This window comes from Mytilus trossulus, chromosome 1 (genome assembly GCF_036588685.1).
Source record: "Mytilus trossulus isolate FHL-02 chromosome 1, PNRI_Mtr1.1.1.hap1, whole genome shotgun sequence".
In the NCBI taxonomy this organism is placed as follows: domain Eukaryota; kingdom Metazoa; phylum Mollusca; class Bivalvia; order Mytilida; family Mytilidae; genus Mytilus; species Mytilus trossulus.
Window position 1 is genome coordinate 23,998,777 of NC_086373.1, and position 72,089 is coordinate 24,070,865.

General features: G+C 32.2%; 1 protein-coding gene across 14 annotated transcripts; it reads right to left on the reverse strand.

Annotated features, from left to right (window-relative positions):
- Nucleotides 1–13,941: 13,941 nt before the first annotated feature.
- Nucleotides 13,942–43,481, reverse strand: LOC134719498 (ubiquitin-like modifier-activating enzyme 1). Of its 14 annotated transcripts, none has more exons than XM_063582499.1 (28): nucleotides 43,228–43,469; nucleotides 42,741–42,842; nucleotides 41,850–41,879; nucleotides 39,949–39,969; nucleotides 38,266–38,330; nucleotides 37,489–37,657; nucleotides 37,103–37,237; nucleotides 35,641–35,747; nucleotides 34,735–34,825; nucleotides 33,819–33,951; nucleotides 33,305–33,402; nucleotides 32,669–32,815; nucleotides 29,330–29,611; nucleotides 27,953–28,033; nucleotides 27,325–27,477; nucleotides 26,906–27,071; nucleotides 26,097–26,179; nucleotides 23,824–23,937; nucleotides 22,514–22,627; nucleotides 21,196–21,342; nucleotides 20,809–20,883; nucleotides 20,282–20,477; nucleotides 18,979–19,160; nucleotides 18,542–18,628; nucleotides 17,654–17,758; nucleotides 17,066–17,149; nucleotides 15,753–15,853; nucleotides 13,942–15,356 (listed from the first exon to the last, which is right to left on the reverse strand). In XM_063582499.1, exons 2-28 carry the CDS (start codon nucleotides 42,840–42,842, stop codon nucleotides 15,215–15,217), a joined length of 3,210 nt encoding a protein of 1,069 aa, XP_063438569.1. In that variant the 5' UTR covers nucleotides 43,228–43,469; the 3' UTR covers nucleotides 13,942–15,214. The 14 variants fall into 14 exon arrangements, with proteins under 14 accessions (XP_063438569.1, XP_063438575.1, XP_063438560.1 ...); XM_063582505.1 differs by having other exon boundaries at nucleotides 43,232–43,446; XM_063582490.1 differs by lacking the exon at nucleotides 43,228–43,469 and adding an exon at nucleotides 42,937–43,073.
- Nucleotides 43,482–72,089: the final 28,608 nt, after the last annotated feature.

Sequence of the window (72,089 nt, forward strand, 5' to 3'; positions counted from 1 at the left end):
AAGATAGAATGAAAAGCGCACGACTATCAATAATGTATAAGATCAACAATCAGGAGGTCAACGTTGCAGCAAGCCACACACTCATTCCACCGGACAGGATCTTATGAAATATGTGCACAAACTCTTTTCAGCTCCCACAATGTAACACGATAACAAGGAAAGAGTCATTTTACCCGAGGGCTATCAGACAGGGATTGGAATGTCTTACCCTCCTCAGTTACATCTGTCAGCAGCCTTGAATCGTTCAAGAGGCTCCTGACAAACAAATGAATCAAAAGCCCTTGTTTTTAAACCTTACTGTAAAAAAATTGTATAGCACCGTTTTGTTTTGTTTGTTATTTTAATCAAAATTCTATTTGCACACACCCAAAAGTGACAGAATAGTTAACATGATGATGGTGATCACTAACCGGTAGAAGAAGTAGAAGCTAGTTACGCCTGACGATCCTTTTCCTTACTGATTCTCGAATCAAAAAGATGAAGAGCATTAAAGACTCAAAATTCCGAAAGGTGTTGTCAAATTGACCTACAGTCCTTTGTTCCTAGTATAGAAAATCCTTAATAAAAGCAAGGATTTGTCTAGTAAGTCACTATACCGTTGAAATCCTTGGTAAAAGTTTTAACATTATTGACATTTACGGAAATCATGATTTACGTGACGTATGACATATTATCAAATATATGTAAGTTATTTTGATCTTAAGCAAACCCATGTTTGATTTACTTCGGGTTATTAAACTTAAAAGGGGAAACGTTCCTTTTAAGTAATTATTCAAATAATTATTATACGCACTCATTTTGGTAAGACACTTTTAATTTCTTTCATCTTTATGAATTATTATGAAATTTAAAAATGTGTAGTGTCTGAACTCGAAATGACAAAAATCATCAAACTGGATAAACATTTTAAAAAAGTCATCAGACTACTAGCAGGAACACCAAAACTATTTTGGACTTAGATTTATGACAAAAGTTACACAGTTGATATATAGTTGACCTTTAAGGCCTTATACAAACTGTAAAGTAAATGTTAAAATATCGGACCACAAGAAAAGTAAAAAAACAACAACACACAAAATGAACTTAGTGAATAGTCATGTATCTGTGAAAGACCGCTTTAGAATAGAAAAAAAAAGACGGCGAGATAACGTCTCAATAAAAAACCGAAGAAAAATGCATAACTGAAAACCAGGCTATGAAACAAACAAATGAAGAAAAAAACATTGCTCGTTGTATCATTGGCACTTTAGAAAACGTGATACTCTAGACCTTCCAATTCAAGAACTTTGTAGCACCACCAAAAGGCTCACACCTAAGCTTATCCTCGTATATCAAAAGCATAGCAACTGATCATCTGGAGTATCTGCCTTTAAAAGACCTTATTAAATGACTCGATTAGATGGCATGCTTATATTGTGTCTGAACACTTAAGCCATAACCAAGGTAAACATTCTAAAGTCATAATTTTAAAAGTCATTCACCAAAGAATCTTCCCCAAACCAAAAATAGTAAAGACTCTATCATCTCATGAACAAATGAGCAAAAAGGACATACATAAGTACTACATATCATGTAGCTAGTCAAATAGTAGAGAGACATTAATGATGACGTTAAACAAACCGAACACAATACTTAACAGATATTTTTCGACGACATCATCATCTACGGGGCGCCGAATGGGACTCTTGTGGTTTTGTACAAAATTCAATTCTGTCATAACAAAATCATTTTTGTCCTACAAAACTATGTGCTGCAGACTTGTTTTGTGAGAACTTCAATTTTGTGATGACAAAATTTATTTGCGTAGACAAAATTCATTTTTGTCATGGCAAAATTCATTTTTGTAGACAAAATTCATATTTGTCATGACAAAAGTCAATTTTGTCTAAAAGGTATGCAAATATAAACATATTTGCATACACAATTGACTTTTGTTACCTGATATGGAAATTAAATCACAAAAGTCAATTGTGTGAGGTAAGATTCTATTTTGTCAGACAAAATTGACTTTTGTGAGACAAAATTAACTTTTGTGAGACAAAATTAACTTTTGTGAGACAAAATTGACTTTTGTGAGACAAAATTGACTTTTGTGAGACAAAATTGACTTTTGTGAGACAAAATTGACTTTTGTGAGACAAAATTCAATTTTGTCAATTTTGGTGAGACAAAAGTCAATTTTGTCAATTTTGTTGAGACAAAAGTCAATTTTGTTGAGACAAAAATCAATTTTGTCAATTTTGTTGAGACAAAGTCAATTTTGTTGAGACAAAAGTCAACTTAGTCAATTTTGTTGAGACAAAAATCAATTTTGTCAATTTTGTTGGGACAAAAGTCAATTTTGTTAATTTTGTTGAGACAAAAGTCAATTTTGTTGAGACAAAAGTCAATTTTGTGACCACAAAATTCATTTTTGTGACGACAAAATTCAATTTTGTAACAACAAAATTGACTTTTATGAGACAAAATTGACTTTGGTGAGACAAAATTTACTTTCGTGAGACAAAAATCAATTTTGTTGAGACAAAAATCAATTTTGTTGAGACAAAATTCAATTTTGTCAATTTTGTTGAGACAAAAGTCAATTTTGTTAATTTTGTTGAGACAAAAGTCAATTTTGTTGCGACAAAAATCAATTTTGTCAATTTTGTTGAGACAAAAGTCAACTTAGTCAATTTTGTTGAGACAAAAATCAATTTTGTCAATTTTGTTGAGACAAAAGTCAATTTTGTTAATTTTGTTGAGACAAAAGTCAATTTTGTCAATTTTGTTGAGACAAAGTCAATTTTGTCAATTTTGTTGAGACAAAAGTCAATTTTGTGACCACAAAATTAATTTTTGTGACGACAAAATTCAATTTTGTAACAACAAAATTGACTTTTATGAGACAAAATTGACTTTGGTGAGACAAAATTGACTTTCGTGAGACAAAAATCAATTTTGTTGAGACAAAATTCAATTTTGTCAATTTTGTTGAGACAAAAGTCAATTTTGTCAATTTTGTTGAGACAAAAGTCAATTTTGTCAATTATGTTGAGACAAAATTCAATTTTGTCAATTTTGTCTCACAAAAGTCAATTTTGTCAACTTTGTCTCACAAAAGTCAATTTTGTCAATTTTGTTGAGACATAAGTCAATTTTGTCAATTTTGTTGAGACAAAAGTCAATTTTGTCAATTTTGTGTAACAAAAGTCGATTTTGTATGCAAATGAGTTCACAGAAACCAAACTAAACTAATTTCAATACAAAATTGACTTTTGTCGCCCAATTTTCAAATTAGGTAACAAAAGTCAAGTCTGTGTAACAAAAATGAATTTTGTCATGACAAAAGTGACTTTTGTCCGCTGATAGATAATTTTGTATGACAAAATTTTAAATTTGTAGTATGATACAAATTTTGTTAAACTGAACTCATTTTTGTTGAACAAAAGTCACTTTTGTCCGTACAAAATTGAATTTTGAGTACAAAACCACAAGAGTCCCATTCGGCGCCCCGTATCATCTACAGACACAACAAAAATAAAAATAATGCATCCAAACTACAACTGGACTAAACCCATTGGCGGATCACGGGAAAGGGGATGAGTGATTGAAACTATATCTTTTGTTTTTACGAACAGTACTTTTGAATGGAGACATATTGTTGGAACACGCCTCCTATTCATTCTTGTTTGGAAATACTAGTAATTACTTCAATCGAAAAGATGACAGATGGATTGTGTCAAATGTCAAGTGGGAAATACTACACGAATAACATGTTTTAAAGGTGCTATGGATAAGAGTACGGCTTTGTACTAGACAAACAAGCTGGGTTGGATTTTAACGTGCTAGTTGGCAGGGTGACATAACAGATGGACTTGCCAACATGCCAAGGCACATTATTGTGACTCCGAGTCGACCTACATGTGCTCTTACTTCTAATTGCCCTCTACAATGTGCCGAGCTATGTGGATATTTTTCTCATTTTGGAGGAGATTTTTTGGTGCACCCTTGCCTAAATCACCTCTCCGCGTCATAAAAGAAAATAATTCACATAACGATAGACGACAAGGATGCCCCTTTCTAAAAAGTATCAACAACTTTTGGTACAGAGGTAGACATTTCCCCAAATAAATGAAAGTAAATAACAATACTCTTAGTAGATACGGCGGATCAGAAGGTTTAGTGACATTCCATATAACTATTTTGGTGACACCACAGTTTATTAGAGTTTTTTCTTAAAAATAAACAATATAATATACTTCACTACAAGGCATACACTCCATTGTGCATGTCAAAAAGTAAAGCGATTTTTCTAACCACAAACCTCCCAAGTTCCCATGGAACCACCACTGTTGAATAGCTGTTGTTTGAAAATGAAAAAGAAGCTAGATTTCGCATATCAGTATCTCAATCAAAATATAACTTCTAATATAAGTGAATAAAAATGCAAAAAAAAAATAACGAAATATATATGATTAAGAAAATTTTAATGCTTTGTAAAAAGTATTTAATTCCTAGACACAATCTAGTACCATTTTGAAATAGATATATTCAGAAAAGCTTTGATAAAATCAGCAAATCCTAAAACATTGAACAAGTGTTCCCTAATATCATATTTTTTTATGAGTAGCAAATAAACAGAAAACGATCATTATTGAAATAAAGATTTAAAACATAAATGATTCCAAAAGAGATACAGTTTTGAAGTCTTATTCAAGAAAGACATTTCTGCAGAATAATCAGATACTGAAAGAGGGCCGAAAGATACCAGAGTGACGGTCAAACGCATTGATCGCAACATATACTGACAACGCCATGGCTAAAAAAGAAAAAGGAACATATCCAATTTCATCTGTGAAACGGTTATTCCTTACTCGGGATGGCGTCCGTAAAATTTACGAAAAGATGATTTCAACTTCACCTTTTGGAACTCTTTGTTTAATAGCTTCAACGTGAGCAGCAACCCTCTATCATTGAAATCATGATAGGAATTACAAGGCCTGGAATATACAGTATCATTTAGGAGATATATACTCCGTATGAAGGTGCTGCTGGAATGTTGCTACATAGAAATAGAAAGTTCACCATTGGGAAGCTGAAATCATCTCTTCTGTCGTAAAGTTTTGTTTTTAACGGACCCTCATTGTCAACTTCTAGATGTAAGTCAAGATATGAGGCAGATATAGCTGTATCTGTTGTATCCTTTATCTCTTGTTCGATGGGATAGATGCGTTCAACATAGTCACCAAATTTTCGATTATTTAGTGAGAAAACATCATCTATATAGCGGAAAGTAAAGTTAAAGGATTTTGCAAATTATTCTCTTTCTTCTTCCTAAGAATTTCCTGTATTTAGTCAACCTCATAATAATAAAGGAACAAGTCGACAAGAAGAGGGGCACAATTGGTTCCCATTGGAATGCCGACAGTCTGTTGAAAACAGGTCCTTCAAACGTAACAAATATGATGCCAATCAAAAAGTCAAGCATCTTGATAATGTCAGTTTCGGATTTTTTTGTTGTTGAAACAGAGTGGTTCTTTACAAAGTAGGATTTATCCCTCCCTAAAAAATGATACTTATTTCTACGTTGGTCATTCTTTTTATGAAACAAAGCCATTCCAACTCTTTCAATTTTTCTTTATGTCTGGAATGGGTAATACTTCTGTAAAGTGTAGAAAAGTCAAATGTTCTAATACTATTGCAAGATGAAATAGTCTTAGATTGTATGTACTCTAAAGGATCTTTGGATTTATTTTAGTATACACATCTGATTCACACCTCCTGTAGACAGTTTCACAATATTTTTGATAACTGATAAAACAGATGTTGATAATTTAGATCGAGGTTTCGTGGAGCACTTGGAAAACTCAGCAATATACCGTTGTTTGTAAGGACATCTTATGTACTTTAGGTATCCAATTCAGTGATGGAATATCCATTTCTTCATCTTTGGTTGAAATTCCAAAGAAACATAGCACAGTCCTATGATTATCCAGGATTTCCTCTATGGTAAGTGTCGCGAGAGTATATGCTGAGTTTCCAGGTGAATTGTCAATACCTAATTTATTTATCAATCAGTTTAAGTAATGAGATTTGCACACCATACCGATGTTGTTAGAGGTTTTATCTGCGGAGACAACACCATATTTGTCATGGAGGTAGGACAAGTGTTTTGCAACATTTTGGTCTTGAAAGATTGATTAATTCTGATTTCTATCAATGACCTCACAGCCTTAATCCATTCAGAAAGAGAATCTTCGTCTACTTTCTCGAGTTTAGCCCATTGAATCCATCAGTATTTTCAAGTTGTATTTCTGAAATTCAAATTGATGGATTTGATCACGATATTTCGTACCTTTGAATAAATCATGGGAAATGTTATTGACAATGTTGAGGTCACCGGTTATAACATGTCCAGTCGAGCTATATGTGAATTGGGAAATTTGGAACAAGCACAGGTACATTCAGGAGGTTCAGACTTGAAGTCGTTAATATTGAGATCCTGCAAAACGTATTTGCTTTGTTGAAAATTTTAGTTGCAATTGGTTTGGTATGATTAAAAGAAATGATCGGTACAGACTGATCTTTAAAATACGTAGGTATTAGTGTATCTATCGAATAAGAAATAACCGGTGTATGCTTGATGACGAGTAGAAGTTTTGCTCCAAACATATGTACCAATATTTCAACTCATACTCATGTTAAAATCCATTGATAAAATAGTATCACACAATGGTCTTACATTACCAAATGTGAACCAGCGGTACAAAAACTTTCTATAGTAAGTCAATATTTACTGAACAATAAGAACACCGTTTTGTAGACAAAGGACATCAAGACCAATATCGATAGAAACAGCACTGAGAGATTAAAATCAAAAATACCACAAACAAAACACAGAAAATGACGCAACAGGAATCTGTTTTTAAAAATTAGGTTAGGACTCTGGAGCCCAAAAGAGGTAATTGGTTCCGTATCTAGTGCCAATCGGGCATGTTACTCATTGCATGTATGTACTAAGTTTAATTTAGTGATATCAAAGACATGAACAGAGAACATTGTCGTGTCTACAATTGAAACATATGTTTGTCATCAATGACAGATATAAGTTGTATAACGGTTGTATGGGTTTCGAATCGGATTTGCTGAGAGCTGATGACGTCAAAATAATTATATTACAATTATGCAAATGAGTTATAAACCTGTCGAGAATGCTTTTAAAAAGTAAGTACTGCCATAAACACCCTTAAAACCAGATCAATCAAAGTCACGTCACATTACGAAATGTGATTGGATGATAATTGATGACGTCATACAAAAATAGTTCTTTCACTGGCATAATTATGCAAATGTGTATAAAACCTGGCAACACTGATTTAAAGATCAAAGACACAAAACTTTTCGAAGATCTTTTTGATAGATACTTCGAAAAGTTCTATTCAGGAACCTTCTCTGAAAAAGAATAAAGCATACACAATGGTCATCAGTATTCGGTATACATAAAGGGAAGTTGATAGTTATATTCCGGTGAGAAACGTTCTACTAGTATTTCGTATGAACAAAAAATGAATAAAGATATCACAGTTAATGTTGAAAACCCTAAATATAAAGTTTCATAACGAGAGACTGTTTTGGTTATTACATATCAAAATATTTATAAAGCCAAGCAAGTACAAAGCTGAAGAGCATTAAGGATCCAAAATTCCTAAAAGATGTGCCAAATACGGCTAAGGTAATCGATGCCTGGGATAAGAAAATTCTTAGTTTTTTTTCGAAAAATTCAAAGTTTTGTAAACAGGAAATTTATAAAAATGACCACATTATTGATATTCATGTCAACACCGAAGTGTTGACTACTGGGCTGGTGATACCCTCGGGGACGAAACGTCCACCAGCAGTGGCATCGACCCAGTAGTGTAAATAGTTATCAAAGGTACCAGGATTATAATTTAGTACGCCAGACGTATGAAGTTGAGAAAATCTACGAAAGTAAGGTTGAGTTTCTTGGCTATATAAATATACATGACTTTCGTTCAGTTGTATATGATCTTATCCGGACGTACAGCATGCCGGTCAATCAGTCCTTCTATTGTTGGATAAATATCGAAAGCCTAAGCCTTATGAACAACTAGTATAGCGTCTTTGAATTGTTCTTGCCTCATGTGATAACAGAACCATCAGGCCGCTCGTCGCCGCCGAAGATGTGTTTACGCCGCCCAAAGTTTTTTTATTTCTTTTTTATAACAAACGAAACACCATATATTTATATCTATAGATAAGCCGACTGCCAAATTTTTGCATCGGGATTCAAGTGTGAGATCTATGTTTTCTCATTTCGGACACGATTGAATAGTGCCAAAGTTCACAAAGTGATGCATGGTATTAGCCGCACCATGTTTGGTTGCAGTGTTAACATTCCCTACATTTGGAACAAGGTTTCGACTTTTCTTAACACGAGTCACATCTCTTGCTTGTAATTTGTGTTAACACCAGTGGGGTCCGACTTGATATTGTCGACTTTCTCAAATTTCAAGCCCTCACTTGGTGTTGTTCGAGTTTCATTAGTCATATCAGAGACATATATACACATATATGTATATATGTCTCTGGTCATATACAATTTTATGTTTTGTGAGTTCTTAATCAATACCAAGTTTCGCATTGTAACGGTAGCTTTTGCCTCTTCGACATCTAGTGACTTCTGTGCCGCTCGTCGCATGCTATTGACCTAAATTTCACTGAGAAAAGCGTTACATGATAATGCACTCATCGTCGTGCAATCTTTACTGGCACAAACGTTGTAGGTTGTTTCATATGAATGGGTACCTCTGTGCGCATAAGGCTCTAAATACGTTTCTCAGAAATAACTTGCCTCGGAAAAATCATTTTACACCTAGGTTCTATTTTTTGCCATGGTGGCCATCTTGGTTGGTCGGACACATTTTTTAAACTAAATACTCCAATGTTGATTGTGGCAAAGTTTGGTTAAATTTGGCCCAGTAGTTTCAGAAAAGATTTTTGTAAAAGTTAACGACGAAGGACGCCAAGTGATGAGAAAAGCTCACTTTAAAATTGATCAGCAATACAAGATCAACAAACATAGATTTTTGTCACAATTTCTACTCTATCCTTTGTTGAAGACCATTATAAACCTAGGTGAGATAGGCAAGCTCTTGATCATTAGAGCATCTAGTTCAGTTATAAAATTGGTTAACATTCTCCTTTATTGGCAATAACCCCTACAAGAAACCTGGTAGGTTAAGGTGGGGGAAAACGTAGTCTGAAGGTACTGGTATATATCTTGCCATTCTGACTGAACATCAAATTTTGGTTATACGTTGTAGTTTTGAAAGACTATGAATTAACCCCATTGGAATTGGTCAAGAAATAAGCTTCCTTTTTTTTTCCTTTTTTTGTGGGGTAGGCATTTGCTGTCCCCTTATCAAAAAATTGTATAACATTCTAATAAGGCCTGGGCTTATCTCACCCATTATTTAAATAATTTCAAATACAAATTATTCTGTTCAGCTAGCATTTCAATGTCTTTCACTCGCTGTTCTGAAAAGAGAAAGTTCCTCTCATCTCTGATATCTGACCAATGGTCATGGCTTCTCTTGACATCCTTATAGAAGGCCTCATTGACTTGTTTCTCTATCAGTCTTTGTTGTTTTAATGAGTCACAATTTGCTTTAAGTATTGTTGTTTCTCCTCCCACTTCTAGTAGGCAAGTCTTTAGTGGAAGGTCTAGTGTTATTTTTTGTATTCAATAAACTTTTTTCATTTGTGTTTGTTTTTCTGCATCAGATACGAGGAGGATTGTAACGGTAGCTTTTGCCTCTTCGACATCTAGTGACTTCTGTGCCGCTCGTCGCATGCTATTGACCTAAATTTCACTGAGAAAAGCGTTACATGATAATGCACTCATCGTCGTGCAATCTTTACTGGCACAAACGTTGTAGGTTGTTTCATATGAATGGGTACCTCTGTGCGCATAAGGCTCTAAATACGTTTCTTTGTTGTTTTAATGAGTCACAATTTGCTTTAAGTATTGTTGTTTCTCCTCCCACTTCTAGTAGGTAAGTCTTTAGTGGAAGGTCTAGTGTTATTTTTTGTATTCAATAAACTTTTTTCATTTGTGTTTGTTTTTCTGCATCAGATACGAGGAGGATTGTTAGAGCTTTTAAGATCACAATCCTAGAGCATCGTCCCTTGGTGTCTGTTGCAGCTAAACAATCATTTATTTTATATTTTATATTTATACATTTTCAGCAAAATATTATAAAATCAAGTGAAAAAAAAAAAAAAAAAAAAAAAAAAAAGAAAAAAAAAAGAAAAAAGTGGGGTTTGCCACATCTATGGAGTAGCAACTCTCAAATACTTTTTTATTTAACAAATAATACCTGTATGACTATTTCAATAGTTTATTTTACAATGTTATGTAAAATACTGTATGTTGTATCAATCATATATGTTATGTGTATATGCCCCCCTGGGGACCTAATTTGGAAAATAAAATTTATCTTATCTTATCTTATCTTATCTTATCTATCTTATCTCCCCCTTTTTATGTTTGCGGAGTTCCTTTCTTTCTCTACCAGTTGTCGGTGTACCCTTGGCACCAATAGTGGAAGCGGGACCTTTTGGCGATGATGTGGATGTTGGGAGTGGAGGGGCTTTATCTTTCTGAGATTAGCCCAGCCGGTGAATCCGTTGCCGAATCTGTCTCTATTGGTTGAGCGGTATTGTCTAGCTCATCAGATTTTGAGGAGTCATTGTCTAACATTTGAGCTGGAATTCAAATGCAGTTGACTCAGACTTTTTGACCAAAAATGCCCTCAGCCTGCGGTTATTCCTTTCAGACCGGGACTTTGATGACTTCTTTTTAGGTGATAATGTCGACTTCTCTCTTTCCGCTATCTTCCCGGGTGTCCAATTTACTGTAAGTTTGTAACATCCATTCCGAGCTGATAATACCAGCCGGCGGTTTGGTGTTCTAACAAATGCAAAATGGTAAAGATATCACCAGATAATACGGGCTGTTGCTGGTGTGTTTCACTGCCATCATCAGACATTGTGAGAGTTTCCAGGACATATCGTAAACACGTCCGTCAAGAAATAAGCAATTTCAACTAAAAGCAAAGTTCTGTTTTTGGCCTCATGGCTCCCAAAACTCAACTCCAAGTTTCCATTTATATAACTATTTCATAGAAATCATTACACCTATACTCAACTCATTGTACAGAAACCAGGAGAAAAAATGTTATTTTTACAATTAATTCCTAAAAGGTTTTGGCCACAACCCCCCAAATCAATCCCAACCTATCTTATTAGTATTGGAATCTTGTGGTATTATTTCACACCAATTCCAAAGGATATGACAATATCCTCCCAAATCAATCTCAACCTTCTGTTTATGGTATGGTCAGCTGCTTGACCACAAAAACTTTTTTATGAAAAAAAATTAACCCTGCCCACCCTTTTAGAAGTCAAATGGTCGTTCCCTTAAGCTTTGCATTTCTCATTAACAGCAACTTCACTGTCAGAATAGCATTCCTATCTTCGCCATCTGTAACAAACTTCAAAACATTTAATCCAGACGAAGCCACTGGACCGGATACATCAGACTAATGGTACTAAAATAACTTGCCAGCCAAATCGCTCCCATACTTACCATCATATTTAATATTTCAATAGAGACCAGCAAAGTACCAGATGACTGGCAGACAGCAACAGTCACAACAGCATATTAAAGAGTCAAAAGTGCATCCCAGCAACTTACAGACTAATATTTTTTACATGTATTTGCTGCAAGATCATCAAACATATAGTAACAAGCCACATTATGAAACACACAAAAGCAAACAACATCCTATATCCACTAGAACATTGATTTCAAGGTAAACAAACCTCGAGACGCAACTCTTAGAATGCATTAATGACCTGACAAAGAACCTTGAATATAGAATTTAAGTATTATACAAGGTATCCCATAGCCTACTCCTACATAAACTCCACCACAATGGAATCAGGGAAAAGACTAACAGCTGGATAGAAGCGTTCCTGACAAAAAGAACACAAGTAGCAGTAGTTGAACGTAAGCAAGTCAGACAGAGCAAAGGTAGAATCTGGAGTTCCACAAGTGTCAGTCTTAGGCCCTTTTAGTTAATTTTTTTCTCAACTAAATGACCTAGCGATAGACCTAAAATCAAGTTCTGTGCCAACTGTCTCCAGAAAGGAAAAGGCGATCAAATGGGAATAAAGTATATATCATGTAGTGTGTTATTTTCGCGATTTTCATTGAATCAGGTTAGCCAAATATTTTTGGGCGGACTCAAAACTTTTATCCATACCTTTGCATATACACTTTTAAATTGGCAATTTTGTTCTTTTCGCAAAATAACTCGCTATACGGTACATCAATTAAGTACCTTGATCTGGCACCATCACAATCAACCTAGATTGGGAAGGACATATCAATTAAGTACCTGGGCTGCACCATCACAATCAACCTAGATTGGGGAGGATATATCAATAACATTACCAACAAATCCAGCAGAAGCTTGGGTTTTCTCCACCGAAACAAACAGCTTTAAAAGCATCAGAGAAAGCATACACAATTCTAGTAAGGTCCCAATATTATAGGATTCCTTTCATCAAAAACATATTGATCAAATTGAAATGTTAAAAGGAGGGCTATGTGATACATCAACAAGCACCATAGAAACAGATCAAGTGTCATGACATGATCAATAAATTGGGTTGGTAAAGTCTACAAGAACGATGATAAGGCTAAGTTCTCATTAATATAAGATCATCAACGTCAAAGTAGCAATCAACAAAAGCATGTACTTCCATGGGCAAACTTAAGACTATTCAGACACACAAAACAGCTTGGATACATGGTACAAACAGCAACAAGACTGCAGGAAATGTTCCCTTTGTGAACACACTCAAAAACTAGAACAAGCTTCCCCCTGGAGATTGCCAGAGCACTGTCACTTGAGGCTTTCAAATCTGAAATGACCACCCTTAAAAACTAAAGACGAACATTTGCCTTTACCTGTTTTTAACCATGCAGAACCAATTTTGCCAGTATATTCAGAAAGTTGAGTGTGGGCAGGATATGGAAGAATTAGAACTGAGCAGTAGCTTACTTGCGAGGTTTGGCATGCCTTGAAACCAGGTTCAACCCACCACTTTTATTCCCCTTTAAAAGTGTCCTGTACCAAGTCGGGAAGATGGCCATTGTTATAATATTGTTCGTTTCTGTGTGTGTGTTGCATTTTAACGTTGAGTCGTTTCTGTTTTCTCTTATTTTTGAGAGATACCGTATAGCGGGTTATTTTCGCGGGTATAAAATTTCGCGATTTTCATTGAACAAGGTATACGAAATATTTTGGCGGATGAAAACTTTTACTAATACCTTTGCATGTACACCTTTAATTTCGCGGAATTTATTTTGGCGATTTTCTTCTATCCGCGAAAATAAGCGAAAATTTACACCCCGCGAAAATAACCCGCTATACGGTAAGACGTGGCACGGTACTTGTCTATCCCATATTCATGTATTTGGTTTTGATGTTATATTTGTTATTCTCGTGGTGTATTGTCTGTTCCTTGGTCCGTTTATGTGTGCTGTTGCGTTTCGGTGTTGTGTCGTTGTTCTCCTCTTATATTTAATGCGTTTTTGGTTTGTTGCCCCGATTTTGTTTTTTGTCCATGGATTTATGAGTTTTGAACAGCGGTATACTACTGTTGCCTTTATTTACTTAAAATGAAAGACAATATGATAACCAATTTCACTGTAAAGCATATTCAAATGAAGCCATCTAACAAATATCTAAAAGCTCTTATTGTGTTGTTTTTGAGAAAAATGTGCATGAAATTGGATGGAATTGACAGAGTAAAACAGTATACTCCTCCTTCACAGTAGGTAAAATAATAAAGCAAAGACACATATCTACTAGTGCATTTTAATTTGTAATTTCTGTATATTCATATCTGTATAACCAGACAACAGAAAACGAAAACCAGCAATAAATAAAGCTGTTCAGAAAGAAATACATATATAAATATATGTTAATATATATTCCAAATACAAACTTATGATATGCATACCAATAAAGATTTTCATCTCATCATAAAATGCATTTATTGAATAATCTTAGTAATTTTTTTTCTATTAAGCCCTTTTTTGTTTTACAATAGCACTATTTACCTTAAGAGAAAGGCCATCAAAATAAAGGACCAAGTTAAGAAACAAAATGTTCAACTTTTCTTCCATCAATTTTTTTCTCAATGCACTAGAAAGAAATCCAATCTATATCATATACACATTGTTCACATAGAAAAATAATAATTTTATTTGCACAAACAAATATTCAAGTATGAAAATGGGCTCTGCCTACAAAACATCATATATACAGATCAATGTACGAGAAATCTTTTTTTTTAACTTTAAACTTGGATGCATTATGTTCACCATTTCATGCAAACATGTTAATTTTCAAAAGATAACATTAGACATATAATTTATTTTTTAATTCACTAGAAAAAAGTGTTCACAGGAGGTTTTCCATAATATATATTTCACAACTGTTTTGTCATGAAATGGTTTAATAATTTTATAGCAACTTTGTGTCTTCCCACTAGAAAATGTATATGAATCAAATCCTATAAAGAGATAAAGAAAAGCGATATCCAGACCAAAATACTGGATATAAGACTGAATATTCATATTGTCCACAAAGGAGATGATGTATGAACTACTTTTCCAACACCTAAGCTTATTTAATGTGATTATCACATAGTGAAATAAATAATTATATGACAAGAAATGAAACAAATAATGAGAGGTGCACAATGCAAAAAATGATGGATCAAATATTTATCACAAATGAGACTAACAACCAGCAACTTTCAATGAAGCCAATAGCACTTAATTTACAATATTGTATAAACAATGTTTTATATCAATAAATAAACAATTTTTTGTAGTAAACACAATTCTGACAAAGGTATTTGTCCAAAACATAAATTATATATGTAGCACTTTTATTCATAGATTTAAATCTATATTATGCAATTCTAAGATACTATATCAGTCAGGATTAAGTCTGTTGCTTTTGTTCTTTCTAGAAAAAGTAGATATGCGTTTTGCTTCTTACTGGAAAATGAACACGGTTGATGAATGTAATAGAATGCTAACTGTACAACTAATTGTCTTATACTATCACTGTTTTGGTAGATTGAATTTAACGTATGGAACTTCAACGTCTTCTCCATCCTTATCGTAACAACAAATTTCTAAGACTAGAGCTCGTACATAACTTGGAATTTTCTTCTTTGATACCCTCTTCACTACTTCTGTTAACCTACAGATATAAAAAGAAATTCAAATAATTAAGAAAATAATTTTTAAAAACAATTGTTCTGTTCAATATCAGAAACAGAAATTATACCTCTATGGACATTTAAAGGCAAATTCTGAATATTCATTGTCGAATAATGAATATAAAATGGCTAGACATATCTCAATTAAACAAACCTCAAGAGCTTGACTGACCTTTACAACCAATTTGGACTTCCACAATATGTGGAATGTAAAAGCTTGAATTTGATATGTTAGGGACTATATTTGAAATCAAATATCACTTTTATATCTCTGTATTATTTGGAAGAAAAATCGTAAGCTTGGTTTTTTTACAACAGATTAACAAATTTGTTTAACTCGAGTCTCTTTCTTGCTGAAGTGTAAAAAGATAACTTACGGTAAAGCTTTCCTTTCTTTAGCTTTTGCTGGTGCCATGAAGAAAGAAAACAGCATGGAAACTCCCTGTGATAACATTGTGATCTCTAAGTTGTAATTTTTCTGAAAAATACAATTTCAAGATTTGTTATAAATGTAAAAATGAATTTAGGGCTCTTTACAGCTTGCTGACAGGTGTGAGCCAAAGCTCCTTGTTGTAGACTTGTAGACTGTACTTTTACCTATAATGGTTTACTTTTACAAATTGTGGCTTTGATGGAGAGTTGTCTTTGTCTCATTGGCACCCAAACCACATATCTTTAATATATCTATTTTCATCAAAGATTCCACAGTACGAGTATTTTACAGAACTTAAACAAGTCAATTATTGAATTGTAGTTTTCAAGTACTAACAATCATGAAGATTATGAAACTTTATTGACCTCTTGATATTGTTTTTTCATTTTTTTGTTATTGATTGCTGTTCAATTGAAGTTTGGCCTGAATTTTATTTGTCAATTCTTAAGAAATATCATACAAAATATAGTTATCTCAGGAATCTTATAAGTTACATAGAAATGGACCTAATGTAAAATATTGTTTCAGTCATACTTTCATTTAGTAAAGGTTATTTTGCAGATCTTCAACAGTTATAAAATATTCACCAAAACAATATGTTCCTGCAGTAATATGTAGAAGAATAAATTTAAGTCATAACATAAACCATGTAAAAAATGTATCAAATACAAAATGACATATTTCAAAGGGTACCATATAGCGGTTTATTTTCGCGGGTATAAAATTTCGCGATTTTTATTGAACAAGGTATACGAAATATTTTGGCGGATTAAAAACTTTTATTAATACCTTTGTATGTACACTTTTAATTTGGCGGAATTTAATTTGGCGATTAAGTTCTGTCCGCGAAAATAAGCGAAAATTTGCACCCCACGAAAATAACCCGCTATACGGTATTTTGTTATCAATCCAAAATTTGTTCCATGCGCAATATTCTACAATGATTGAAGATGCTTTGACCTGGACCTTAGCAGAAAAATATGACACTTTCATGCATTAAAATACCAAGATGAAGGAACTTCCAAAATGTAAGTCATTTATGATTTGTGGTTCCTTAGCTTTATCATTTATGGACAAATGAAGGAAAAACATATATCACATTGAGACAAAAGTTAAGTGAGACAGAGTTTCAACAACTGTAGTGGCAGAATTGGTAACATTAGATTTTAAAAATATGTTAGAACTTAAACTTTATACTTTAGAATGTTAACCTTAATATATATAAACTCTTCTTCTTTAAGTTACAATGCTCCTTACCTGGAAGTAATCTAATAATTCCTGTAATGTCATGTCACCCTGTACTTCAAATCTATCCCATAGTGTGAATTCTTCATCATTATACTGGAAAATAAAAGAAGTAAAATTTTTTTTTTAATGCTAATACATCCAGTTTGAAATGATAAGATTATTAAATCAAAATAAAATGCTAATCATTAATCTATTTTTTAGTCTGGAATATTTAAAATAAGTCTTTCTTCTACTTTTATCCTATAAAATAGATATAAAATAATGAACAATATCAGTGAATTACTGCATCATTTCATTTACTGTTACTAATATATTTGATAAGAATTTTTGTTAAATTATGATCCCCAGTACACAAATGCCCCATCCGCATTATCATTTTCTATGTTCAGTGGACCGTGAAAATGGATAAAAATCTCAAATTTGGCAATAAAATTAAAAAGATCATATCATGGGGAACATTTGTACAAGTTACCAAAAACTTTAACCTGAAGTGGGATGAGCAAACGGCAAATGAACTGACGGACGAACAGACACACAGACCAGAAAACATAATGCCCATAAATGAGGCATTAAAATCTATATTCAGGTTAAACATACCTTGCTCTTTTTGGCAGCAATTGGTTCTGAAAAGGCAAAGAATGGCAATGCTAAATTCAGAAAACCATTTTTGTAAGACTCCATTTTCTTATGTCCTTGTACTATCTGAAAAATAATATAAAAGTAATAGTAAAAAGTCAGTTTTGACTTAAAAAGCAAATCTATTAGCAGTATTTAAATTTTTGAAGGAATACTCGTTTTATTTGAAACATTTCTCTCAGGAACTTCAATAAACTATCTTATATTTGTATATGTACTTAACTTTTATTTAAACTAATCCAAGTGATTGGTATCCCTGTTATTCAAACTAAGCTAATGTAAATACTTTTATTATATATCAACTTTAGAGTAGTTTGTTGTACTTTAAACACAGATAAAATATCAAGAATCAATACATTCTGTTGAAAAGGAGGGGTTAAGTTATAATTTTGTATAAATTCTTATGAATATTTCTGCCTTTTTTGCAGAGTTATCTCCCATATCAATGCAAATCTCCACGGAATTTAAAAACCATGATTTTTTTTAGTTTTTCTCTAGTAAGATTTTATGGGACTTTTTTTCTGTGTAAATTAGGGATATAATGCTAAATATAATAACTTAAAAATCTTCTGTTGCAATAATTTCTAGGTGAGTGTCAAAATTATTCTAAATTGACCTGACTAAGTGCAGGTTCAATTTGTAACAGCCTTATTAATGTAAGGTATTGGCCAAAAATATTTAGGGCTCTATTCAATACGTTATCTGGGTGTTTGATTTGTGAGCTTTGGAAGGTAACCATTTGCAACGGTCATGTAAAAGCTCACTAAGACCATTTACCTTAGTCTCTACAATGAAATATAATATCTGCAGTCTACAGCATCCTTAATGAGTTTAGTATAGTCAACTTACTTTGATCAATTCTATACACACAAGACCAACTACTAAAGCTGTTGTGGTTGCTATAGCTGGAATGATTTTTCCTGCAATCAATTTACTCTGAAATATATGTCAACAACACAAATAATTATTTTGAATTATCAAGTTCTACTAAAATAAAATCTATAATACATTCAGGCTTTCTTCACAACATAGATACACTTAAAAGGTAACATCTCATTTGTTCTTTACATGATCTATGCACAAAAATAACTTTAAAAATATTTTAGAAAAGATGGGGAAATGAGTATTTTCAGTAAGTATTCAGCCAGTCTAGTTTCAAGGCATATTTGTCAGCATAAAAAAGATAAAACGTATTAAAATATATCTTCATATCCATGTGCTTGTAAAAACAGATATATTCATTCCATTGTTATCTAAGTGTTATTGTATTGTACAAATATACCAACCTTGTGTCTATCTGCCGGTGGGATATCATAGTTTTCAGCACGTAAATTTGAGCAAGCAACAATGAAGTCCATATGATAATTTGTGTCATCATCTTTCTCAAAGTCAATAGGTGTTAATTTTAATTCCTTTAAACTGTCTGGAGGTGGTATAGACTTTTGTAATTCTTCTAATTGATTTTCATCTGAAATAGGTAGATGGATGTGAACAATATATTACATACGGTTTGGTGAATGAAATTTCTAAGTGAATTGCTACAGCATAACACATACTGTGTTTATTCATAAGCGCATATCAGATGAATTGGAGAAGGAATTCATTACTGACAGCATAATTATTCTTGCTAGATAGGATGATTGTTTCTGATTTTTTTCTTGATACAGTATGTATGCAGCAATATGATAAGGCTGAAACCAATGCAATAACAAAGGATTTCTGATCTTGGACAGTGTTTATCACCAGGACCTTTAAGCATCATGTTAATGTGATGTTATATTTCTGAATATCATGCTATCTCAATAGACCACTTTCGAGTTCATCTGTCACCGGAAAAAACTCGTCAATTATACGCGCCTTTATCATCGTCATTTGTGCGTTTAGGGGCGTCGTCACTTCCTTCCAATGTTGAGCGAGTGGTTGGAAAACTATAATTCTATATTGTACGAATTGTTCGGCAAATTGAATTCTCAAAATTAACAATCAACACTGCTGTCATTAGGGAAATGTCAGTAAGTACCTACAGAGCAACCATTATTTCTAGTTTATCCTGCACAAAGACGATCACTAAGACGCTTGATGAACGTAAATAGTGCAGGGATACAGGCGAGCCCCTCTATCTGGTAAATGACGTCATAAAGGCGTGTATAATTGACGAGTTTTTGCCGGTGACGGATGAACTCGAAAGTGGTCTATTGGTTATCTTATAGATTGTGTTATGGATGTGATGCTATAATATTTTGAAACAAGATAGTATTTCAAATTTAATATTTAATCAAGATGCTATAAGAAATATCTTGAGAAAACACTGTAGGTAGAAGGTAAACATATCTCAAGGTAATGGACATGACCATTTTTCATAAAAATATATGTAAGATATTATTGCAATGTCTAAATGAGAAATTATAAATCATTATTTAGTTATTATTATTAGGATTTTTCCTTTGATTAGAATTAAGACTAACCTTATCTGCACAACACCTAAATAAAATTGAGAATAAAAATGGGTTTAAAAGTTACTATTCGGGTATGGCATGCAAACAGAAAGCATCAGCTTATAATATTCCACCTTGGGTATTGTGTACTAACCAAAAGATCCTGAACCTCTGTTATTTTCCATGTCAGCATCATTCACATCTATTCTCACTCCTGACCTTGGTGTGAACTCTGGAACTTTGACCTTTCCAATCATACTTTTGATTGCGTTTCTATCACGAACTTGTGGTATTCCATACATTTCAGCACGTAGATTAGCACATGATTCAACAAAATCTACATGGACATCCTGTAAAAAAGTTATGTAGATCCTAGTTAAATATAAGATCACAAAATACATGATTTATTGAAAATCTATTCAAGTTTTAGAGGTGATTCTATTACAAAATCAAAGATTAACATATACCTGTAAGAATGTTGCATCTTACCAAAGGGTTGAAAACATATTTTCAATTTTTAAAAAATTCATAAAACTGTCAAAATATCATTTCTATAAATCCCATCTTTTGTCTATTGTTTTTAAAAAGTTCTTACAAGCATTAAAACAAAACAAAAATCAATGACTGTAAACAATAGGAACTAGTTTGAAATGCTTATTCTACCTGCTTTATAAAACTTACATTATTGATACTGAATTCTACATGATGTGGACATCGTTTAGGTCCTGACCAGAAAGGTGCCCCTGATGATGTAACCTGCAAAATGAAACAATTCACATTCTTTCCTTATAAATGTCTATTTGTAAACATTATATGTAACATGCCTACACAGTCAAATAATTAGTTTAATTAAGAATCATATTCATATTATAAGTTTGTTATAAACTTCACTTGGGTAAGTCACACACTGGTGCAAATATCATCAATTCATTTTTCAACATGACAAAACATGTTAATGACTACTTAAGCTGTAAGACAAAAATGAGACAAGTTGCAAAGAAAAGGTTTTATCTATGAGTTTTGACAATGTACACCTAAAACATAAGTAATCACCAGTAATCAATTTACCTGATCTGATGGAAAGTTAAACAGAAGTTGTCTTATCGAATTATTGTAATTCTCTTGGAAAAGATTACGAGCAAAAGCTACACACTCTTGAAAGTCCTTTGGTCTCTCTGTGGTCAAAGCTTTCTTTACTGTTTCCAAAGTTTCAGTCTGCAATAGTTAATATATAACAAATCTAAACATTGAACAAGAAAATCTTTCCACATTTAATGTTTTTAAAAAGTTATCTCAATGCAGATAAAAATATATTGTTTTCTTATGAATCACTCGAACATAGATATTATTCTTTCAAATGATTCATTAAAAACTCTCAATCAACCCAAAAAAATTATGATTTATCTTTGCTATCTGTCTATCAAAATTATCAATAGTAAATATTTTGGAAAGCATCATTGCCTTTAATTTTTGTTGGAACAGTTTTAAATGTCCTTTAAAACCAAATCATATTTTAAGCAGTGGCAATTTTAAAGCTATTGATTTTTTTTTTAATAGGTGACTTTCACAAAACAGGATACACAGGACATTTTTAATTGGATATAAATAAACAAAGATAACTGCATCATCGGTGGTTGATAAAAGAAAGGACATATTGGATAAATTCAATGTCCATACATGATTTCTCTCTATATATTTACAATAAAGAACTATGTTTTATATACAATCATATACAATGTACACTCATTTATTCGGTGTCAAGAGGACAGCACCTAAAAATGACTTCATTAATATACTTATGTGCAGTTCGCGTGTGATTTTTGAAGTATGTAATTTATTCTATTGTATTTTCACAATAAGTGTAAACCAGTTTTAGCGGTCAGTATATAATGAAAGTTTGCATGAGATTGATCTATCGAGGTTTGGGCAGTGACCATTATCTAACGTTTCTTTTGTATTGAAGTTTAATTTTCATTACAAATTCTTTTCTCTTTTTTCAATGTATTGAAGTTGTATGTCAAGAATTAACATGTTTTGCATATATTTTCTAGATGTTTGATTGCTATCTTTTACCAGTATTGTTGATCAAATTGAGATTGTGTGAAGTTTATAAAAGATTTGTTTTCGTAGATGCATGGTTTGCGTATTCAAAACATGTATTGTGATCTCTGGATCTACATGTAGTTATCATAATTGAGATAGTCATTGCGCCTAACAGTTCTTTAATATGTAATTATAGTTTTCTTTTATGCCTTCATCGAATAAAGGTACATATCTAAATGTGCACAGATATGTATGCTTAACAAAAATCTAGAGAGATTTAGCACATAAATACTTTATATTCGTTTGAACACAGTGAATTTGAAATATAATTAAGCATACTAACTGGTTGAGTTCCTTGCAATTTCAATGTTCTCTCCATAAATTTAGGGTCAATGAGGTACTGTAGAGCTGACTCTACTGGCTGATTAAACAATCCTTCAAACTGATCACGAGCCCACTGAAAAATTCAAAGTGATGTTATCATTTCAAATATTAAATACTCTAAATTCATAATTTGATAATAAAGTTGATGGGTAGTATGTGCAGCCAAAAACTTTTGAACCTTTTTACCAGTTTGGTAAACATTTCCTTACCAAAAAAAAGATGGGAGTTAGAAATTGATCAACTTTGCTTTGTAAAAATCCTTACATTCAAATGGAAATACATCTATAAAGCAAATCAAAATATATTTTAAATTTTAAAACTTAAATAAAACATGAATTATGATAATGCATATGTCTTAATAGAACTTTTCAAACATTTAGTAAAAACAAGTTGTAAATATACAATAAAGAACACTTGAGTGATCATCAGATAAATATAATCTGTCATTTTAGAACTTAATTTTGTGTAAAAATTTTGTAAATATTTACTTAAGTGCAATTAAGGCAAGTTACACATGCTTCAAATTGTGAAAAATAACTTAAAAGTGTCAGAATTAAAGGCACCCTAAGTTCACACATGTAATGGGGAATAGTATAATTCTTTCCTGTTATGATTTTAAATTGTAATATTGTCAAACAAAAATTTAGTTAAGTAACTATTATCTTGACCTTAGACCAAGTGATAAAGTATCGTAAGGAATCTTCCTCTAATTATATGTATCCTATTTGAGTAAAATTGCAATCTGAATCAAATATTTGGTTATAACAACTTTCCTGCCTTTTTTAACTATGGACTTGGCCTTAGAGGCAGTGACCTCAAAAGTAAGGGTGACCATACTTCATATTAATGTGGCAATATGTTTTAAAAAAGTTGATTAAGCATTAAAAAAAAACTCTGCCCTGGACAAATATTGGTATATTTTGAGCAATTATCACATCCTTGACAAATTTCTGTTTATTCTAAATAACAATGACCTTGACCCATAAACCTCAATATCAATAGTGTCTTCCTCTCATTATATGTGATCATATATCCCATAAGGTTTGCAAACCAATGTACATTATTTGATTAAGAATCTGGAAACCAAAATGATTGATGAACTAGTGGTCAGATGGAAAGATTGGTCAAAACTATATACCCATGCTAATTTGTAATCTAAAAACATGCAAACATATTCAACCTTCCACATCCTGGGAAAATAGAGGCTAACAATTACATTTGTACATCATAAAACAAACATAACACCTGGAGGGATCATGCTGTTCTTACCTGTAATGTATGCTCAATAGCATTTGGGAAATTTTTTAACGTACAAATGGGAATGGATTTTTCTGGAGGGTCTTGTGACGATGAATACGACTCTGTCATGTGTGGGAGAACAACCTGTAGATGAAAACAAAAGTCTGAGTATAAATATAGTTCTTTACATTACCTTCAAAGTATGGTCAATAACGTACGGAAAAAATTTGAGTGTGCACGACATGAAGGTTTCATCTGCTGTATCCTGCGATGAGGAGTATGATTCAGTCATGTGTGGGAAAATGACCTACCAATTAAAATGATCACAGTAAAGTACCATCAAACAATTTATATTTATTAACTGTTTCTACCTGTAAAACATGATTAATCGTTTGTGGATATGTCAGACATTTAAAAGGAACCATTTCTTCTTTTCGAACAGTAGTGTAGGACTCTGTCACATATGGCAAAACTACCTGTCAATTATAATTAATAGAAGTAACTAATTGCTAGATGAAGCTAGAATATTTTAACAATATATTTTTGACCTAGAGATATGTCTAAACAGTATGAATTTTTATAGTATTATGTACGATGTTGAGGTTAAAATGGTAAAACTTTTAAAATGTAAATAATGAAATAATTCAGAGTGCAGGAAAAGGAGATGTGAACAAGAATGTGTCCACAGTACACGAATGCCCCACTGGCACTATCATTTTCTATGTTTAGTGGACCGTGAAATTGGAATAAATTTTCTAATTTGGCATTAAAATTATAATGATCTTATCAAAGGGAACATGTATACTAAGTTTCAAGTTGATTGGACTTCTACTTTATCAAAAACTACCTTGACCAAAAACTTTAACCTGAAATTTGAACTATCATTTTCTATGTTCAGTGAACCGTAAAATTGGGGTCAAAACTGTAATTTGGCATTTAAATTAGAAAGATCATATCATAGGGAACATGTATACTAAGTTTCAAGTTGATTGGACTTCAACTTCATCAAAAACTACATTGACCAAAAACTTTAACCTGAAGCGGGACAGACAGACGAACGAACAGACCGACGGACGAACGAAAGGACACACAGACCTGAAAACATAATGCGCCTCTACTATCGTAGGTGGGGCATAAAAAGCTAACTGCACACCAAATATCCTTTACTAACCAATAGCGGCTACCCTCGAACTTGCCTTATCACAAGCTTAACACTTAAAATAAAAGTTTCAAATTCAATAGGCCATAACTGCAGGGGCTGAGCCACATAATCTCCATTGAAATGAGCTGTAATAAAGCTTAAAAAACTGTCTTCCAGATATCATTGACCTACATTTAGTAGTATCATTCCTCAACACATCACACCATGCCTAAATCTGTCCTTTACAACTTGTCAAGACATAGCTGCATATTTTTTCACAACAAAAAAACATACATTGAAATGGTTTAAGAGATTATAACCAGGTTCTCCGCAGGGTGCAGCTTTATACAACCACAGAGGTTGACCCCTGAACAGTTGGGGCAAGTATGGACACAACATTCATGCTTGATACCGTTTTAGATTTGGATTGTGATCAAATTTTTGACATGATATGGGTTTCTTAAACAAAACAAATGTCAAGATCTACAAATCTATTGCACAATATTGTGCAATTAAAGATTTCTTCTTCAATTTTAAAAAAAAATTGAAATTTGAGAAATTTGGAGAAAAAAAATTGAAAATTACTTCTGGAAACTTGTGGTATAATTTCTGAGAGGTTCATACACTTCAACACAAGTTATAACTTATAGTTTGAATACTACAAAAATGCTTATTTTGGGTCCCTAATTCCAAAACTATTGGGACCATAACCCCCAAAATCAATATTAACTATCCCTTTATGGTATTGAAACTTGTGGTATAATTTCAGAGAGATTCATACACTTAAACACAAGTTATTGTATAAAAACTACAAAAATGCTTGTTGTGGGTCCCTAGTTCCAAAACTATTGGGACCATAACCCCTAAAATCAATCCCAAATTTCCTTTAGTGGTATTTAACCTTCTGATAAAAAATTATAAAGATCCATTCATTAAAACTAAAGTTATTGTCCAGAAACTAATTGTGTCTTCGGACGACGCAGACAACACGATAGCAATATACAACACAAACTGAACATGTGTACATATATAATCAAAAGATTTTTTTTAATATAAAACAAATTTCTCCTCCTTTTAAGTTTAAAAGACCTTAATTTTCCTTAACACAAACCAATTTTTAAAGGGTAATATAAAACTGTTAATGTCTATATTGAATACTTACTTGTATATTTCCTTTTGTTCCTAGTGTCCCTGATTCCAGCAGGGGTTTACAGTAATAAACACAACGTCTATCCATATACATTCCTAAAAGTTCATTTTCATACAAAATAGTTAAGTCATTTAAATAATTTCCATAGTTAATCTGACATACTGTATCTAAGATCTTTTTTTATTTAAGTTTATTAAAGATATTGGTTAGGTCGCAACTTGCAATTAATTAATTCATGTATGTACCAAAGGAATTTTTACAAAATATAAAATAAACATGTAGAAATGATTTTTTTTACAACATAAAGTTAAGATTTAATTTGCCAATCAAACAAATCTAAATCAAATATTAATATTAATTTTGCACAAATCTTATGTCCTAGGTTAGGGGGAGGGGGATCCGCTAACATTTTTAACCCCGCCACATTCTGTATGAATGTGTCTGTCCCAAGTCAGGAGCCTTTAATTCAGTTGTTTGTCGTTTGTTTAAGTGTTGCAGTTTTGTTTTTCGTTATTTTTTGTACATAAATACGGCAGTTAGTTTTCTCATTTGAAATGTTTTACATTGTCATTTCGGAGCCTTTAATAGCCTACTATGCAATATGGGCTTTGCTCTTTGTTGAAGGCTGTACAGTGACCTATAGTTGTTAATTTCTGTGTCAATATGTCTCATTGGCAAGCATACCACATCTTCTTTTTTATATTAAGAGTTAATTTAGTAAGTTATCTAAAGATGTATTGCAAACATAATACTCCAACATTTAACACTTGAGTCCCATTATTTAACTTGCTCACAGATCTCAAGCAAAATAAACTACTCACTTGCATCAACATTATCTAAAGCATTTGTGACACCATCTAGTTCTTCAAAGAATTCATCGGTATAAATATTTTCTGTCTCTCCACCAACTCTATTCTCCTGTGATATGATGTTAAAAGAAGGATTCATTTCCTTAGCAGCTTTAGCTGCAGTACCAGATTTTGGTTTCTAAAAAAGACAATATAAAAATATACTTCTATTCAGATTTGCAAATATTGTACATGTTCATTCTAATTTTTAATAAGATGTTGAAGATATTAAAGATAGCAAAATTTATTTTTTTTATATTAGAAATATTGGCAAATGAACTTTTGATGTTACATGTAAAGGTTTTCACTGTTTTTTTCTTTTATCATAAAACTAGACAAAAATTCTACAAAAGTTTTACTTTCATTCTGTTATGACTTTTACGAGAACCAACCTGTACATCCCATGGTCTGAAGAGAAACTGTCTGTTGAGGTTTGATTTCTCTATGATGTCCATATCTGTAACGATTACTTTTCCTCCATCACAACCCAGTCCCATCATAGACCAGTTCTTCAACATCTCACATCCAATTGCACCGGCCCCTACCTGTTATCAAAACATAAATTCTTTATAACATCAAACTTCATTGACATTGAATATCCAAGTACTGCTGATGCTGTGAATCAGTTAATCTGACAGTGAGTGACTTGCTCCCAAAACAAAACCAAATATAACAAATACATGTTAATTGTTATATTTTTTATTATTTCTTAAAACGTTGTATGCAAAGTTTTAGTTTGAAGCCCTTAAAAGATATCAAGAAGTAAAATGCTACTGGTTTAAAAGTGTTTAACCTTATTTTATCAGATTCTTTTTATCTAAATGAAACATTATCAACAGTGTGCTTTTAAAATATGAATTGCCTTTCAGACATTTATTATATTGGATGTTTTTCTTACATTCATCTGGAAGTTGCCATTCCCTCTGACATCTAATTTACTATTTTTTAACTTATAAATGTGATATATTTTATATAGGATTTATGAAAATGGAAATTCTCTTTGAGAATATATATACTCACCAGAAAGTATTTTTGTGCACCCATTTTCTTAATAAAATCTTTGCCAAATACTGCAATCTGACCATCATATCTACAGTTTAGCTACAAATGAAAATCCTATATTATTAAGAATAGTTGAATATATATAATAAATATCTCACTTAAGGTGGTATGGGTGTCTTTCGCCATCTTGGATTGTAAAAAACAGAGAATCTAAGGTCCATATTTTCTATCAAATTAGCAAAATTTGATGCAAGAATGCAGATATTTCATGTGTTTTTACATTTAAAAGATCCAATTTATAAGAATATAACTTATAAATATAAATATATGTACAAGTGTAGATTATTTTTGGTTGTTTTTAAATATTTTGAAATTGTCATTTTAAGGGGAGGTAACTCTAAAACAGTGCATTTTCTGTTGGATTGTTCATGGAATTTTCCTTCTTTGTATTTTAGCCGGAAAAAACGTACGGTGACCCTATCTTTTCTTTTGATATTATCAAAGCATTGTTTGAAAGCTATATTTTCCTAATTTATTTTACAATTCTATCATTTCGTTTAGTTTCTATTCACAAAATGGTGTTTTTTCCTGTATAATCCATACAAAATGTGTCATTTTGTCACGACCCGTAGCTTGAAAAAATGCACGGTGACCTATCATTTTTATAATATTTTTTAACATGTATCAATAGATACTACATTTTGGCAAAGTATGAACAAATTCTATCATTTTTATTTTAGACTCCCATACCACCTTAATCATTTTTAAATTCATTTGTTGACTTTTTAAACATGTTAATAAATGTCTTTCGAAATCTAAAGTTAATTCAATATATCTTTCCTTTGCCGAAAACTCAGCAACATATCAAATTTAAAGCTCCTTTCCCTCCTTCCTCAATAGACCACTTTCGAGTTCATCTGTCACCGGAAAAAACTCGTCAATTATACGCGCCTTTATCACTGTCATTTGTGCGTTTAGGGGCGTCATCACTTCCGTTCCAATGTTGAGCGAGTGGTTGGAAAACTATAATTCTATATTGTACGAATTATTCGGCAAATTGAATTCTCAAAATTGACAATCAGCCTTGCTGTCATTAGGGAATGGTCATTAAGTACCTACAGAACAACCATTATTTCTAGTTTATCCTGCACAATGACGATCACTAAGACGCTTGATGAACGTAAATAGTGCAGGGATACAGGCGACCCCCTCTATCTGGTAAATGACGTCATAAAGACGCGTATAATTGACGAGTTTTTTCTGGTGAAGGATTAACTTGAAAGTGGTCTATTATAATACGCAAGATGAGTTATCTCATAGCCAACTCAATTCCTTGGTTTTATTAAAGATTTAAATTGCAGTTATGAATACTGTCAAACTTGATGATAAACTTACAGGTTTGCAGGTTTCTTCTGTAAGTATACTGTCTGCATTCTCTTCAGGTAGACATTCTAAAGCATCAAAATATAAATATTGATTAACTGGACCAAATTTTCCTGAACAAGCTTTCATTACTTCCTGTGCTGCAATTCCACCAATAACAGCTGCCAAGGGACATAACTCTCCTCTAGCAGAATAAGAGAACTCCTTCATCAGAGATTCATCAAGCTCATCAACCTTAGCTCCAGATTTACTATTAACTTCTTTGGCAACAGCAACAAAAGCTTCTGCATCAGCCTAAAATCATAAAAAAAATATAGATATGCAGTTTCACTCGATTAAAAAATGATATAATTTTATTTGCCAATGTTTTTCAACAAAAGTGTTATTTAATTGCAATTTTGCTAGAAAACATTCTCTTTTAATATTCATAAACCAAGGCTCTTATGGAGTACTCTCTTTTAAGAGAATTTCTATATTTGTATATAACAAATCTCAATCTACCAACCAGATGCTACGCAGGGCTCAGCTTTATACGACCGCAGAGGTCGAACCCTGAACAGTTGGGACAAGTATGGACACAACATTCAAGCTTGATACAGCTCTCAATTTGGATTGCGATCAAATTTTTTTACATAACATATATTTCTGACACAAAACAATGTCAAGATCTTACAAATCTATTGCGCAATACTGTGTAATTAGAATGGATACACAATGCTTAAATTACCCCATAATTCAGATTAAGTAAAAATTTTGGTAGTGTTACATTTACAGTTCTTGAGTTGTAACCCTTTATAACGTTAATGCTAGCGAGGGCATCATTTGTGTCCCATGGACATGTTCCCTATTTTTGATAAAAGCCTGTAATATAAATTCACTTTCTTTACAGTTGTATTGATTTAAGTGACTGTAACTGTCTTATTAATAAACCAGATGCTCCGCAGGGCGTAGCTTTATACGACCGCAGAGGTTGAACCCTGAACGGTTGGGGCAAGTATGGACACAACATTCAAGCTGGATTCCGCTCTAAATTTGGATTGTGATTAAATAGTTGACACAGCATAGGTTTCTGACACAGAATGAATGTATTCAAATGAACTTAATTTTTTTGTTTTCTCTTAGAGCAATTCACTATGCTGTTGAATATTAATCCTCTCCAAAAAATGTTTGACGAAATTTTCTTTTTATTTATGAAATTTCAAATGAGAAAAATTGAACCCAATTTTTTATTCACATCCCCCTTTCCCTTATTCCAAAACTAATTTCAATTAAAATATTCTAATGGAGTTTGAAACAATTACTACTCATTTAAATACATCATAAAATATTAAGATGTAAAAAAAACTGCTTGTTATCACTGAACGGTAATAATTATTTAAATTTTTCAGTTGGTAGTAAAAAGTGAATATACATTGTATATTGTTTATAACAAAGATTTAAGTTGATTCTGGACAAAGAAAGATAACTCCAATTAAAAAAAATTCTTGCAGATATTTCTTGCTTACTATACTGGACAAAGAAAGATAACTCTTAATTAAAAAAAAAATTGCTATTTCACAATATTGTGAAATTAGATATTTCTTGCCATTGCACAATACTGTGCAATTGAAAAGACTTGCTATTGCACAATACTTAATATAATAATTTTAGATCCTGATTTGGACCAACTTGAAAATTGGGCCCATAATCAAAAATCTAAGTACATGTTTAGATTCAGCATATCAAAGAGGCCCAAGAATTTAATTTTTGTTAAAATCAAATTTAGTTTATTTTGGACCCTTTGCACTTTAATTTAGACCAATTTTTAAACTGGACCAAAAATTAAGAATCTACATACACAGTTAGATTTGGCATATCAAAGAACCCCAATTATTCAATTTTTGATGAAATCAAACAATGTTTAATTTTGGACCTCGATTTGGGCCAACTTGAAAACTGGGCCAATAATCAAAAATCTAAGTACATTTTTAGATTCAGCATATCAAAGAACCCAAAGGTTTCAATTTTTGTTAAAATCAAACTAAGTTTAATTTTGGACCCTTTGGACCTTAATGTAGACCAATTTGAAAACGGGACCAAAAATTAAGAATCTACATACACAGTTAGATTTGGCAAATTAAAGAACCCAAATTATTCAATTTTGATGAAATCAAACAAAGTTTAATTTTGGACCCTTTGGGCCCCTTTTTCCTTAACTGTTGGGACCAAAAACTCCCAAAATCAATACCAACCTTCCTTTTATAGTCATAAACCTTGTGTTTAAATTTCATAGATTTCTATTTACTTATATTAACGCTATGGTGCGAAAACCAAGAAAAATGCTTATTTGGGTCCCTTTTTGGCCCCTAATTCCTAAACTGTTGGGACCGAAACTCCCAAAATCAATACCAACCTTCCTTTTGTGGTCATAAACATTGTGTTTAAATTTCATTGATTTCCGTTTACTTTAACTAAAGTTATTGTGCGAAAACCAAGAATAATGCTTATTTGGGCCCTTTTTTGGCCCCTAATTCCTAAACTGTTGAAACCAAAACTCCCAAAATCAATACCAGCCTTCCTTTTATGGTCATAAACCTTGTGTCAAAATTTCATAGATTTCTATTAACTTAAACTAAAGTTATAGTGCGAAAACCAAGAAAATGCTTATTTGGGCCCTTTTTGGCCCCTAATTCCTTAAATGTTGGGACCAAAACTCCCAAAATCAATACCAGCCTTCCTTTTATGGTCATAAACCTTGTGTTAAAATTTCATAGATTTCTATTCACTTTTACTAAAGTTAGAGTGCGAAAACTAAAAGTATTCGGACGACGACGACGACGACGCCAACGTGATAGCAATATACGACGAAATTTTTTTTCAAAATTTGCGGTCGTATAAAAAGCTAAAAAGTGTTGGAAGTGTATATTTTCTTATCTAAATACAAATGTAACATTGTTTTCAATTCTTTTTAGTTTTGGCTTTGCCCATGATAAAACAATGCAAAAATATAATTTATCTTGGTTATAGAAAATTGTTTCCAGTCATATGATTAACTTTGTTGGACTGGAATAGTAACAAAAATCAATGTGGCTTCAATATATTCAATACTGTGTGATGTGTTTAAGTCAAAAACTTAAACAAAGATAAGGTTAGATAACAGATTAAACTTATCAACTTTAATAGAATGTTTGGTGATGTTACCATTTTACTAATTAATTATAGAATTTGATTATCTTTCAATCAGTTCTTTAATATCATACATTGGTCTGACACACCGATTTTTCTTCAAAATGTATCTTTCGGGTCTGAAAAATTTATAAGCCTAGCAAACATTTAAATATACTTAGACTCTCCTTTCAGACTGAAACTTACTTTAGATCTGCTCTTAGGCAACTGTCCTTTTGACTTCACATATTCAGACAGGGCTTGAAAAGCAATATGTAACTGTCCTGGTCGATCAAATTTGGCAAAGTCCGTCAAAACAAACTCTGGTGCATTCATTGCATTTTTGATTGATTTCTACAAAAAATTTCAACATATTTTAAGTTATAACATCTAAATAAATCAAATTTATATATATATGAAAATGCATCTGTTCATCTCATTGAATTTTATCAATTATTTGAAATGTCTAAAACTGATAAACAATTAATAGTCCTCAATCTTTCTATGTCCTCCTCAACTTGTTCTCAGGGGACAATTATTAAGAAGATACTACAAGGACCATTATTCCAGATTATTCATGCTACTTGTCAAGATTGAACTTCACTTTTATTTAATCATTTATGTTCAAAATGAAATTAGTTTCTACTACCAGTACACAAGCAAACTTGCACCTGATCTTAAAAGAGTATATGATAGACACCCAGAAACATATTTATGATAGATGAACATATTGACAAATAGATATCCCCTCGTAAAAAATGTCAGCATGTGATCAAGAGAGGGACGAAAGATACCAGAGGGAGAGTCAATTGTGCAATACAAAATTCATCTCTCAATACTTACAAATTTCATTTCTTTTGGTTTTTTGACTTGTGTAACAATTCCTCCTCTTTCATAAGTGGATAAACCAGTTGTGTCTCCAATACTAAATGTATAAGGGCCTGTTAGGGAGAAAATATATATATTTAGATATTATTTAAAGTCATCAACGATCAACAATTATTTTTTTTGGATGCACCTCTCTTATTAGCTATTAACATGGATGTAAATTGTTAATTTTTTTTTAAGTATCAATATTGGGTAAAATGTTTTTAGCTACCAGAATTTAATTTAAACAGATATTCTAATCATACAAGCTGACCAACTGAATAATTGACTGATGACTGCTTGATGGCCAGTGGCAAGTATTACATACATAATCAATACAATAACAGGTAAATGAATTGAATAATAATTGAATATCCCATGCTTTGAACTAGACTGACTTGTTCAGCCCTTGAATATTTTCTCTGCAATATCTATGTATGGCATCACAGTAATTCTGGAATGAGTGTAAGAAAATAATGTTGATAGTTACCTAAAACTTTAATTTTGCGAGCTTCACATCCATTCAACTCTGTCATTCCTTTAATTTCTGAGAATGTAACATAATCACCATCCTCATAACCATGACGAGATTCATCCAAACAGGTTACTACTCCTTCTTTGTCCTATAAATATGTATTATAATTATAGAGAACATCTCAGTATTCATAAATAATAAAATAATGATAAGTTACATTAGTTTAGGTTCAGTTGCCTATTTGTTCTGCCTAACAAAAGATCCCTGTTGAACGTTGTAATAAACATCGTCATAATATCTGTTCTTGTTGGAACAAATATTCTATACACTTTGTTTAAAACAATGTTAAACAAATTTATTACAAAAATTAGAGAGTCTATCTTCAATTTTTGCTGCCTCTGCAGCATTTAAAATGTATTTACTGTGTTCTGTAAAATATTAGTTTAAATCTACAATTTTATCATCGCTATCTGGTACAACAATCAAAACCACACCATAGTTATTATGATGGATGGCTGTTTAACCTTTAGAACAGAATAATGTTATATGAATATTATTCCTGCTTTGTACTAGATTGACATGCTGAGCTAGTTTTTAATGCCCTAAATCACAAGGAAACAATCCACTGGAGTACATGTCATTTTATGTGGATTTATGTAATTTTTCCATCTCCTTAACGTTGTGTGCTTAGTTAAGAAGAAAACAAAATCTATTTATTAGTCTTTTGTCTGACACAGGCATGAAGTTCTAAGATAAACCGTACCACACAAGAAACAACATGATACCTAGAGACCGTCAAGGATTTCAATTAACACATGTTGTGTTCAGTAAGTCTAGAAGAAAGGTGACACTTCAAATTCTTTTATATTTGAATTAGCAGAACTATATTTTTTGTCTTTTTCTTATCCTAAAATGACACTGAATTGTGTACCTTTGTAACTGCAGCCACCATGTTGCTGATTGGTTGTTCTCCATCAGAATCATTTACCATGAAACCCTCTCCAAAATCACAGAACACTTCTCTATATAAAATATAAACATTGGTATTAAAGTGTACATTTTTTTCCAAAAGCTACTTATTATGTTGGCCAACTCAATGGAGTAGAAGTTTTTTGGGAAGCTTCTACAATAGCCAAGGAGACGCATACTATATTTATTCACTGGTTTATCTGCAAAATATTATTACTATAATCCAAAATTTGTATGTGCCTGTCCTAAGTTGGTAACCTGTACTTCAGTGCTTGTTGTTGGTTCATGTCTGTCATATTTGATTTTTTTCATAAATTGTTTTGCTATATATCATGCATATAATAGGCTGCTCATTTTCTCGATTAATTGTTTCTCATTTTTTCATATCAAGGCCTTTTATAAACAACAACTACATTTATATGTTTTTTTTTCTCATTGTTGAAGGCAGTTGTGCCCTTTAAATTGCTTATATCAACTTATTTGAACTCAATTGGATATTTGTTTAATTAGCAATTATACACCATCTTCTTCTGTTATGATCAACCCAGACCCGACGGGCCATAAATTTATAATATTGACTTAAGTGGTACTAGTCCATATTAATTGGTAATAGCTATACAGCTTTTGTAACAAATAAATAGATGAAGTATCCAACACGGCTGACCCCCCCCCCCCCCCCCCTGTTTCCATATAAAATTCAAAAAGGAACATATCTATAGAACTGTATAAATGATGCCACCCAAATCTTGATCTGTGAATTATGGTAATAAGCATTGTGTATATGTTTCATTATATTTGGTAGAGGTAACCTAAAGTTGTGATGTACAGACAGACAAGGATGACATAAACATATATGCTATTCACCTACCCAAATAAACCTTTCGTATCAGCTACTATCAGTTTGATTCCATTTGCATGACAATATTCACCAAGTTTTATCTGCTCATCAAGTGGAGAGTTTGTCAATACTACAACCTGTAATATAACACAATTTCTGGTTATAAGAACTTTATGGGATGATTTACATCATGACATATTTGAAAGTGTCCCATTGTGGCAGTTGCTTTACCATCTAAAACAAGGATTTGATAAGCAGCTTACACCTTTCAAATAACCTGTTAAATAAATACTGAATCAAAAGGAGAAACAGTTCAATAAGAAAATGAAAAATTCGTAAGGGTTCCGCGGAACCCAGTGTCTCGCCTACTTTTGCTGTTAATCACAGGCTCAACAAAAATGAGGAAAAAAATCAATAAAATTATTCCTGTTGATACTATCTTTTGATCGTAAAAAGCTTCTGTCCAGGTTTGGTAAAAATCCAAGATAGTTTATGAATCTAATAAATGTTTTAAAACTTTAACTGCAGACTGTATGTAATGTTAACTGGAAGAAAAACTAAGTCCATTTATAAGTAAAATACAGATACACAGGTACAAAATTTTAACAAAATTTCCTTCTCGATACTAGCTTTTGATCATAAAAAAGCTACTGTCCAAGTTTGGTACAAATCCAAAATGGTATAGGAAAGAAGAAAGTTATTAAAAAAATTCAAACTTTAACTACAAAGTGCATGTGTTGTTTCCTGGTAGAAAATCTAAGTCCATTTAAAAGTAAAATACTGGAAAAATTTGAAATTTATTTTTAAAAAATTTACTTCTGGATACTATCTTATGATCATAAACAAGCTTCTGTCCAAGTTTGGTAGAAATCAAGTATAGTTTAAGAAAGGTATTAAAATTTCAAAAACTTTAACCACAGAGTGAATGTAATGTTTCCCGGCAGAAAAACTAAGTCCATTTATAAGTAAAATACGGAAAAAATGGAAATTTATTTTTTTTAAATTTACATCTGGATACTATCTTATGATCATAAACAAGCTTCTGTCCAAGTTTGGTACAAACCCAGGATAGTTTACGAAAGTTATTCAAATTTTAAAAACTTTAACCACAGAGTGAATGTAATGTTTCCCAGCAGAAAAACTAAGTCCATTTATAAGTAAAATACTGAAAAAATGGAATTTTATTTTTACAAAATTCATTTCTGGATACTATCTTATGATCATAAACAAGCTTCTGTCCAAGTTTGGTAGAAATCCAGTATAGTTTAAGAAAGTTATTCAAATTTTAAAAACTTTAACCACAGAGTAAATATTTGTGGACGCCGCCGCCGACGGAAAGTAGGATCGCTATGTCTCGCTTTTTCGACTAAAGTCGAAGGCTCGACAAAAACAATGAAAAATTGCTTAAATGGTTAGACCCCATTAATTTACTTTACTACCATTTGTCAAGAAAATTTGATATACAATTCAAATTTAATAACAATCTGTTTACCTGGAAGCTTTTGAGAAAGCTTTCTGACAAGGGATCAGTGCTGGAACTAATTGGTACATAACTATTTAATTCTGAAAGTCTATCTAGAGAAGCAGCAGCTCTGTTCTTCCCCATGTCCTTCTCTCTCAAGAAAAACTAGAAAATTGAAAAGATTGTTATTTATATATTATACATTGTTTTGCAGCTAATCATTATGCTTCGTCTGACATTAACATTTCAAAGTTGCATTATAGCATTTAATCATCTGACATTAACATTTCAGAGTTTCATTATCGCATTTAAATATGGGGAAAAAAAGAACTCAAAACTCTTAATAAATAAAATCACATTTAGAGAGTTATTTTGATATATATTCTAGAAATGTATATACATGTATCAACACTAACCTGTGAACTGAAATCATACCAGGTTGTTTGTTCTGTGTCCTGTATAGTAACAGATTTAACACCAGCAAGAACAACATTTTTAGCAATCTCTATTCCTAATCCTTTCATTCCACAAATGAGGACATTGGAGCTGGCCATCTTTTTCATGGCTTCATGGCCAAGTACATATCTAAAACAAATGTAGAAAAAAGTGCAATAATATTTACGGCAATACCTTTACATGCAATATATACAATCAAAAATGTCTTATAAATATATTTGTTGAAGCACCTGTCTTTATACAGACTATTTTCAAAGCCAGTATACAAATATTTTGATATTCTTTCAAACCTGTCAGGATGTTTACTACATGTGGCTTGCCTGGTTTCTGTGTTTGATTGAAAATAACAACATTAATTTTAACAATTTTTTCTTTTTTTTTTTTTTTAATCAAAAGGATATATTTTTTTAGGTTTGTAATTTGACATTAGCAAAAGGGAGGAAAAGACCTTATTCCATCATAATAATTTCTAAGATGGTAGTGAAAAAACCTGCAAATCGTTTCATTGAAAATGTTGAATAGGAATTGGGTTAAAAAAAGAAAATAACATCTTTCCATATTACAAGGAAGTAAAAACACTTATAAATAGTAAAACCCACAATGTTATAAAAATATCATGTTTAAACTTGGTTAAAATTTTTATGTAGACAATACAAATCTAGCTATAAGGAAGAAATTCTACCCTCGCAAAATATAACTGTGGGTGGCAGTTTAATATTCTCAACATTTTTACTTACAGCTGTCTGGAATACAGACTTTCATCAATGTCAGTTTCACTCGTCCCATTCTGTGACATGTTGACCTAAAACAAAAATCAAATTTCCTTAAATGAAGTCAATTTTCTATATAATTATGTATAAATTAATAATTCAAATTAAAGAAGATCCCAGTGAATCACAGATTGTGTAATGAATTATACTCACTTTTTAACAAATCGTTTCACACAGAATGTTAATGTTCTATTTAGTTTCTACCAGTTGCTATAATTTAACAGCCTTAAACAGTGTTGAATGTGAAACTATAAAGGTGCCTGCTATCAAAACTAATGAACACTACAGAAGCAACATATGTGTAGCTTGTATTTGGGATTAAAACACAGGATATAAGTCCTCAATTCCAAAAACAAAACATTATTTCCTCATTATAATTTTTTAACAAACTGCTGATGAAAAATCTTCCAATTGAAACTGAAACAATATCAAAATTTAAATTTCATAATGTGTCTTAATATCTATTTAACAACTTCCAGGTTCAGATATTTTATTATGACACAAGTATCTGGTGTACATGGTGTATTAAAATGTTACTTTACAGTTCTCAAGAAAGATTTAAAACATGTTTATAATTAACATTAAAAAGTAATGGCAGCAACGTACAAATCAAAACAATTACTGTAAATTCAGAAATTATTGCATGCATTTATTATTGCGATTTTGTCATTTTAGACTGAAATGCGATTTCAATTTTGATGATTTTCAGGGGAAAATCTGTTTATTTCATATAAAATATTTCAAAATGACAGTTTAAATTATTGTGATTACAACTCTGTCACATTTTTCGCAATAATAAAAACCTCGCATTAATTTCTGAATTTGCCATGTTTACAGTAGAACTTTAGTCCATCAGAAATTTAGGATAAAGTTTTGTGTCACTGCCAAGAATTGAAAGATTGGAAGGCAACTAGAATCAAGTAGGTTTTTCTTTTCTTAGCATAAAAAAGCAAATAGATATATTTTGAGGAGTCCAGCATTTTTTTAAATCTTTACAATCTTTATCATTGTTTACAGTACTAAATACTTATGCATGTGAATTGCCTGAAATATGCAAAAAGAATTCAAAAGCAGTTAAAGCCCTTGTGTAACAAATAAGCAAATGCTTGTTTTTCAAGAAACCATTTGTGTTTAAATATGTTTTTTCATCCTATCAAAAATTTTATGCATTTATCACCATTCACCAGCAGCTATTCTTGGGGACTTTTGGCTGAGACAAGCATTTTAATACTTCAATTAAGGTGCATTTTTAATTATAATGCTTGCCAGCAAATTTTGCAACCAACATTTTTTCAAACATGCCATTGTAAAGAAGCTATAAATTGCCCAAATTTCAGACACTGTTAAACAGACCTCTAGAATAACAAGCAACATATCACCATACAAGCAGTGGTTATCCTTAAAAAGGTCTGCTTAATAAAAATAAGTCAATAAAGGATAATAGTTTTGTTTTCTTAATGAAGGATCAAATGAACATTAAAATAGCTCTTTCACACAGAAAACTTTGCAATGGTATTTATCACAGTGAGTTTAGAAAGAGACAAAAAGTGAGGGAATCAAGAGTACTTAGTTATATTGTGTGAAGTTTTTAGTGTAAATAGCTGTGACTGGCCTTTTATCCAACTACAGGCAAGCAGATTAGTATCTTACCTTTTTGGGGCTATTTGAATTCTAAAATTTGAAAATATTCATAAATTAAAATACTTTTTATGTACAAGTAACTTCCCAAGGTCATGTACATTTTCAATTTTAGACAACCAAGAAAGTTGCTTGCCCTACAACAAAGTTATTCCTGGTTTGTAAATCAAACACATGTACATCAAGAATGTGTCCATAGTACACGGATGCCCCACTCCCATTATCATTTTCTATGTTCAGTGAACCGTGAAATTGGGATAAAAAATATAATTTGGCATTTAAATTAGAAAGATCATAACCTAAGGAACATGTGTACAAAGTTTCAAGTTGATTGGACTTCAACTAAACCAAAAACTACCTTGACCAAAAACTTTAACCTGAAACTTGCACTATCATTTTCTATGTTCAGTGGACCGTGAAATTGGGTTCAAAAGTCTAATTTGGCAATTAAATTAGAAAGATCATATCGAATATGAATATATTTTATTGCAGAAGCAAACATAATGCTATAGCAAAATAACATAATATACAATTACAATAATGACAGTAAACATAGTGAACATTTGTACTAAGTTTGAAGTTGATTGGACTTCAACTTCATCATAAACTAACTTGACCAAAAACTTAAACTTGAACGAACGAACGGACGGACAGACGGAAGGATAAACGGACGGAAGGATGCACAGACCAGAAAACATAATGCCCCTCTACTTTCGTAGGTGGGGCATAAAAATATGTTTAGTAAACATGGTAAAGTATATGATTATATGCTAAATCATTTATCATTATTTTTTTTCACTATAAATCAAGAATATAAACAAAACTGTATGTAATTACAAATATTCAGCACCAACATCTCATTGGCTTATATTTTATAATTTTATACCCCATACAATTGTGTCAGTCTAAGCAAATATTTTTAGCAAGCAGTGAGTCTTTTACCAATTTCACTTTTTTTTTTCATAACACATGAAAACTACGCGTACCTAACCACCATAATTTTGAACGGATTTTTTTTTTACTTTAACAATATACTACATAGTATCATAATCTCAGCACATACAATATGATGCAATTCCAGCAACAACAAAACAACATTCAGTGCAATCAAACAACAAATAAGAACATGGACAATTTGTGCAAGATTTCAAGCTCAAAACTAAATGTCACAAACTTATTAAAACTAAAAGATTATTTGATATATCTGAAGTGGTTACTGCTGTCTGTGTGAATGAAACCAATTGTCTACACTGAATTACCGATAATGTACATTTCATTTATTGTTACAAGTTGACTCAACTCTTGAGAAACCCCGAGTAATTCATACAGTCACTGCATACAGCTGTATAGTCAGATGAAGCTGTACATTTCAATCATCAAAGACTGTATGGTCATGTAACTTTTTTCTTATTACTCATTAAAAGTTAGAAATTCAACAAAATTCTATAGTTTTATTATAAGCATTTGTTGAACCCAGAAAATGAGGTCACTGAAAACTGCAATAAGACAGATGGAAAATTTGTAACATAAGGCATCTGTAGTAACATAATGTATAAATCATCCTGTTCATCTATTTTCTGAATGATAAATGTTTACACAAATAGTTTACACCCCTGTTGTATTAGTATCCCTACATTTTTTTTACATGTGAAAATGTTAGAATTTCTGATTCAGACTAGGACCTGGAAATGTTAAGTTACTTTGTTGTTTTTAAAATACAGTTCTCATGAGGACAAACACCAAAGAAGCACACTAAATACAGAAGCTGGATGGGTACAAAATGTAAATGCCGAATGTTCAAAAAAAGATTTTGAAGAAAACATGTACAGAAAACAAAGATAAAAGTTTTTTTTTTCCATTTTGACACCCAGTCTGACATGCCAGTGCTGCAGTGATATATAGGGCAAAAGTACCTTTACTGGCTTTGATCCCATTGTAAATCCCTATCAACAAAAATAAGATTCAATCATAACATTCTACTACTTCTTCATTTGTTCTTTGGTAGGGACTAAAAATATTTTTTTTACATGTACCTATCTACTACTATTTTTTCTGAAGTAGGCAGGAAACAGGTAAATTTGTGTTGGCCTAAACAATGAGCTGTAAAGGACATGCAAAGTTAAAAGTGTTCTATATTCTACATGTTGCACTGCAGGCACTACATTTTGCCAGGGTGTTTTAACTTTTGCAACATCATAAAATGTTCATATTTTAAAAAATAAAAGGTTAAAAGCGGAGTAGAGTTCCATTCAAGAGAACACCCCTCTTCCCCAATTTGGATCCACCAATTGCAATGCACTGAAAATCAAAGGCTCCATCTTCAAATGTTTGTATCAATTCAACCAAGTAAAATTCACCAAAATCAAGTGTGTTTGCAACTCAATGAACTGTCTTCCCAATTTTCAGTTTCAGACTAAGAGATTGTTTATATATGGTTAATACTGACAATAGGCTCACAACTTCAAAAATGAGGTTCTGTTCATGTAAGTCAGAGTAAAACTTTTGAAGTTGCTGAACTCAAAATTTGTGTATCACTGTATGGTGCTATTACAAAATTAATGCATGGTAAATCCAACACACAGATACACTAGCTTAAAACATTATAACATTTTAAGTATTCTGTGCACATGCATAAAATCCTATGTTGAAAATTAGTTGTCATCCCTTTAAATGATCTCTATCAAGTTTTTTTAAAGTGGTCTCTAAAAGTGAAATATAAAAAAAAATCTCGCTCACATTCTGGAAATTATTGATCCATGCATATTTACAGGAGAGCTATTTTGCGTCTTTTCAAATATACTCACTTCTTTTGCAGAATTTGAAGCGGAATTTTCACTATTATGTTCTGTGTTATTTTGTCTCTGTTTCTTGGCAGGAGGACCCTCAGAATCCGTGCAACTGGACATCTGGTAAAACACAAAGAAAATACAACTGCAGAGTAATTTCAAGCATAAATCAAGGATTTTTTAGACAATTTGGTCTTTACTTCAACTGAAATACCTGTCTAAATCTAAATTTAATGGAATTCTAAAGGAACTAAGATGGTTTTAGAGTTGCAGACGAGTTTCAGCGCCACAAAAATGGCGGAGGTTACGGAAGCCTACACGTGCGGAAGAACGATCACTCGGGCCTTTACCTCAGTTAACACCCAAAATATTTTTTTTGACAGGCCAAGTTTCATAATTTAAAATGACATGATTCTAGAAAGAAAAAAAATGTTACAACTATGTACAATAAAACAGTATGAAAATCAATCTTGAATGGAGATTATATAATAATATATGAACAAACCAACAAGTGGGTTCACAACATGAACATCCGACTTGCTTGAGCGGCTTTCTTCAGTTTTGATGATATTTGACAGATTTTCTTCTACACAATGAATTATAAGTCTTCTAAGTTGGATTTTAAATAAATAACAATATGAAAATTGCTATCGAAAAGTCTCGAACAAAGACACTATCAAAAGAAATGAGTCAACGATTACGGTGATTTCCAATAATATTTCTGACATACAAAGTACTTCCTGTTTCTATGTCACTCCCCGGGAATTCTGGGAAATATGCAAATTTGAGGCCAAAGGAGAAAACGAAAGTAAAACAAGGACCTACACGTGTCAACACCACGAATAACGTAAATTCAAGGTGTTTGCTTCTCAAACAGTTTCAACTTTTCATCAAAATTAACGCCAGGTTATTGCAATGGTTTCATTATTGCGACGGGATATTAAACTGTTGCAAAATTAAAACTCTTCATTTTAATTTTATGTAATTTACTAAGATTCGCAAGAACCGGCCTAATATAAAAATTATAAATCTTCTTGTTTTAATGAATAAGTACAATAAAAATAACTATTAATTGAAATAAAATTTCCATATTAATATTATCATTTGCTTAAAAAAAAACCAGAAAATCAACAGAAAAAAAACAGAAAAAAAAACCCCAGAAAAAGACAAGGACAGTAGACTATATGAGCTTTGGGTTAATTGATAATGTTGGTATTATCCATGCGAATAAATCTGGGATTACCAAATTAACTTCATTCAATTCTTCATATTTTTATTACTCGGTTGTATACCTCTGTGGGAAATGTCAATTTTCCGAATATATGTCCTATATGAATGCAGCTAAAGCAGAAAACATGACATCCAGATTAAAAATCGCTGGCTTTCTGTGATTGGTTGTTATATCATTTATAAATATTTTTCTTCTGAAAAGCATTATGAAGAAAGTTTCATGCAAGCTCAAAATTGACCTCAAATGTATATGATCAGGGCCAGTAATGTTTTTTATTCTGTTCAAAATTGAAAAAAATTATCTGCGAAATCGTAAGGTATCGTAAAAAAACAAACACAAATTAATTACCATGGGATCATATCAAGGATCCTATATATTTAATTGCAGTAAAATGACAAGTAGATATCGACCTTTAATAAGACATTAGATGGTTTTCCGTAAAATAGTTTAGTCAAAGCGCAATTTGAGGGCATAATTGATAAAAATAGCACTGCCGGCAATTGGGCCAACATTTAGTACTTTATAAATCTTAAATCTTCCGGTGCATGTCAGAATATGGCGTATTTAAACAAAGGGAGATCATCCAATCATTCCACAAACAATTTAACAAATGTAGTTTGTGTATTGCAATTATTTTATTTCAACTCAAAAATTATTTCATTTGAAAAATTAATGAAAAATATTAAAACATGAATTATTGCAAGAAAAACGATACACAAAGAAACACGTTTTTTTTTTTACTCTTCTTTTCTGCCGTCTCTATCTTGTTTGTTTTCTCCTTCTTTCCTTCATTGTACGTTTATGTAGGATTGTATTGCGTTAATTTGTTAGATATTGAAAATAGTTTTAAGACTTATATGAGAGAGGGGATTTTGTTCGAAACATTACTTTCATCATTATTATGTGTCAAGTTCGTAAATTTATTTATTTTTCAAACTTGAAAATTAACTAAAAAAAGCACGTTCGAAATTTGAAGCCTTCTACCAAAATAAGGTGTACGCAATTTCTTATAAGATAGCCTATTGCAAAAAATTTCAAGATAAGGTGTACGATTTTTTTTAAAGTAAAGTTACGGAAATATATATATATAAACTATTTTTTTTACATTTTGGGGTTGGGTTTTTTTCCAGTCGGACAGAAAAAGGGCTGCTGTTATAATATATGGATACGGAACTATAGATAAACTAATGACAACAAATTCAGATTCTTTTTGAAAAATGTGTGTGGCTCTGAAAAGAACCGTTTTTTGAAGAAGTCTGGTGCTTTTCCTCTAGTCATACATCTCAATGTCTGCTGAAGAATCTTCTGAAATAATGTCGACAACTTCACCAAACAGTTCTTGTCTCAGTTCGGCTACGGATTCTGCTTTCTGGTGAGCGTAGTCGTAGTACATGTTGCGCATTCCATCAACAACTGCTATGCGTAGACGTAGCGAGTATCTGAAAGACTTGTTGTTGTCAGTCTTGGCTCTGTTGTACCTCTTTTGAAGTGCGTCTAAAGAGTAGTTCAATTGGACAATCTGTTCACAGGCTCTCTTAAATCGACGTTCACTCTCAACCAATTTGGTCCTCTTGTTGAGGTTTCTCATTTGTACTTTAGCTTTCATGGTTATCTAAGAATGTGTAGTAGTTGTTAGCACTATAAGAGTTGAAACAAGTTCTGATGATTCTTTGGAAACGATTGGTTATATAGCTCTTCTAGTGACACCTGAAATTGAGAAACGTCAGGGTAATGACATCATAGAGTAATTAATTTGAGTTTCTAGTTTAGGCACGAGTCCATTGTCAAAACAGTCTCGTGTCGTGGGCTTGTGTGTATTGTCAAACATCTTTGTTTATTAATCATGATTTATTGTAATCCAATCACGAAGTTGATTAAATCATCTTACAATTTAACAAATGTAGTTTGTGTATTGCAATTATTTTATTTCAACTCAAAAATTATTTCATTTGAAAAATTAATGAAAAATATTAAAACATGAATTATTGCAAGAAAAACGATACACAAAGAAACACGTTTTTTTTTTTACTCTTCTTTTCTGCCGTCTCTATCTTGTTTGTTTTCTCCTTCTTTCCTTCATTGTACGTTTATGTAGGATTGTATTGCGTTAATTTGTTAGATATTGAAAATAGTTTTAAGACTTATATGAGAGAGGGGATTTTGTTCGAAACATTACTTTCATCATTATTATGTGTCAAGTTCGTAAATTTATTTATTTTTCAAACTTGAAAATTAACTAAAAAAAGCACGTTCGAAATTTGAAGCCTTCTACCAAAATAAGGTGTACGCAATTTCTTATAAGATAGCCTATTGCAAAAAAAATCAAGATAAGGTGTACGATTTTTTTTAAAGTAAAGTTACGGAAATATATATATATAAACTATTTTTTTTACATTTTGGGGTTGGGTTTTTTTCCAGTCGGACAGAAAAAGGGCTGCTGTTATAATATATGGATACGGAACTATAGATAAACTAATGACAACAAATTCAGATTCTTTTTGAAAAATGTGTGTGGCTCTGAAAAGAACCGTTTTTTGAAGAAGTCTGGTGCTTTTCCTCTAGTCATACATCTCAATGTCTGCTGAAGAATCTTCTGAAATAATGTCGACAACTTCACCAAACAGTTCTTGTCTCAGTTCGGCTACGGATTCTGCTTTCTGGTGAGCGTAGTCGTAGTACATGTTGCGCATTCCATCAACAACTGCTATGCGTAGACGTAGCGAGTATCTGAAAGACTTGTTGTTGTCAGTCTTGGCTCTGTTGTACCTCTTTTGAAGTGCGTCTAAAGAGTAGTTCAATTGGACAATCTGTTCACAGGCTCTCTTAAATCGACGTTCACTCTCAACCAATTTGGTCCTCTTGTTGAGGTTTCTCATTTGTACTTTAGCTTTCATGGTTATCTAAGAATGTGTAGTAGTTGTTAGCACTATAAGAGTTGAAACAAGTTCTGATGATTCTTTGGAAACGATTGGTTATATAGCTCTTCTAGTGACACCTGAAATTGAGAAACGTCAGGGTAATGACATCATAGAGTAATTAATTTGAGTTTCTAGTTTAGGCACGAGTCCATTGTCAAAACAGTCTCGTGTCGTGGGCTTGTGTGTATTGTCAAACATCTTTGTTTATTAATCATGATTTATTGTAATCCAATCACGAAGTTGATTAAATCATCTTACAATTTAACAAATGTAGTTTGTGTATTGCAATTATTTTATTTCAACTCAAAAATTATTTCATTTGAAAAATTAATGAAAAATATTAAAACATGAATTATTGCAAGAAAAACGATACACAAAGAAACACGTTTTTTTTTTACTCTTCTTTTCTGCCGTCTCTATCTTGTTTGTTTTCTCCTTCTTTCCTTCATTGTACGTTTATGTAGGATTGTATTGCGTTAATTTGTTAGATATTGAAAATAGTTTTAAGACTTATATGAGAGAGGGGATTTTGTTCGAAACATTACTTTCATCATTATTATGTGTCAAGTTCGTAAATTTATTTATTTTTCAAACTTGAAAATTAACTAAAAAAAGCACGTTCGAAATTTGAAGCCTTCTACCAAAATAAGGTGTACGCAATTTCTTATAAGATAGCCTATTGCAAAAAATTTCAAGATAAGGTGTACGATTTTTTTTAAAGTAAAGTTACGGAAATATATATATATAAACTATTTTTTTTACATTTTGGGGTTGGGTTTTTTTCCAGTCGGACAGAAAAAGGGCTGCTGTTATAATATATGGATACGGAACTATAGATAAACTAATGACAACAAATTCAGATTCTTTTTGAAAAATGTGTGTGGCTCTGAAAAGAACCGTTTTTTGAAGAAGTCTGGTGCTTTTCCTCTAGTCATACATCTCAATGTCTGCTGAAGAATCTTCTGAAATAATGTCGACAACTTCACCAAACAGTTCTTGTCTCAGTTCGGCTACGGATTCTGCTTTCTGGTGAGCGTAGTCGTAGTACATGTTGCGCATTCCATCAACAACTGCTATGCGTAGACGTAGCGAGTATCTGAAAGACTTGTTGTTGTCAGTCTTGGCTCTGTTGTACCTCTTTTGAAGTGCGTCTAAAGAGTAGTTCAATTGGACAATCTGTTCACAGGCTCTCTTAAATCGACGTTCACTCTCAACCAATTTGGTCCTCTTGTTGAGGTTTCTCATTTGTACTTTAGCTTTCATGGTTATCTAAGAATGTGTAGTAGTTGTTAGCACTATAAGAGTTGAAACAAGTTCTGATGATTCTTTGGAAACGATTGGTTATATAGCTCTTCTAGTGACACCTGAAATTGAGAAACGTCAGGGTAATGACATCATAGAGTAATTAATTTGAGTTTCTAGTTTAGGCACGAGTCCATTGTCAAAACAGTCTCGTGTCGTGGGCTTGTGTGTATTGTCAAACATCTTTGTTTATTAATCATGATTTATTGTAATCCAATCACGAAGTTGATTAAATCATCTTACAATTTAACAAATGTAGTTTGTGTATTGCAATTATTTTATTTCAACTCAAAAATTATTTCATTTGAAAAATTAATGAAAAATATTAAAACATGAATTATTGCAAGAAAAACGATACACAAAGAAACACGTTTTTTTTTTTTACTCTTCTTTTCTGCCGTCTCTATCTTGTTTGTTTTCTCCTTCTTTCCTTCATTGTACGTTTATGTAGGATTGTATTGCGTTAATTTGTTAGATATTGAAAATAGTTTTAAGACTTATATGAGAGAGGGGATTTTGTTCGAAACATTACTTTCATCATTATTATGTGTCAAGTTCGTAAATTTATTTATTTTTCAAACTTGAAAATTAACTAAAAAAAGCACGTTCGAAATTTGAAGCCTTCTACCAAAATAAGGTGTACGCAATTTCTTATAAGATAGCCTATTGCAAAAAATTTCAAGATAAGGTGTACGATTTTTTTTAAAGTAAAGTTACGGAAATATATATATATAAACTATTTTTTTTACATTTTGGGGTTGGGTTTTTTTCCAGTCGGACAGAAAAAGGGCTGCTGTTATAATATATGGATACGGAACTATAGATAAACTAATGACAACAAATTCAGATTCTTTTTGAAAAATGTGTGTGGCTCTGAAAAGAACCGTTTTTTGAAGAAGTCTGGTGCTTTTCCTCTAGTCATACATCTCAATGTCTGCTGAAGAATCTTCTGAAATAATGTCGACAACTTCACCAAACAGTTCTTGTCTCAGTTCGGCTACGGATTCTGCTTTCTGGTGAGCGTAGTCGTAGTACATGTTGCGCATTCCATCAACAACTGCTATGCGTAGACGTAGCGAGTATCTGAAAGACTTGTTGTTGTCAGTCTTGGCTCTGTTGTACCTCTTTTGAAGTGCGTCTAAAGAGTAGTTCAATTGGACAATCTGTTCACAGGCTCTCTTAAATCGACGTTCACTCTCAACCAATTTGGTCCTCTTGTTGAGGTTTCTCATTTGTACTTTAGCTTTCATGGTTATCTAAGAATGTGTAGTAGTTGTTAGCACTATAAGAGTTGAAACAAGTTCTGATGATTCTTTGGAAACGATTGGTTATATAGCTCTTCTAGTGACACCTGAAATTGAGAAACGTCAGGGTAATGACATCATAGAGTAATTAATTTGAGTTTCTAGTTTAGGCACGAGTCCATTGTCAAAACAGTCTCGTGTCGTGGGCTTGTGTGTATTGTCAAACATCTTTGTTTATTAATCATGATTTATTGTAATCCAATCACGAAGTTGATTAAATCATCTTACAATTTAACAAATGTAGTTTGTGTATTGCAATTATTTTATTTCAACTCAAAAATTATTTCATTTGAAAAATTAATGAAAAATATTAAAACATGAATTATTGCAAGAAAAACGATACACAAAGAAACACGTTTTTTTTTTTACTCTTCTTTTCTGCCGTCTCTATCTTGTTTGTTTTCTCCTTCTTTCCTTCATTGTACGTTTATGTAGGATTGTATTGCGTTAATTTGTTAGATATTGAAAATAGTTTTAAGACTTATATGAGAGAGGGGATTTTGTTCGAAACATTACTTTCATCATTATTATGTGTCAAGTTCGTAAATTTATTTATTTTTCAAACTTGAAAATTAACTAAAAAAAGCACGTTCGAAATTTGAAGCCTTCTACCAAAATAAGGTGTACGCAATTTCTTATAAGATAGCCTATTGCAAAAAAAATCAAGATAAGGTGTACGATTTTTTTTAAAGTAAAGTTACGGAAATATATATATATAAACTATTTTTTTTACATTTTGGGGTTGGGTTTTTTTCCAGTCGGACAGAAAAAGGGCTGCTGTTATAATATATGGATACGGAACTATAGATAAACTAATGACAACAAATTCAGATTCTTTTTGAAAAATGTGTGTGGCTCTGAAAAGAACCGTTTTTTGAAGAAGTCTGGTGCTTTTCCTCTAGTCATACATCTCAATGTCTGCTGAAGAATCTTCTGAAATAATGTCGACAACTTCACTAAACAGTTCTTGTCTCAGTTCGGCTACGGATTCTGCTTTCTGGTGAGCGTAGTCGTAGAACATGTTGCGCATTCCATCAACAACTGCTATGCGTAGACGTAGCGAGTATCTGAAAGACTTGTTGTTGTCAGTCTTGGCTCTGTTGTACCTCTTTTGAAGTGCGTCTAAAGAGTAGTTCAATTGGACAATCTGTTCACAGGCTCTCTTAAATCGACGTTCACTCTCAACCAATTTGGTCCTCTTGTTGAGGTTTCTCATTTGTACTTTAGCTTTCGTGGTTATCTAAGAATGTGTAGTAGTTGTTAGCACTATAAGAGTTGAAACAAGTTCTGATGATTCTTTGGAAACGATTGGTTATATAGCTCTTCTAGTGACACCTGAAATTGAGAAACGCCAGGGTAATGACATCATAGAGTAATTAATTTGAGTTTCTAGTTTAGGCACGAGTCCATTGTCAAAACAGTCTCGTGTCGTGGGCTTGTGTGTATTGTCAAACATCTTTGTTTATTAATCATGATTTATTGTAATCCAATCACGAAGTTGATTAAATCATCTTACAATTTAACAAATGTAGTTTGTGTATTGCAATTATTTTATTTCAACTCAAAAATTATTTCATTTGAAAAATTAATGAAAAATATTAAAACATGAATTATTGCAAGAAAAACGATACACAAAGAAACACGTTTTTTTTTTACTCTTCTTTTCTGCCGTCTCTATCTTGTTTGTTTTCTCCTTCTTTCCTTCATTGTACGTTTATGTAGGATTGTATTGCGTTAATTTGTTAGATATTGAAAATAGTTTTAAGACTTATATGAGAGAGGGGATTTTGTTCGAAACATTACTTTCATCATTATTATGTGTCAAGTTCGTAAATTTATTTATTTTTCAAACTTGAAAATTAACTAAAAAAAGCACGTTCGAAATTTGAAGCCTTCTACCAAAATAAGGTGTACGCAATTTCTTATAAGATAGCCTATTGCAAAAAATTTCAAGATAAGGTGTACGATTTTTTTTTTTAAAGTAAAGTTACGGAAATATATATATATAAACTATTTTTTTTACATTTTGGGGTTGGGTTTTTTTCCAGTCGGACAGAAAAAGGGCTGCTGTTATAATATATGGATACGGAACTATAGATAAACTAATGACAACAAATTCAGATTCTTTTTGAAAAATGTGTGTGGCTCTGAAAAGAACCGTTTTTTGAAGAAGTCTGGTGCTTTTCCTCTAGTCATACATCTCAATGTCTGCTGAAGAATCTTCTGAAATAATGTCGACAACTTCACCAAACAGTTCTTGTCTCAGTTCGGCTACGGATTCTGCTTTCTGGTGAGCGTAGTCGTAGTACATGTTGCGCATTCCATCAACAACTGCTATGCGTAGACGTAGCGAGTATCTTAAAGACTTGTTGTTGTCAGTCTTGGCTCTGTTGTACCTCTTTTGAAGTGCGTCTAAAGAGTAGTTCAATTGGACAATCTGTTCACAGGCTCTCTTAAATCGACGTTCACTCTCAACCAATTTGGTCCTCTTGTTGAGGTTTCTCATTTGTACTTTAGCTTTCATGGTTATCTAAGAATGTGTAGTAGTTGTTAGCACTATAAGAGTTGAAACAAGTTCTGATGATTCTTTGGAAACGATTGGTTATATAGCTCTTCTAGTGACACCTGAAATTGAGAAACGTCAGGGTAATGACATCATAGAGTAATTAATTTGAGTTTCTAGTTTAGGCACGAGTCCATTGTCAAAACAGTCTCGTGTCGTGGGCTTGTATGTATTGTCAAACATCTTTGTTTATTAATCATGATTTATTGTAATCCAATCACGAAGTTGATTAAATCATCTTACAATTTAACAAATGTAGTTTGTGTATTGCAATTATTTTATTTCAACTCAAAAATTATTTCATTTGAAAAATTAATGAAAAATATTAAAACATGAATTATTGCAAGAAAAACGATACACAAAGAAACACGTTTTTTTTTTTACTCTTCTTTTCTGCCGTCTCTATCTTGTTTGTTTTCTCCTTCTTTCCTTCATTGTACGTTTATGTAGGATTGTATTGCGTTAATTTGTTAGATATTGAAAATAGTTTTAAGACTTATATGAGAGAGGGGATTTTGTTCGAAACATTACTTTCATCATTATTATGTGTCAAGTTCGTAAATTTATTTATTTTTCAAACTTGAAAATTAACTAAAAAAAGCACGTTCGAAATTTGAAGCCTTCTACCAAAATAAGGTGTACGCAATTTCTTATAAGATAGCCTATTGCAAAAAATTTCAAGATAAGGTGTACGATTTTTTTCAAAGTAAAGTTACGGAAATATATATATATAAACTATTTTTTTTACATTTTGGGGTTGGGTTTTTTTCCAGTCGGACAGAAAAAGGGCTGCTGTTATAATATATGGATACGGAACTATAGATAAACTAATGACAACAAATTCAGATTCTTTTTGAAAAATGTGTGTGGCTCTGAAAAGAACCGTTTTTTGAAGAAGTCTGGTGCTTTTCCTCTAGTCATACATCTCAATGTCTGCTGAAGAATCTTCTGAAATAATGTCGACAACTTCACCAAACAGTTCTTGTCTCAGTTCGGCTACGGATTCTGCTTTCTGGTGAGCGTAGTCGTAGTACATGTTGCGCATTCCATCAACAACTGCTATGCGTAGACGTAGCGAGTATCTGAAAGACTTGTTGTTGTCAGTCTTGGCTCTGTTGTACCTCTTTTGAAGTGCGTCTAAAGAGTAGTTCAATTGGACAATCTGTTCACAGGCTCTCTTAAATCGACGTTCACTCTCAACCAATTTGGTCCTCTTGTTGAGGTTTCTCATTTGTACTTTAGCTTTCATGGTTATCTAAGAATGTGTAGTAGTTGTTAGCACTATAAGAGTTGAAACAAGTTCTGATGATTCTTTGGAAACGATTGGTTATATAGCTCTTCTAGTGACACCTGAAATTGAGAAACGTCAGGGTAATGACATCATAGAGTAATTAATTTGAGTTTCTAGTTTAGGCACGAGTCCATTGTCAAAACAGTCTCGTGTCGTGGGCTTGTGTGTATTGTCAAACATCTTTGTTTATTAATCATGATTTATTGTAATCCAATCACGAAGTTGATTAAATCATCTTACAATTTAACAAATGTAGTTTGTGTATTGCAATTATTTTATTTCAACTCAAAAATTATTTCATTTGAAAAATTAATGAAAAATATTAAAACATGAATTATTGCAAGAAAAACGATACACAAAGAAACACGTTTTTTTTTTTACTCTTCTTTTCTGCCGTCTCTATCTTGTTTGTTTTCTCCTTCTTTCCTTCATTGTACGTTTATGTAGGATTGTATTGCGTTAATTTGTTAGATATTGAAAATAGTTTTAAGACTTATATGAGAGAGGGGATTTTGTTCGAAACATTACTTTCATCATTATTATGTGTCAAGTTCGTAAATTTATTTATTTTTCAAACTTGAAAATTAACTAAAAAAAGCACGTTCGAAATTTGAAGCCTTCTACCAAAATAAGGTGTACGCAATTTCTTATAAGATAGCCTATTGCAAAAAAAATCAAGATAAGGTGTACGATTTTTTTTAAAGTAAAGTTACGGAAATATATATATATAAACTATTTTTTTTACATTTTGGGGTTGGGTTTTTTTCCAGTCGGACAGAAAAAGGGCTGCTGTTATAATATATGGATACGGAACTATAGATAAACTAATGACAACAAATTCAGATTCTTTTTGAAAAATGTGTGTGGCTCTGAAAAGAACCGTTTTTTGAAGAAGTCTGGTGCTTTTCCTCTAGTCATACATCTCAATGTCTGCTGAAGAATCTTCTGAAATAATGTCGACAACTTCACCAAACAGTTCTTGTCTCAGTTCGGCTACGGATTCTGCTTTCTGGTGAGCGTAGTCGTAGTACATGTTGCGCATTCCATCAACAACTGCTATGCGTAGACGTAGCGAGTATCTGAAAGACTTGTTGTTGTCAGTCTTGGCTCTGTTGTACCTCTTTTGAAGTGCGTCTAAAGAGTAGTTCAATTGGACAATCTGTTCACAGGCTCTCTTAAATCGACGTTCACTCTCAACCAATTTGGTCCTCTTGTTGAGGTTTCTCATTTGTACTTTAGCTTTCATGGTTATCTAAGAATGTGTAGTAGTTGTTAGCACTATAAGAGTTGAAACAAGTTCTGATGATTCTTTGGAAACGATTGGTTATATAGCTCTTCTAGTGACACCTGAAATTGAGAAACGTCAGGGTAATGACATCATAGAGTAATTAATTTGAGTTTCTAGTTTAGGCACGAGTCCATTGTCAAAACAGTCTCGTGTCGTGGGCTTGTGTGTATTGTCAAACATCTTTGTTTATTAATCATGATTTATTGTAATCCAATCACGAAGTTGATTAAATCATCTTACAATTTAACAAATGTAGTTTGTGTATTGCAATTATTTTATTTCAACTCAAAAATTATTTCATTTGAAAAATTAATGAAAAATATTAAAACATGAATTATTGCAAGAAAAACGATACACAAAGAAACACGTTTTTTTTTTACTCTTCTTTTCTGCCGTCTCTATCTTGTTTGTTTTCTCCTTCTTTCCTTCATTGTACGTTTATGTAGGATTGTATTGCGTTAATTTGTTAGATATTGAAAATAGTTTTAAGACTTATATGAGAGAGGGGATTTTGTTCGAAACATTACTTTCATCATTATTATGTGTCAAGTTCGTAAATTTATTTATTTTTCAAACTTGAAAATTAACTAAAAAAAGCACGTTCGAAATTTGAAGCCTTCAACCAAAATAAGGTGTACGCAATTTCTTATAAGATAGCCTATTGCAAAAAATTTCAAGATAAGGTGTACGATTTTTTTTTTTAAAGTAAAGTTACGGAAATATATATATATAAACTATTTTTTTTACATTTTGGGGTTGGGTTTTTTTCCAGTCGGACAGAAAAAGGGCTGCTGTTATAATATATGGATACGGAACTATAGATAAACTAATGACAACAAATTCAGATTCTTTTTGGAAAATGTGTGTGGCTCTGAAAAGAACCGTTTTTTGAAGAAGTCTGGTGCTTTTCCTCTAGTCATACATCTCAATGTCTGCTGAAGAATCTTCTGAAATAATGTCGACAACTTCACCAAACAGTTCTTGTCTCAGTTCGGCTACGGATTCTGCTTTCTGGTGAGCGTAGTCGTAGTACATGTTGCGCATTCCATCAACAACTGCTATGCGTAGACGTAGCGAGTATCTGAAAGACTTGTTGTTGTCAGTCTTGGCTCTGTTGTACCTCTTTTGAAGTGCGTCTAAAGAGTAGTTCAATTGGACAATCTGTTCACAGGCTCTCTTAAATCGACGTTCACTCTCAACCAATTTGGTCCACTTGTTGAGGTTTCTCATTTGTACTTTAGCTTTCATGGTTATCTAAGAATGTGTAGTAGTTGTTAGCACTATAAGAGTTGAAACAAGTTCTGATGATTCTTTGGAAACGATTGGTTATTTAGCTCTTCTAGTGACACCTGAAATTGAGAAACGTCAGGGTAATGACATCATAGAGTAATTAATTTGAGTTTCTAGTTTAGGCACGAGTCCATTGTCAAAACAGTCTCGTGTCGTGGGCTTGTGTGTATTGTCAAACATCTTTGTTTATTAATCATGATTTATTGTAATCCAATCACGAAGTTGATTAAATCATCTTACAATTTAACAAATGTAGTTTGTGTATTGCAATTATTTTATTTCAACTCAAAAATTATTTCATTTGAAAAATTAATGAAAAATATTAAAACATGAATTATTGCAAGAAAAACGATACACAAAGAAACACGTTTTTTTTTTACTCTTCTTTTCTGCCGTCTCTATCTTGTTTGTTTTCTCCTTCTTTCCTTCATTGTACGTTTATGTAGGATTGTATTGCGTTAATTTGTTAGATATTGAAAATAGTTTTAAGACTTATATGAGAGAGGGGATTTTGTTCGAAACATTACTTTCATCATTATTATGTGTCAAGTTCGTAAATTTATTTATTTTTCAAACTTGAAAATTAACTAAAAAAAGCACGTTCGAAATTTGAAGCCTTCAACCAAAATAAGGTGTACGCAATTTCTTATAAGATAGCCTATTGCAAAAAATTTCAAGATAAGGTGTACGATTTTTTTTTTTAAAGTAAAGTTACGGAAATATATATATATAAACTATTTTTTTTACATTTTGGGGTTGGGTTTTTTTCCAGTCGGACAGAAAAAGGGCTGCTGTTATAATATATGGATACGGAACTATAGATAAACTAATGACAACAAATTCAGATTCTTTTTGGAAAATGTGTGTGGCTCTGAAAAGAACCGTTTTTTGAAGAAGTCTGGTGCTTTTCCTCTAGTCATACATCTCAATGTCTGCTGAAGAATCTTCTGAAATAATGTCGACAACTTCACCAAACAGTTCTTGTCTCAGTTCGGCTACGGATTCTGCTTTCTGGTGAGCGTAGTCGTAGTACATGTTGCGCATTCCATCAACAACTGCTATGCGTAGACGTAGCGAGTATCTGAAAGACTTGTTGTTGTCAGTCTTGGCTCTGTTGTACCATTTTTGAAGTGCGTCTAAAGAGTAGTTCAATTGGACAATCTGTTCACAGGCTCTCTTAAATCGACGTTCACTCTCAACCAATTTGGTCCTCTTGTTGAGGTTTCTCATTTGTACTTTAGCTTTCATGGTTATCTAAGAATGTGTAGTAGTTGTTAGCACTATAAGAGTTGAAACAAGTTCTGATGATTCTTTGGAAACGATTGGTTATATAGCTCTTCTAGTGACACCTGAAATTGAGAAACGTCAGGGTAATGACATCATAGAGTAATTAATTTGAGTTTCTAGTTTAGGCACGAGTCCATTGTCAAAACAGTCTCGTGTCGTGGGCTTGTGTGTATTGTCAAACATCTTTGTTTATTAATCATGATTTATTGTAATCCAATCACGAAGTTGATTAAATCATCTTACAATTTAACAAATGTAGTTTGTGTATTGCAATTATTTTATTTCAACTCAAAAATTATTTCATTTGAAAAATTAATGAAAAATATTAAAACATGAATTATTGCAAGAAAAACGATACACAAAGAAACACGTTTTTTTTTTACTCTTCTTTTCTGCCGTCTCTATCTTGTTTGTTTTCTCCTTCTTTCCTTCATTGTACGTTTATGTAGGATTGTATTGCGTTAATTTGTTAGATATTGAAAATAGTTTTAAGACTTATATGAGAGAGGGGATTTTGTTCGAAACATTACTTTCATCATTATTATGTGTCAAGTTCGTAAATTTATTTATTTTTCAAACTTGAAAATTAACTAAAAAAAGCACGTTCGAAATTTGAAGCCTTCTACCAAAATAAGGTGTACGCAATTTCTTATAAGATAGCCTATTGCAAAAAAATTCAAGATAAGGTGTACGATTTTTTTTAAAGTAAAGTTACGGAAATATATATATATAAACTATTTTTTTTAACATTTTGGGGTTGGTTTTTTTTCCAGTCGGACAGAAAAAGGGCTGCTGTTATAATATATGGATACGGAACTATAGATAAACTAATGACAACAAATTCAGATTCTTTTTGAAAAATGTGTGTGGCTCTGAAAAGAACCGTTTTTTGAAGAAGTCTGGTGCTTTTCCTCTAGTCATACATCTCAATGTCTGCTGAAGAATCTTCTGAAATAATGTCGACAACTTCACCAAACAGTTCTTGTCTCAGTTCGGCTACGGATTCTGCTTTCTGGTGAGCGTAGTCGTAGTACATGTTGCGCATTCCATCAACAACTGCTATGCGTAGACGTAGCGAGTATCTGAAAGACTTGTTGTTGTCAGTCTTGGCTCTGTTGTACCTCTTTTGAAGTGCGTCTAAAGAGTAGTTCAATTGGACAATCTGTTCACAGGCTCTCTTAAATCGACGTTCACTCTCAACCAATTTGGTCCACTTGTTGAGGTTTCTCATTTGTACTTTAGCTTTCATGGTTATCTAAGAATGTGTAGTAGTTGTTAGCACTATAAGAGTTGAAACAAGTTCTGATGATTCTTTGGAAACGATTGGTTATATAGCTCTTCTAGTGACACCTGAAATTGAGAAACGTCAGGGTAATGACATCATAGAGTAATTAATTTGAGTTTCTAGTTTAGGCACGAGTCCATTGTCAAAACAGTCTCGTGTCGTGGGCTTGTGTGTATTGTCAAACATCTTTGTTTATTAATCATGATTTATTGTAATCCAATCACGAAGTTGATTAAATCATCTTACAATTTAACAAATGTAGTTTGTGTATTGCAATTATTTTATTTCAACTCAAAAATTATTTCATTTGAAAAATTAATGAAAAATATTAAAACATGAATTATTGCAAGAAAAACGATACACAAAGAAACACGTTTTTTTTTTACTCTTCTTTTCTGCCGTCTCTATCTTGTTTGTTTTCTCCTTCTTTCCTTCATTGTACGTTTATGTAGGATTGTATTGCGTTAATTTGTTAGATATTGAAAATAGTTTTAAGACTTATATGAGAGAGGGGATTTTGTTCGAAACATTACTTTCATCATTATTATGTGTCAAGTTCGTAAATTTATTTATTTTTCAAACTTGAAAATTAACTAAAAAAAGCACGTTCGAAATTTGAAGCCTTCTACCAAAATAAGGTGTACGCAATTTCTTATAAGATAGCCTATTGCAAAAAATTTCAAGATAAGGTGTACGATTTTTTTTAAAGTAAAGTTACGGAAATATATATATATAAACTATTTTTTTTACATTTTGGGGTTGGTTTTTTTTCCTGTCGGACAGAAAAAGGGCTGCTGTTATAATATATGGATACGGAACTATAGATAAACTAATGACAACAAATTCAGATTCTTTTTGAAAAATGTGTGTGGCTCTGAAAAGAACCGTTTTTTGAAGAAGTCTGGTGCTTTTCCTCTAGTCATACATCTCAATGTCTGCTGAAGAATCTTCTGAAATAATGTCGACAACTTCACCAAACAGTTCTTGTCTCAGTTCGGCTACGGATTCTGCTTTCTGGTGAGCGTAGTCGTAGTACATGTTGCGCATTCCATCAACAACTGCTATGCGTAGACGTAGCGAGTATCTGAAAGACTTGTTGTTGTCAGTCTTGGCTCTGTTGTACCTCTTTTGAAGTGCGTCTAAAGAGTAGTTCAATTGGACAATCTGTTCACAGGCTCTCTTAAATCGACGTTCAGTCTCAACCAATTTGGTCCTCTTGTTGAGGTTTCTCATTTGTACTTTAGCTTTCATGGTTATCTAAGAATGTGTAGTAGTTGTTAGCACTATAAGAGTTGAAACAAGTTCTGATGATTCTTTGGAAACGATTGGTTATATAGCTCTTCTAGTGACACCTGAAATTGAGAAACGTCAGGGTAATGACATCATAGAGTAATTAATTTGAGTTTCTAGTTTAGGCACGAGTCCATTGTCAAAACAGTCTCGTGTCGTGGGCTTGTGTGTATTGTCAAACATCTTTGTTTATTAATCATGATTTATTGTAATCCAATCACGAAGTTGATTAAATCATCTTACAATTTAACAAATGTAGTTTGTGTATTGCAATTATTTTATTTCAACTCAAAAATTATTTCATTTGAAAAATTAATGAAAAATATTAAAACATGAATTATTGCAAGAAAAACGATACACAAAGAAACACGTTTTTTTTTTTTACTCTTCTTTTCTGCCGTCTCTATCTTGTTTGTTTTCTCCTTCTTTCCTTCATTGTACGTTTATGTAGGATTGTATTGCGTTAATTTGTTAGATATTGAAAATAGTTTTAAGACTTATATGAGAGAGGGGATTTTGTTCGAAACATTACTTTCATCATTATTATGTGTCAAGTTCGTAAATTTATTTATTTTTCAAACTTGAAAATTAACCAAAAAAAGCACGTTCGAAATTTGAAGCCTTCTACCAAAATAAGGTGTACGCAATTTCTTATAAGATAGCCTATTGCAAAAAATTTCAAGATAAGGTGTACGATTTTTTTTAAAGTAAAGATACGGAAATATATATATATAAACTATTTTTTTTACATTTTGGGGTTGGTTTTTTTTCCTGTCGGACAGAAAAAGGGCTGCTGTTATAATATATGGATACGGAACTATAGATAAACTAATGACAACAAATTCAGATTCTTTTTGAAAAATGTGTGTGGCTCTGAAAAGAACCGTTTTTTGAAGAAGTCTGGTGCTTTTCCTCTAGTCATACATCTCAATGTCTGCTGAAGAATCTTCTGAAATAATGTCGACAACTTCACCAAACAGTTCTTGTCTCAGTTCGGCTACGGATTCTGCTTTCTGGTGAGCGTAGTCGTAGTACATGTTGCGCATTCCATCAACAACTGCTATGCGTAGACGTAGCGAGTATCTGAAAGACTTGTTGTTGTCAGTCTTGGCTCTGTTGTACCTCTTTTGAAGTGCGTCTAAAGAGTAGTTCAATTGGACAATCTGTTCACAGGCTCTCTTAAATCGACGTTCACTCTCAACCAATTTGGTCCTCTTGTTGAGGTTTCTCATTTGTACTTTAGCTTTCATGGTTATCTAAGAATGTGTAGTAGTTGTTAGCACTATAAGAGTTGAAACAAGTTCTGATGATTCTTTGGAAACGATTGGTTATATAGCTCTTCTAGTGACACCTGAAATTGAGAAACGTCAGGGTAATGACATCATAGAGTAATTAATTTGAGTTTCTAGTTTATGCACGAGTCCATTGTCAAAACAGTCTCGTGTCGTGGGCTTGTGTGTATTGTCAAACATCTTTGTTTATTAATCATGATTTATTGTAATCCAATCACGAAGTTGATTAAATCATCTTACAATTTAACAAATGTAGTTTGTGTATTGCAATTATTTTATTTCAACTCAAAAATTATTTCATTTGAAAAATTAATGAAAAATATTAAAACATGAATTATTGCAAGAAAAACGATACACAAAGAAACACGTTTTTTTTTACTCTTCTTTTCTGCCGTCTCTATCTTGTTTGTTTTCTCCTTCTTTCCTTCATTGTACGTTTATGTAGGATTGTATTGCGTTAATTTGTTAGATATTGAAAATAGTTTTAAGACTTATATGAGAGAGGGGATTTTGTTCGAAACATTACTTTCATCATTATTATGTGTCAAGTTCGTAAATTTATTTATTTTTCAAACTTGAAAATTAACTAAAAAAAGCACGTTCGAAATTTGAAGCCTTCTACCAAAATAAGGTGTACGCAATTTCTTATAAGATAGCCTATTGCAAAAAATTTCAAGATAAGGTGTACGATTTTTTTTAAAGTAAAGTTACGGAAATATATATATATAAACTATTTTTTTTACATTTTGGGGTTGGTTTTTTTTCCAGTCGGACAGAAAAAGGGCTGCTGTTATAATATATGGATACGGAACTATAGATAAACTAATGACAACAAATTCAGATTCTTTTTGAAAAATGTGTGTGGCTCTGAAAAGAACCGTTTTTTGAAGAAGTCTGGTGCTTTTCCTCTAGTCATACATCTCAATGTCTGCTGAAGAATCTTCTGGAATAATGTCGACAACTTCACCAAACAGTTCTTGTCTCAGTTCGGCTACGGATTCTGCTTTCTGGTGAGCGTAGTCGTAGTACATGTTGCGCATTCCATCAACAACTGCTATGCGTAGACGTAGCGAGTATCTGAAAGACTTGTTGTTGTCAGTCTTGGCTCTGTTGTACCTCTTTTGAAGTGCGTCTAAAGAGTAGTTCAATTGGACAATCTGTTCACAGGCTCTCTTAAATCGACGTTCACTCTCAACCAATTTGGTCCTCTTGTTGAGGTTTCTCATTTGTACTTTAGCTTTCATGGTTATCTAAGAATGTGTAGTAGTTGTTAGCACTATAAGAGTTGAAACAAGTTCTGATGATTCTTTGGAAACGATTGGTTATATAGCTCTTCTAGTGACACCTGAAATTGAGAAACGTCAGGGTAATGACATCATAGAGTAATTAATTTGAGTTTCTAGTTTAGGCACGAGTCCATTGTCAAAACAGTCTCGTGTCGTGGGCTTGTGTGTATTGCCAAACATCTTTGTTTATTAATCATGATTTATTGTAATCCAATCACGAAGTTGATTAAATCATCTTACAATTTAACAAATGTAGTTTGTGTATTGCAATTATTTTATTTCAACTCAAAAATTATTTCATTTGAAAAATTAATGAAAAATATTAAAACATGAATTATTGCAAGAAAAACGATACACAAAGAAACACGTTTTTTTTTTTACTCTTCTTTTCTGCCGTCTCTATCTTGTTTGTTTTCTCCTTCTTTCCTTCATTGTACGTTTATGTAGGATTGTATTGCGTTAATTTGTTAGATATTGAAAATAGTTTTAAGACTTATATGAGAGAGGGGATTTTGTTCGAAACATTACTTTCATCATTATTATGTGTCAAGTTCGTAAATTTATTTATTTTTCAAACTTGAAAATTAACTAAAAAAAGCACGTTCGAAATTTGAAGCCTTCTACCAAAATAAGGTGTACGCAATTTCTTATAAGATAGCCTATTGCAAAAAATTTCAAGATAAGGTGTACGATTTTTTTTAAAGTAAAGTTACGGAAATATATATATATAAACTATTTTTTTTACATTTTGGGGTTGGTTTTTTTTCCTGTCGGACAGAAAAAGGGCTGCTGTTATAATATATGGATACGGAACTATAGATAAACTAATGACAACAAATTCAGATTCTTTTTGAAAAATGTGTGTGGCTCTGAAAAGAACCGTTTTTTGAAGAAGTCTGGTGCTTTTCCTCTAGTCATACATCTCAATGTCTGCTGAAGAATCTTCTGAAATAATGTCGACAACTTCACCAAACAGTTCTTGTCTCAGTTCGGCTACGGATTCTGCTTTCTGGTGAGCGTAGTCGTAGTACATGTTGCGCATTCCATCAACAACTGCTATGCGTAGACGTAGCGAGTATCTGAAAGACTTGTTGTTGTCAGTCTTGGCTCTGTTGTACCTCTTTTGAAGTGCGTCTAAAGAGTAGTTCAATTGGACAATCTGTTCACAGGCTCTCTTAAATCGACGTTCACTCTCAACCAATTTGGTCCTCTTGTTGAGGTTTCTCATTTGTACTTTAGCTTTCATGGTTATCTAAGAATGTGTAGTAGTTGTTAGCACTATAAGAGTTGAAACAAGTTCTGATGATTCTTTGGAAACGATTGGTTATATAGCTCTTCTAGTGACACCTGAAATTGAGAAACGTCAGGGTAATGACATCATAGAGTAATTAATTTGAGTTTCTAGTTTAGGCACGAGTCCATTGTCAAAACAGTCTCGTGTCGTGGGCTTGTGTGTATTGTCAAACATCTTTGTTTATTAATCATGATTTATTGTAATCCAATCACGAAGTTGATTAAATCATCTTACAATTTAACAAATGTAGTTTGTGTATTGCAATTATTTTATTTCAACTCAAAAATTATTTCATTTGAAAAATTAATGAAAAATATTAAAACATGAATTATTGCAAGAAAAACGATACACCAAGAAACACGTTTTTTTTTTTACTCTTCTTTTCTGCCGTCTCTATCTTGTTTGTTTTCTCCTTCTTTCCTTCATTGTACGTTTATGTAGGATTGTATTGCGTTAATTTGTTAGATATTGAAAATAGTTTTAAGACTTATATGAGAGAGGGGATTTTGTTCGAAACATTACTTTCATCATTATTATGTGTCAAGTTCGTAAATTTATTTATTTTTCAAACTTGAAAATTAACTAAAAAAAGCACGTTCGAAATTTGAAGCCTTCTACCAAAATAAGGTGTACGCAATTTCTTATAAGATAGCCTATTGCAAAAAATTTCAAGATAAGGTGTACGATTTTTTTTAAAGTAAAGTTACGGAAATATATATATATAAACTATTTTTTTTACATTTTGGGGTTGGGTTTTTTTCCAGTCGGACAGAAAAAGGGCTGCTGTTATAATATATGGATACGGAACTATAGATAAACTAATGACAACAAATTCAGATTCTTTTTGAAAAATGTGTGTGGCTCTGAAAAGAACCGTTTTTTGAAGAAGTCTGGTGCTTTTCCTCTAGTCATACATCTCAATGTCTGCTGAAGAATCTTCTGAAATAATGTCGACAACTTCACCAAACAGTTCTTGTCTCAGTTCGGCTACGGATTCTGCTTTCTGGTGAGCGTAGTCGTAGTACATGTTGCGCATTCCATCAACAACTGCTATGCGTAGACGTAGCGAGTATCTGAAAGACTTGTTGTTGTCAGTCTTGGCTCTGTTGTACCTCTTTTGAAGTGCGTCTAAAGAGTAGTTCAATTGGACAATCTGTTCACAGGCTCTCTTAAATCGACGTTCACTCTCAACCAATTTGGTCCTCTTGTTGAGGTTTCTCATTTGTACTTTAGCTTTCATGGTTATCTAAGAATGTGTAGTAGTTGTTAGCACTATAAGAGTTGAAACAAGTTCTGATGATTCTTTGGAAACGATTGGTTATATAGCTCTTCTAGTGACACCTGAAATTGAGAAACGTCAGGGTAATGACATCATAGAGTAATTAATTTGAGTTTCTAGTTTAGGCACGAGTCCATTGTCAAAACAGTCTCGTGTCGTGGGCTTGTGTGTATTGTCAAACATCTTTGTTTATTAATCATGATTTATTGTAATCCAATCACGAAGTTGATTAAATCATCTTACAATTTAACAAATGTAGTTTGTGTATTGCAATTATTTTATTTCAACTCAAAAATTATTTCATTTGAAAAATTAATGAAAAATATTAAAACATGAATTATTGCAAGAAAAACGATACACAAAGAAACACGTTTTTTTTTTACTCTTCTTTTCTGCCGTCTCTATCTTGTTTGTTTTCTCCTTCTTTCCTTCATTGTACGTTTATGTAGGATTGTATTGCGTTAATTTGTTAGATATTGAAAATAGTTTTAAGACTTATATGAGAGAGGGGATTTTGTTCGAAACATTACTTTCATCATTATTATGTGTCAAGTTCGTAAATTTATTTATTTTTCAAACTTGAAAATTAACTAAAAAAAGCACGTTCGAAATTTGAAGCCTTCTACCAAAATAAGGTGTACGCAATTTCTTATAAGATAGCCTATTGCAAAAAATTTCAAGATAAGGTGTACGATTTTTTTTTAAAGTAAAGTTACGGAAATATATATATATAAACTATTTTTTTTACATTTTGGGGTTGGTTTTTTTCCAGTCGGACAGAAAAAGGGCTGCTGTTATAATATATGGATACGGAACTATAGATAAACTAATGACAACAAATTCAGATTCTTTTTGAAAAATGTGTGTGGCTCTGAAAAGAACCGTTTTTTGAAGAAGTCTGGTGCTTTTCCTCTAGTCATACATCTCAATGTCTGCTGAAGAATCTTCTGAAATAATGTCGACAACTTCACCAAACAGTTCTTGTCTCAGTTCGGCTACGGATTCTGCTTTCTGGTGAGCGTAGTCGTAGTACATGTTGCGCATTCCATCAACAACTGCTATGCGTAGACGTAGCGAGTATCTGAAAGACTTGTTGTTGTCAGTCTTGGCTCTGTTGTACCTCTTTTGAAGTGCGTCTAAAGAGTAGTTCAATTGGACAATCTGTTCACAGGCTCTCTTAAATCGACGTTCACTCTCAACCAATTTGGTCCTCTTGTTGAGGTTTCTCATTTGTACTTTAGCTTTCATGGTTATCTAAGAATGTGTAGTAGTTGTTAGCACTATAAGAGTTGAAACAAGTTCTGATGATTCTTTGGAAACGATTGGTTATATAGCTCTTCTAGTGACACCTGAAATTGAGAAACGTCAGGGTAATGACATCATAGAGTAATTAATTTGAGTTTCTAGTTTAGGCACGAGTCCATTGTCAAAACAGTCTCGTGTCGTGGGCTTGTGTGTATTGTCAAACATCTTTGTTTATTAATCATGATTTATTGTAATCCAATCACGAAGTTGATTAAATCATCTTACAATTTAACAAATGTAGTTTGTGTATTGCAATTATTTTATTTCAACTCAAAAATTATTTCATTTGAAAAATTAATGAAAAATATTAAAACATGAATTATTGCAAGAAAAACGATACACAAAGAAACACGTTTTTTTTTTACTCTTCTTTTCTGCCGTCTCTATCTTGTTTGTTTTCTCCTTCTTTCCTTCATTGTACGTTTATGTAGGATTGTATTGCGTTAATTTGTTAGATATTGAAAATAGTTTTAAGACTTATATGAGAGAGGGGATTTTGTTCGAAACATTACTTTCATCATTATTATGTGTCAAGTTCGTAAATTTATTTATTTTTCAAACTTGAAAATTAACTAAAAAAAGCACGTTCGAAATTTGAAGCCTTCTACCAAAATAAGGTGTACGCAATTTCTTATAAGATAGCCTATTGCAAAAAATTTCAAGATAAGGTGTACGATTTTTTTTTAAAGTAAAGTTACGGAAATATATATATATAAACTATTTTTTTTACATTTTGGGGTTGGTTTTTTTCCAGTCGGACAGAAAAAGGGCTGCTGTTATAATATATGGATACGGAACTATAGATAAACTAATGACAACAAATTCAGATTCTTTTTGAAAAATGTGTGTGGCTCTGAAAAGAATCGTTTTTTGAAGAAGTCTGGTGCTTTTCCTCTAGTCATACATCTCAATGTCTGCTGAAGAATCTTCTGAAATAATGTCGACAACTTCACTAAACAGTTCTTGTCTCAGTTCGGCTACGGATTCTGCTTTCTGGTGAGCGTAGTCGTAGAACATATTGCGCATTCCATCAACAACTGCTATGCGTAGACGTAGCGAGTATCTGAAAGACTTGTTGTTGTCAGTCTTGGCTCTGTTGTACCTCTTTTGAAGTGCGTCTAAAGAGTAGTTCAATTGGACAATCTGTTCACAGGCTCTCTTAAATCGACGTTCACTCTCAACCAATTTGGTCCTCTTGTTGAGGTTTCTCATTTGTACTTTAGCTTTCGTGGTTATCTAAGAATGTGTAGTAGTTGTTAGCACTATAAGAGTTGAAACAAGTTCTGATGATTCTTTGGAAACGATTGGTTATATAGCTCTTCTAGTGACACCTGAAATTGAGAAACGCCAGGGTAATGACATCATAGAGTAATTAATTTGAGTTTCTAGTTTAGGCACGAGTCCATTGTCAAAACAGTCTCGTGTCGTGGGCTTGTGTGTATTGTCAAACATCTTTGTTTATTAATCATGATTTATTGTAATCCAATCACGAAGTTGATTAAATCATCTTACAATTTAACAAATGTAGTTTGTGTATTGCAATTATTTTATTTCAACTCAAAAATTATTTCATTTGAAAAATTAATGAAAAATATTAAAACATGAATTATTGCAAGAAAAACGATACACAAAGAAACACGTTTTTTTTTTACTCTTCTTTTCTGCCGTCTCTATCTTGTTTGTTTTCTCCTTCTTTCCTTCATTGTACGTTTATGTAGGATTGTATTGCGTTAATTTGTTAGATATTGAAAATAGTTTTAAGACTTATATGAGAGAGGGGATTTTGTTCGAAACATTACTTTCATCATTATTATGTGTCAAGTTCGTAAATTTATTTATTTTTCAAACTTGAAAATTAACTAAAAAAAGCACGTTCGAAATTTGAAGCCTTCTACCAAAATAAGGTGTACGCAATTTCTTATAAGATAGCCTATTGCAAAAAATTTCAAGATAAGGTGTACGATTTTTTTTAAAGTAAAGTTACGGAAATATATATATATAAACTATTTTTTTTACATTTTGGGGTTGGTTTTTTTTCCTGTCGGACAGAAAAAGGGCTGCTGTTATAATATATGGATACGGAACTATAGATAAACTAATGACAACAAATTCAGATTCTTTTTGAAAAATGTGTGTGGCTCTGAAAAGAACCGTTTTTTGAAGAAGTCTGGTGCTTTTCCTCTAGTCATACATCTCAATGTCTGCTGAAGAATCTTCTGAAATAATGTCGACAACTTCACCAAACAGTTCTTGTCTCAGTTCGGCTACGGATTCTGCTTTCTGGTGAGCGTAGTCGTAGTACATGTTGCGCATTCCATCAACAACTGCTATGCGTAGACGTAGCGAGTATCTGAAAGACTTGTTGTTGTCAGTCTTGGCTCTGTTGTACCTCTTTTGAAGTGCGTCTAAAGAGTAGTTCAATTGGACAATCTGTTCACAGGCTCTCTTAAATCGACGTTCAGTCTCAACCAATTTGGTCCTCTTGTTGAGGTTTCTCATTTGTACTTTAGCTTTCATGGTTATCTAAGAATGTGTAGTAGTTGTTAGCACTATAAGAGTTGAAACAAGTTCTGATGATTCTTTGGAAACGATTGGTTATATAGCTCTTCTAGTGACACCTGAAATTGAGAAACGTCAGGGTAATGACATCATAGAGTAATTAATTTGAGTTTCTAGTTTAGGCACGAGTCCATTGTCAAAACAGTCTCGTGTCGTGGGCTTGTGTGTATTGTCAAACATCTTTGTTTATTAATCATGATTTATTGTAATCCAATCACGAAGTTGATTAAATCATCTTACAATTTAACAAATGTAGTTTGTGTATTGCAATTATTTTATTTCAACTCAAAAATTATTTCATTTGAAAAATTAATGAAAAATATTAAAACATGAATTATTGCAAGAAAAACGATACACAAAGAAACACGTTTTTTTTTTTTACTCTTCTTTTCTGCCGTCTCTATCTTGTTTGTTTTCTCCTTCTTTCCTTCATTGTACGTTTATGTAGGATTGTATTGCGTTAATTTGTTAGATATTGAAAATAGTTTTAAGACTTATATGAGAGAGGGGATTTTGTTCGAAACATTACTTTCATCATTATTATGTGTCAAGTTCGTAAATTTATTTATTTTTCAAACTTGAAAATTAACCAAAAAAAGCACGTTCGAAATTTGAAGCCTTCTACCAAAATAAGGTGTACGCAATTTCTTATAAGATAGCCTATTGCAAAAAATTTCAAGATAAGGTGTACGATTTTTTTTAAAGTAAAGATACGGAAATATATATATATAAACTATTTTTTTTACATTTTGGGGTTGGTTTTTTTTCCTGTCGGACAGAAAAAGGGCTGCTGTTATAATATATGGATACGGAACTATAGATAAACTAATGACAACAAATTCAGATTCTTTTTGAAAAATGTGTGTGGCTCTGAAAAGAACCGTTTTTTGAAGAAGTCTGGTGCTTTTCCTCTAGTCATACATCTCAATGTCTGCTGAAGAATCTTCTGAAATAATGTCGACAACTTCACCAAACAGTTCTTGTCTCAGTTCGGCTACGGATTCTGCTTTCTGGTGAGCGTAGTCGTAGTACATGTTGCGCATTCCATCAACAACTGCTATGCGTAGACGTAGCGAGTATCTGAAAGACTTGTTGTTGTCAGTCTTGGCTCTGTTGTACCTCTTTTGAAGTGCGTCTAAAGAGTAGTTCAATTGGACAATCTGTTCACAGGCTCTCTTAAATCGACGTTCACTCTCAACCAATTTGGTCCTCTTGTTGAGGTTTCTCATTTGTACTTTAGCTTTCATGGTTATCTAAGAATGTGTAGTAGTTGTTAGCACTATAAGAGTTGAAACAAGTTCTGATGATTCTTTGGAAACGATTGGTTATATAGCTCTTCTAGTGACACCTGAAATTGAGAAACGTCAGGGTAATGACATCATAGAGTAATTAATTTGAGTTTCTAGTTTAGGCACGAGTCCATTGTCAAAACAGTCTCGTGTCGTGGGCTTGTGTGTATTGTCAAACATCTTTGTTTATTAATCATGATTTATTGTAATCCAATCACGAAGTTGATTAAATCATCTTACAATTTAACAAATGTAGTTTGTGTATTGCAATTATTTTATTTCAACTCAAAAATTATTTCATTTGAAAAATTAATGAAAAATATTAAAACATGAATTATTGCAAGAAAAACGATACACAAAGAAACACGTTTTTTTTTACTCTTCTTTTCTGCCGTCTCTATCTTGTTTGTTTTCTCCTTCTTTCCTTCATTGTACGTTTATGTAGGATTGTATTGCGTTAATTTGTTAGATATTGAAAATAGTTTTAAGACTTATATGAGAGAGGGGATTTTGTTCGAAACATTACTTTCATCATTATTATGTGTCAAGTTCGTAAATTTATTTATTTTTCAAACTTGAAAATTAACTAAAAAAAGCACGTTCGAAATTTGAAGCCTTCTACCAAAATAAGGTGTACGCAATTTCTTATAAGATAGCCTATTGCAAAAAATTTCAAGATAAGGTGTACGATTTTTTTTAAAGTAAAGTTACGGAAATATATATATATAAACTATTTTTTTTACATTTTGGGGTTGGTTTTTTTTCCAGTCGGACAGAAAAAGGGCTGCTGTTATAATATATGGATACGGAACTATAGATAAACTAATGACAACAAATTCAGATTCTTTTTGAAAAATGTGTGTGGCTCTGAAAAGAACCGTTTTTTGAAGAAGTCTGGTGCTTTTCCTCTAGTCATACATCTCAATGTCTGCTGAAGAATCTTCTGAAATAATGTCGACAACTTCACCAAACAGTTCTTGTCTCAGTTCGGCTACGGATTCTGCTTTCTGGTGAGCGTAGTCGTAGTACATGTTGCGCATTCCATCAACAACTGCTATGCGTAGACGTAGCGAGTATCTGAAAGACTTGTTGTTGTCAGTCTTGGCTCTGTTGTACCTCTTTTGAAGTGCGTCTAAAGAGTAGTTCAATTGGACAATCTGTTCACAGGCTCTCTTAAATCGACGTTCACTCTCAACCAATTTGGTCCTCTTGTTGAGGTTTCTCATTTGTACTTTAGCTTTCATGGTTATCTAAGAATGTGTAGTAGTTGTTAGCACTATAAGAGTTGAAACAAGTTCTGATGATTCTTTGGAAACGATTGGTTATATAGCTCTTCTAGTGACACCTGAAATTGAGAAACGTCAGGGTAATGACATCATAGAGTAATTAATTTGAGTTTCTAGTTTAGGCACGAGTCCATTGTCAAAACAGTCTCGTGTCGTGGGCTTGTGTGTATTGTCAAACATCTTTGTTTATTAATCATGATTTATTGTAATCCAATCACGAAGTTGATTAAATCATCTTACAATTTAACAAATGTAGTTTGTGTATTGCAATTATTTTATTTCAACTCAAAAATTATTTCATTTGAAAAATTAATGAAAAATATTAAAACATGAATTATTGCAAGAAAAACGATACACAAAGAAACACGTTTTTTTTTTTACTCTTCTTTTCTGCCGTCTCTATCTTGTTTGTTTTCTCCTTCTTTCCTTCATTGTACGTTTATGTAGGATTGTATTGCGTTAATTTGTTAGATATTGAAAATAGTTTTAAGACTTATATGAGAGAGGGGATTTTGTTCGAAACATTACTTTCATCATTATTATGTGTCAAGTTCGTAAATTTATTTATTTTTCAAACTTGAAAATTAACTAAAAAAAGCACGTTCGAAATTTGAAGCCTTCTACCAAAATAAGGTGTACGCAATTTCTTATAAGATAGCCTATTGCAAAAAATTTCAAGATAAGGTGTACGATTTTTTTTAAAGTAAAGTTACGGAAATATATATATA

Coding starts and splice junctions, on each gene's coding strand:
- LOC134719498 (XM_063582499.1), bottom strand. CDS start 42,842: ATGTCCAGTTGCACGGATTCTGAGGGTCCTCCTGCCAAGAAACAGAGA. Junction 18,629..18,978: donor CACCGGCAGATAGACACAAG/GTTGGTATATTT, acceptor CATATATTTCAG/AGTAAATTGATTGCAGGAAA. Junction 17,759..18,541: donor TGTGTATAGAATTGATCAAA/GTAAGTTGACTA, acceptor ATTATTTTTCAG/ATAGTACAAGGACATAAGAA.